This window comes from Ovis aries, chromosome 5 (assembly GCF_016772045.2).
Source record: "Ovis aries strain OAR_USU_Benz2616 breed Rambouillet chromosome 5, ARS-UI_Ramb_v3.0, whole genome shotgun sequence".
NCBI lineage: Eukaryota > Metazoa > Chordata > Mammalia > Artiodactyla > Bovidae > Ovis > Ovis aries.
The window spans coordinates 67,704,770-67,776,858 of NC_056058.1; positions in this window are offsets into that span (position 1 = coordinate 67,704,770).

Here is a 72,089-nt window from a genome sequence, read left to right on the forward strand (position 1 = left end):
GTACATCAAGGCTGTATATTGTCACCCTGCTTATTTACCTTATATGCAGAGTACATCATGAGAAATGCTGGGCTGGAAGAAACACAAGCTGGAATCAAGATTGCCCGGAGAAATATCAATAACCTCAGATATGCAGATGACACCACCCTTATGGCAGAAAGTGAAGAAGAACTAAAGAGCCTCTTGATGAAAGTGAAAGAGGAGAGTAAAAAAGTTGGCTTAAACCTCAACATTCAGAAAACGAAGATCATGGCATCTGGTCCCATCACTTCATGGCAAATAGATGTGGAAACAGTGGCTGACTTTATTTTGGGGGGCTCCAAAATCACTGCAGATGGTGATTGCAGCCATGAAATTAAAAGATGCTTGCTCCTTAGAAAGAAAGTTATGACCAACCTAGATAACATATTAAAAAGTAGAGACATTACTTTGCCAACAAAGGTCCATCTAGTCAAGTAGATGTTTTCCAGTAGTCATGTATGGATGTGAAAGTTGGACTATAAAGAATGTTGAGTGCCGAAGAATTGATGCTTTTGAACTGTGTTGTTGGAGAAGACCCTTGAGAGTCCGTTGAACTACAAGGAGATCCAACCAGTCCATCCTAAAGGAGATCAGTCCTGGGTGTTCATTGGTAGGACTGATATTGAAGCTGAAACTCCAATACTTTGGCCACCTGATGCAGAGAGCTGACTCATCTGAAAAGACCCTGACGCTGGGAAAGATTGAGGGCAGGAGAAGGGGACGACAAAGGATGAGATGGTTGGATGGCCTCACCAACAACAACGGACATGGGTTTGGATGGACTCTGGGAGTTGGTGATGGACAGGGAGGCCTGGCGTGCTGCGGTTCATGGGGTCACAAAGAGTCGGACATGACTGAGCAACTGAACTGAACTGAACCAGATGTAGATGAACATTTCATGCCAAACCAAGTCAGTGAGAAGTAGGAGTGGGTCAGCAGAAATCTGATGGGAACTCCCTGTGCACAGGGCTTTTTGTAGTTTGCAATTATACATTCAAATGCAACAGAGCAGTCAGCAGGTGTCTTAGCAAGTTTGTCTTCTTTCTGGCCCTTTAAGAATGTGAAAGACCTTCTCCTGGGGGTAAAATGGCAGGCCTATTGAGAGTCCAGCAAAGACTCATCTCCCCCTTTCCCACCTTCCAGGGATTACACCCTCCTGACCTGGCAATTTAGCACAAGCTGTTTCTTAAGCCTAGGACACACTTCCTCCAGTTCATTGTCTCACACTCCTGCTTGCTCTTCAGGTTTGAACTCCTAAGCATTCTAGCCTTGACCTATCTGAAGACTTATCCATTAAAAGTTTGCTCCTTTGCTATGTTTATCATAAACCAAATTATTTTCCTTTACAGTACTTATCAATCACAGTTTGTAATCACATATTAATTTGTTAATTGAATTAATTTAACATCTGTCTTCCCAAGATTATTAAGCCCTTTCAGTAGGATTCTGAATTGTTTTATCTCCTTGTTCAGTGCTTTGCATAGTGTCTGGAGTATAGTAGAAGCTCAATAAATATTTGTTGAGTAAATGGTAAATTAAGTAATTGGATTAATCAGTTACTATAGGTATCATAATAAATGCTTATAAGTCCTTATTTACTCTGCTCTATCTTACTGAAGTCTTCTTCATTTATACAAATCTTCTTCAACCTCAAAATATGGTGTTAATGATAGGGATAATGGTGATGATATTAAATACCTTCTCAACCCTATAAAATAATGCCACTTTCATAGGATCATTATGACAAACTGAGGTAACATACATAAAAGCGTACTCACAACTTCAAAGGTCAATATGATGGCTATTGTTTCCTTGTAGACGTATCTAGTCTGGTGCTAGGAAATAGAAAAGGTCAGTGGCCTTTGCTTTTTAGTTCAGTTCTGTTTAGTTCAGTCTCTCAGTCATGTCCGACTCTTTGTGACCCCACGAACTGCAGCACTCCAGGCCTTCCTGGCCTTCACCAACTCCCAGAGTTTACTCAAACTCATGTCCATTGAGTCAGTGATGCCATCCAACCATCTCATCTTCTGTTGTCCCCTTCTCCTCTTGCCCTCAATCTTTCCCAGCATTAGATCTTTTCTAATGAGTCAGTTATTCGCTTGAGGTGGCCAAAATATTGGCGTTCCAGCTTCAACAGTAGTCCTTCCAATGAATATTCAGGACTGATTTTCTTTAGGATGGACTGGTTGGATCTCTTTGCAGTCCAAGGGACTCTCAAGAGTCTTCTCCAACACCACAGTTCAAAAACATCAGTTCTTCAGCACTCAGTTTTCTTTACAGTCCAACTCTCACATCCATACATGACTACTGGAAAAACCATAGCTTTGACTAGACCAATCTTTGTCTGCAAAGTAATGTCTGCTTTTTAATATGCTGACTAGGTTGGTCATAACTTTCCTTCCAAGGAGCAGGTGTCTTTTAATTTCATGGCTGCAATCACCATCTGCAGTGATTTTGGAGCTCAAAAATAAAGTCTGTCTCTATTTCTACTGTTTCCACATCTATTTGCCATGAAGAGATGAGACCAGATGCCATGATCTTAGTTTTCTGAGTGTTGAGCTTTAAGCCAACTCTTTCACTCTCTTTCACTTTTATCAAGAGGCTCTTTAGTTCTTCTTTGCTTTCTACCATAAGGGTGTTGTCATCTGCATATCTGAGGTTATTGCTATTTCTCCCAGCAATCTTGATTCCAGCTTCATCCAGCCCAGCATGTCTCATAATATACTCTGCATAAGTTAAATAAGCAGGGTGACCAAGTCCTAGTATGCATGAAAGAAAAAACATATTAACCCCTGGAAAGCAATTCAAATTCAATGTGAGGTCGGGGACTAAACGTATACCTGTCTTTGACAGTGAGTTGGCATCACAAGTCTCAAAAACAGTTGCCACACCTAACTTAAAAAAAAAAAAAAGTCACAGCTTCCCTGGTGGCTCAGTTGGTAAAGAATCCACCTGCAATACAGAAGACCTAGATTCGATCCCTGGGTTGGAAAGTTCCCCTGGAGGAAGGCATGACAACCCACTCCAGTATTCTTGCATGGAGAATCTCCATGGACAGAGGAGCCTGGTGGGCTACAGTCCATGAGGTGGCGAAGAGTCAGACACGACTGAGTGACTGAGCACAGCACAGCAAGCCTGTGATGTAAGCTTATATCTATAAACTGATTTGCTCTTTTTAACTCTATTGTTATTATCAAATATTAAAGGACAGGCCCTTAAAGATTCTCCAGGAATGCAACAATTCAGCAATCTGCATCTCAGACTGTCCCAGGTTTGCAGGGGAATCAGAGAACAGTGGCCTTACTCTGTGATTTGCACACAGTGTCTCTCCAGTGTGTCTGCATTTTGAGCTGAAGGGCAGTGGCTGTGGCTTTCTTGCTTTTGTAATTCTCTTCAGCACTCTGAGTCTGCTGGATTCAGCTGAAGAGGGAAGGGCAGAGAAAGAGTTGTTATTGCTTTTCTGATGCTTTCAGTTATTTGGTCCTTGGGGGGTTATAGGTAGGGAAGAAGCATGTGATATGCAGTAGCTCTAGCCTATTAAGACCTAAGGTGGGTGATAGAGAAGGTAGTATGATTTGCAAGGCAGTAAAACTTATTACTTCCACCCCCATTCATGTACCCCACCTCCATCTTCACCACAAGCTCCCAAAGTACACAGGTGAAAAGGAATGGTTCCTCAGAAGCTAGTCTGCTGTGTACAAGGCTGGGAGCTCAGCATGTATATTGAGAGCCTCAGTTTCTTTATCTCTGAAATGGACATAAGAGATCCTGTAAAGTTTGGTGAGGTTTCAATGGAATAATGCCCATGAAACCTTATCATAGTGCTTGATACAATATCACATTTTCAACAGGTGTTATTGATTGTTTTTTTTAATTAAAAAAAACAAGTATGAATCTAAAGTCAAGTATGAATCTGAATTCAAACCCAGATCTTTCTGATTCCTGACTGCACTCTTTTCAGCTTACCCCTGATCAAATACAGGGCTGTATGCCTACACTGTGAACTGGGGGGGGGGGGGGGGGGGGGGGGGGGGGAAGGAAGATTAATTAAGAGACAGCCATAAAAAATTCTCTGAATATAAAATGGATGTAATATTAACATACATAATTACTTCTCAACTTCAGAAGCTATAATATCAAAGATAAAAATCATGTCAGCTTCAATCTTTTTCTCATTGTAGATTCAGACCGTTACATTAATGACTAACTTTTTGAGCTGCATAATTTTTTTCTTGGAAAGATACCTTTTTGAGGAGCTAAGAACAGAAGCCCTTTTCCAGACGTACCCTGCCCGGGACTTGAAGGAGGAAGGAGAACCTCCCTGTCGATGCCACTCCCCGCCTCCTACTGCCCTGATCTTCAGTGCGTCCACTCCCTTTGTGAGGAAACAAAAGCAGTTAATCGCAGGGCAGCCAAGTTTCGCCTTTGGCTGGCTGTGGATGTGGCTCCCAGAACTTAGCTGAGAGCCCCAAGTGTGTGACCCCATGAGTGTCTGTGGTTCAGAGACTGCTCCAAAAATTGCCAGCCACTGGATGTTGGCTCATTCCTGGGGAAGAGGTCTCCAAATATCTGAAAGCTGGGCCTTTGTTCATTATAAACAGAGGCCCTCACTCCCACCTCTCCCTTCCTGGCTCTCTGGTCTGAACCTTCCATCTCAGACACAGCCCAGCATCTGTGGGAACCACCCTTTGGAACCTTCTTCCTGTCTCTGAGCCAGCATCTCCTCCTAAGAGGAAAGAAATGAGAGATGTCCCAGGGAGATTTGCTGTATCAGATGCAAATCTAGCACCCTCTAAGGTTCTTTTCCCTTTTCAGGACCTCAGGATGGAATTGGGTCAAGGAGGAGAACCCCATTTCTGACTCCATGTCAAGGGGCCTGTCCAACGTCACAATTCTTGCTAAATGGAACCAGAAGTTGTATTCTCTTTTTTACAGCCTTCTGAAACAATGAATAGAATAGGAGGGGAAGAAGGTAGTTTGGCTTTTCTCCTTTTTTTTTTTTTTCCTATTTTTCTTTTCTATTGGTGCCCATCCCTCCTATCAAGCCCTCCCACTCCTTCCTGTCCCTTTTCACTCAGTGTCACGCTAGATGCTCCAAGTACTCCCTTCCCTAAGCAGCCTCTTTTCTCTGGGCTTCTCTCCTCACCCTATTCCTTTGTCACATATAAATGTTTTACCTGCTCTCTGGTCCTTTCCTTCTGTTAGCTCTGACTCAGCCACCTAATTATGGAAATAAATTTCTATTTTATTTCTCTGCTGCCTCTATTCCACAAAAAAATGCCCATAAGTTTAAGATGTGCCGACTTATCACTGAGGCTACATAAAATAAAATCTTCAAAAGATTGGCAGTCTTCTTGGAGAGCAGCCTGTGTGATTCCACCTGCGAGAGATATGCCTTGAATCCTGAGGTATTCTACACTGAGAAAACACACAGTGCTTTTGTTCCCCTCAAATCAAGTCAATCCTGACTGGGGGAAGCATGAAAATGGAGAACAATGTACTCTCTGTTAATATATAAGTCCACTTAACCATTAATAAAATGCCTTTTCCTTCTAATTTGAGAAATACACCTTTGTAATATCCTATAAAGCCATCTTCTAACTTTAGAATTCTTGGTCTCCTTGGACTTAGCACCAGAATACAATAAAGCAAGAAGACTTGCTCCATGGTGCCAGGTCTGCAATCACTCTCCCTTCTCATCACATGCCCAGCACTGTCCCACACCAGGAAGATCCTCATGTGTACTGTCAATGCCCCGGGTTTGGCCCATTCCCTCAACAACTGCCCCTTCTCAGGCCTAGTGATGCCTTTGTTGTTGTTGTTTTTCATTCGCCAAGTCATGCCCAGCCCTTTGCAGCCCCATGAACTGTAGTATGCCAAGTCTCTCTGTCCCTCACCATCTCCTGGAACGTGCCCAGGCTCATGCCCATTGAATTGGTGATGCCATCCAACCGTCTCATCCCCTGTTGCCCCCTTCTCCTTCGGCCTTCTGTGATGTCTATGTCTGTACATATGTTCCTGCAGGACTGAGACTAGAACAAGATTATTCAGGTTCTGGAAGTGGGCTGAGTCATTTGGGCAGAAAATTCCAAGGTCCTTTGTTTACAGAGTATAGTCTAGAAGGAGGCACAGCATAGGCTCCAGATGGCACATTCCTGTGCCCTGTGGACTAGGAGTGGTCTGGGGGCACTTTCTGAAGCTCGGGGCTAGGATAGGATTCTTCTTGCCCAAGTATAAAGGTATACTGATCTAAAGGGCCAATAGTTCCTGTTACATCCATGCACTTGGTATCAAGCTGCTTCTCATATGGGCCACTCTACATAGGATGCTACAAGTTTAACTCCAGAGACAGTTGATTAATTGTTGTTGTTCACTCACTAAGTCCTGTCTGACTTTTTATGACCCCATGGACTGCAGCACACCAGGCTTCCCTGTCCTTCACTATCTCCTGAAATTTGCTCGAACTCCAGTCCATTGAAACATCCAACTATAGCATCCTTTGATGCCTCCTCCTCCTCCTGCCTTCAGTCTTTCCCAGCATCAGGATCTTTTCCAGTGAGTCAGCTCTTCACATCAGATGGGCAAAGTATCGGTGCTTCAGCTGAAGCATCAGTCCTTCCAGTGACTACTCAGGGTTGATTTCCTTTAGATTGACTGGTTGGATCTCCTTGCTGTCCAAGGGACTCAAGAGAGTCTTCTCCGGCACCATAGTTCAAAAGCATCAATTCTTCAGGCTCAACCTTCTTTATGGTCCAACTCTCACCTCTGTGCATGACTACTGGAAAAACCATAGCCTTGACTATATGGATCTTTGTCAGTGAGGTGATGTCTCTGCTTTTTAATATGCTGTTTAGGTTTGTCATAGCTTTTCTTCCAAGTAGCAAGCATCTTTTAATTTCACAGTTGATTTTAACAATGGTTAATGAAGCATATGCGTTCACCTTAAGACTGTTGACCCCTCCTTAATAGCACTGACCAGTGCATAATAGGTATTTATTAAATGCATTCTATATAAACAAATGAATGACTGACTAGAATTTTATGCATTGTTTCATATAGGAAAGGAGTGACCAAGAGTGGAAATTTCAGACACTAATAGCAGATGAGAGAAACCTTGGTTTGTATACTTTAAGAAGAATCTGCTTATTAGATGTAGCCCCTCTATACTAGCTGAAAATATCTCTTCCTACTGTGATGCATGCATGGCGGTACCCATAGCCAAGAATGTATGCACAATCCCATGAGTCACATATTTTTAAAACACTGATTTTATTTGGCTCCGCTGGGTCTTCATCTCTGTGCACCTGCTTTCTTTAGTTGCAGTGAGCCAGGGCCACTCTTCTTTGTAGAGGCTTCTCTTGTTGCAGACACAGGCTCTAGGTACACAGGTTTCAGTATTTACAGCATGTGGGCTCAGCAGTTACGGTGGGCAGGTTTAGTTGCTCATGGCATTTGGAGTCTTCCTAGACCAGGAATCAAACTCATGTCCCCTGCATTGGCTGACAGATTCTTATCCACTGTACCACCAGGGAAGTCCTCAAATATTTTTAGAGCAGGATTTCTCAACGTATTGTAACTATTGACATTTTGGGTGGGATCATTCTTTGTCGTGGGGGTAGTCCTCTGCGTTGTAGGACATTTAGCAGCATCCTTGGTGTCTACACACAAGAGGCTGGTAGTATTGCTTCCCGGTTGTGACAACCAAAATTGTCTCCAGACAGTGCCAAATGTTCCCTGGGTGGGAATGGTGGGGTAAACAACCCCTGGTTAAGAACCACTGTTCTTAAAGAAACTGATTCTTTATAGCTTGACATCATCATTCCCCACCCAGTCAGAATTAACACCAAGCAGAACTCACAGCAGGCTTCAGTTGCACCCAGATTCATTGTCAAAAGAAAATGAGAGTCAAGTCAAAATAATGTTGTAGTTTGCTATGTTTTATCAGTCTCTAAGACTGTATAGTAAATGGCAACTTTAAGCTAAAAGATGAAAATGTAGAGTAATGATGTCTAAATCTCTTACAGCAATAATTCTACTAATTTATGTTGGCTTTTTTTTTTTTTTCAGGGTTAGGGAATGAGCCAGAGTTAATGTGCTTATAGTTCAAACATAGAATGAGATTAGTAGGAAGAGAAAGCACATGCCAAAAGTGTCTCTACTCTAGCCTCATGTAAGCTCTTTCAGGGTGACTCAGGAAAGGGTTACAGAGTCAGCAGCCCATTTCCATGGCCATTCCCTAAGCCGTTTTTCTGCTTCTGGTCCTACCATCTTTGTTACTTCCTATATTTCCTATATCAAAATAGGAAGTTGTGACTTAATGGCTTAGCAATGTACACATTTGTGTTTGTCATGACTTGTTAAAGCCAGGATTTCATGAAATTTCCGTCTGTGTGGCTCTAAATGTTATTTTGGGTCTAAAAATCCCCAGAATGCAATTAAGCATATTTATTTGTTTTACAAGGACAAAAAAAATATTTATGCATGAGAACACACAATTTTACCTCCTTCCCCACTTTTTTGAGCTGGAAAGGATTGTTTCTTGCTAAGTTAGATTTCAGAATCTTTTTGTTGTTATTGTTGAGAATCTAGTTGATAAAATTAAGGAGGGAATTTAAACTATATCAAAAAGAACAAGAGTGGATAGGAGATAGAACTGTGTATCTGCAAAAATGCCTAAGAGAAGAAAAGAAGTGAGAGAGAGATTTGGGGAACAGCTGGCATACATGTGAAGTACACTGTTGATGATCAAAATATTTTTAATTAAAAAATATTAAAAAATTTTAAAAGTACCTTTAGTTATTTCATTACGTATTCAAGCTACTAGAAATAAACAGTAGGAATTCTTTAAAACTTAGCTACAGAATTGTGGTTTTTTCCTAATTTAAATAATTCAAGGTTGGCCAAGACTCAGCAATTTGAGCTCAGGGTTAATTCATGGGCTACATTTGGAAGTGACTGATTGTAGTAACTTCCCTGTCAGGCTAATCTTCGCACCTACTGAGGCTGTTCTTTTACAGCAAATTCCTCTTTTAATCTGGTGCTTTGGACAAGAGGGCTGAAGACAGACTTGTCAGTCAATACACAATCCACCATATCATTCATTAAAAGCAAATTCATTAATGAATGTCATGTGATGATAATAGTCTGCTGACAAAAAGGAGAGGGAGACCTGACCCCTACTCTTAAAGTGCTTACAGTCTTGTCTGTAAGTAGCCTGTAAGTAACATACACATGGTAATCCCCATATAAACTAAATGTGTATCATCAAATGAGCCTAGAATTTTCATAACAATAGAACTTATTCTAAAATTGTACATAGCCTTCTATAGAATCATTAAGAATTGTAGAATTTTCCAGTTACATTAGATTGGTGTATATAGCGTGAATAACTGTGTTAGAAGGATTCCAGTCCTCACAATTTTTGGACATCTCTAAAATAACATGATTCAGAAGATGTTTATTACATGTTTATTACATTCTGTACTTTCCTTGCTAAATCTGATATGGGTCCAGCAATGAACAACACATCTTTCTAACATGATGACTCAGAATGAACACAATTTTAGGAGCAGGAGAAGCAGATGAGAAAATACCTCACTGATACATGCCCTCTGTTGTATTTCAGCCTGATGCCACATCAAGCTTAAAGCCTTTTTGCTGATTCTTAAACTAACTGTGAGAAGAAACCATCTCTTTTCCCCTCTGGGTCTGGGGACATGCTATATTCCATTAGCAGCCTCTCTGATTTTTCATCTAAAGCTCTTTCCTTGCCTTGGATATTGGCTAACATTTTCCACTGGTCAGAAACTTTGTTTATACAGCTGATCAAGTTAATGGTTCATCTCCTCTGCTCTGTAGGCACTCCAATTCTATCGTCATCATAACTAGGATTGGCCATTTTCCTTGGCAGAATTATTTCAGTAATCCGAGATAACCAAATTGGATTGGTGATCGATCAGTGTGTTCAGCACTCATTCCAGTAAATAAAACCAACTAAGCTCCAAGTGGTTGAATTGTTATTACAGTGGAGTCACAATGTGAATCAAAGCTTAGAGACCTCAGGGAATTTCATAAAATCCTACTCTGCAACCAGATGATTGTCCTGTAATATATACCAAATACCAAAGACCCATAGGTTTCAGCCTTTCTTGGTGGAAACAGCTAGTTTTTCTGTGATACATAGATGAGAAATACCACCATTTATAAAAGTGGTCCTTGAAAACCTCGTTTTTTCTATTTACTCATTTTTCATTTACATTTCTATATAAAATTCTAGTGTGAAAAGAGTATGGTGGTTCATCGCGATCTTTTCATTGTTGAACATGGAGGACAGTGTTGAGTCATAAATAAATGAACATAGTTTTGGGATATCTTGTCTGACAGGAAAGGCGATATTTTTTTTTTAATGAAAACTTGATAGATAATGGGATTTTATTATAAACTTCAAACTGTGTTTTTCAAAAACCCAAATTCTAGAGAGAGCTTTGCTACCGACTTGCTATGTGAGCTTAAAACATTTTGTTTTGCATTTTCGTTTCCAGTAAATGAAAGTACTAATGATAATTATGCCCCTCTCCATCACCAGTTATCATGAGAACCAAATAGAATATTGTATATGGAAGCCCTTCTTGAAGTCTGAAAAGGTATTAAAAGGCATGAGAATGCAAACAGGGTTCCCTGAATTGTGGGATGCATTGCTGGTGAGATGAGAGACATACCCCAGTGTTCAGTTTCTCACTTGGGGAGATGTACATTAAATTGTGTTGAACTACATAGTGAGAAAGTTAATCCTTTTTCACTTCTCAGTCACCGTTTCTGATTCCTGCATCTTGTTTTGGTGCTAGCATGTCTCCAGCACATCTTTAACACTTGCTAATCTCCCTTTCCTTAAAGGGAGAGCACCTCTCAGGCATGGGGCCAGGCACATAACTTAGCTGGATTTTAATAACGTGATTCAGTTTTCCTTGCTCATGTATTTTTGTCATAAATTCTTTAATGGCAAATGGTAATGTTTTTCCATTAATAGCATAATATAAAGTTTTGTTTCGATGCAACTTTATCTAAGTAGGGAGAAAAAGAGCCATTTTAAAGAAAAATATTAAGTAAATAATAGTCAGTGATTCGTGAATTTGACAGAAATTGTGAAAGTGAGATGAATATGTTTGAAGTTTGGGAATATATACACTTGTCATCGTAAAACATAGGCTAAGACCAAGTGTGTTTGTCATTGAGATGGTTGTTATTGTTCAGTCACTAAGTCGTGTCTGACTCCTTGTGACCCCATGGATTTCCAGGCTCCCTGGCCCTCTGCTATCTCTTGGAGTTTGCTCAAATTCGTATCCAGTGAGTCAGTTATGCTGTCCAACCATCTCATCCTCTGTCACCCCTCTTCTCTTCCTACCCTCAATCTTTCCCATCATCAGAGTCTTTTCCAATGAGTTGGCTATTTGCATCATGTGGCCAAAGTATTGGAGCTTTAGCTTCATCAGTCCTTCCAACGAATATTCAGGGTTGATTTCCTTTAGAACTGGTTGGATCTCTTTGCAGTCCAAGGGACTCTTAAGCAACGTCTTCAGCAACACCATTTGAAAGCATCAGTTCTTTGGTGCTCAGCCTTCTTTATGGTCCAACTCTCACATCTATACACGACTGCTGGAAAAACCATAGCTTTGACTAGATGGACCTTTGTTGGTAAACTGATGTCTCTGCTTTTAATACGTTGTACTTTTCTCACGTACCTTTGGTTCATCCCTCACCATTCTTGAACAAGCCTTACAAAGCAACCCTCAAGGCCAGGGAAGGGAGAAAATTGGAACTTTCCGATGCCATTTTAACTTCCACTGATAAAGCCATCCATTGAGAGAATTTAGGCACTGAATCCAACTGAAATCTTCTAAACTTTTCAGCATTAAAAATAGGTGGTGTTGACTGTGCTAAAGAGACAGCTCCCTCCTCAAGAGTCAGGTTTGTCTCATTAACCTTGGAAGGGGGTCCCAGCACACGGTGACTGACCTGGCATATTCGGACACACAGATACAGTACATCAACCTCATTCAGGATGGGCTTCAACACTTTGATGAAATACATCTTGTTCCATCCTCTAGAGACCATGTGAATCCACAAACAATAACAATTTTAAAGAAATTGTGGGTAAGCGAATCCTCTGTGCTCAGAGTGTTTTCTCACCATTTTTCTATTTTCTATTTCTTTCTTTCTCAATTGAAAAAGAAGTAGAAAAATCTTCAGTTGTGTCAGAACAAGAAGGGCATTCTGTGGCATGGAAATTTTGTTGGTGGGTTTTAAAAATACAGTTTCTAAAAATTTATGGATGAGCTCAATTTAGAAAAAGTGGGGAAATCACATGCTGACATGCAGTTCAGTTTGGGAGCCTATTTTTTTCCATAGAATGTTGTGCAAAGAAAAATCCCAAAGTAATGATTTCCTTTGCTAATAAATCTTGTTTGAAGTGAGGAAGTCTTGAAGCAGAATAAATAGTAATAAAAACACCACTAGGATCATCTTCATTCCTTTCAGATGTGTTCAACTCCAACCCAGGAAAAGTAACTGAGTGTCTCATCCCCATAGTCAATACTACATCTCCTATGGGCTTTGTGTGTGTGTGTGTGTGTGTGTGTGTGTGTGTGTGTGTGTGTGTGTGTGTGTGTGTGTAATTCACATATATATTTTTTTGGCCTGTGTTTATACAATTATTGTTGCAAATGTAGGTATTTGACACTTTAATAACATATTATTGCACTTTAAGGAAAACACACCCTTCTGTACTATTCTTCTTGCTGGGTGTAGAGCTCCTCTTTAGAGCAGATGTTCTTGGCTGTTACGAAAGGGCTTTAGAATGCTGGATTCAGATGAAGCTTGGAGGCGAGCGCCAATTATGTCATATGGTGACAGTGCCCAGTTATAACACTAATAGGCTTTTCATTATTTTTAATATATTTTTTTGGTTTTAATTATTCCTATGTATATTTAAGGACTCTCATTATGGAAAGCCAGGATTAGAATTGCTACTATGTTTTTTGCTTAAACAGGACAGGAAATTTTTCATAGTCTGAAAAAGTTTTAGGAGTACTGAGAATGTTTGAAAACAAAAACAGAACCAAAGAAAATAAAAACACAAACCTCTCCCATAGCGTAGTCATTGATGACTAAATGTTTGAATTTTTATGTCTGGCACGCCATAGGTTTCTAATAAATTTGTAATGAATGAATACAAACACTAAAACAAGGTTTCTATCTTTTTTTTTTCAGTTCAATCACATGCTTTCCTTATTTATCCCATTCTTAGGATCTGGAACCATTTATATTTGTGTTCCCTAAAACGAGTGAAACAGTGGCTCATTCACAGGAAGGTTATTTAATCTTTAACATCCACCTCCATGTTCTGCCCACATTATTATTATCATGAGTTTACCTAATGCAGAGACAATAGAAATAAATTTGTTGAGAATTTTGTGGAGATTTTATACTTTGTTTGTTTGACAATCAAATGGCCCCGCAAGCCAGATCCAACCTGCCTGAGGTTTTTATAAATAAAAGTTTATTGGAACACAGCCATAATAGTTGGTTTACATATCATCTAAGACAACTTTGGGGCTTCCCTGATAGCTCAGTTAGTAAACAATCCACCTACAACACAGAGATAAACAATCTGCCTGTAATGCGGGAGACCCCAGTTCAATTCCTGGGTTGGGAAGATCCGCTGGAGAAGGGATAGGCTGCCACTCCAATATTCTTGGGCTTCCCTGGTATCTCAGCTGGTAAAGAAGCTTTGGTGCCACAATAACAAAACTGAAGAATCATGTCAGAGACCAGATACCCTGCAAATCCTAAAATATTTATCATCTGGTCTTTTGACACAAGAGAAATTTATTCACTCGTAGAGTGGGAATTTTAGAGGCAGACAGGAGTTAGTATGGTATTCTTGAAATTCTTTTTAAAGTGTTTATTAATTCAAAGTTTGACTTTATTTGGACTCAGAGGTACAGAGGCTTGTCTTTATAAAAGTCTTAATATAGCATGGAAGTTAACATATCAGTTCATTAATACTGTTTTTACTCTCACTTTTAATAGTAATGAAAATAGTAATAACTATAACAAAGCGCTCCCCTTTTTGACGGAGTAGCAGAAAAGTCCTTCCTGGGACTGCTGTGGTAACATATGCATTCATAGAAATTGGCTGCAACCCCTTGTATCAAGATTAAGTCAAATGTATTAAAGGCACAGTCAGTTTGTACCTTCCTTTCCCCACTGTGATCCAGTGGGTCTCAAAGATTTAGAAATCATCTTGTGTCCTGGAAATCGATGCTTTTACACCTGCCGAAGCGCTAAGGCATTTTCTGGCAGGAGTCTCCATATGAATGCTACTGTCAGAGATTTGCTGGCTTAGCTGGGGGGTAGGGGTGGGGGGTGGACTGTACAGTTGTGAGAGTGTAAGTATTGTGGCAAGAAGCGTGATTTGGTTTTCTCCACAATGCCCAGCCAAGCCCCTTGGGCTATGTGTGTTCACCTTACAGGATGTGTACTCACAGGATGGCCCTGGGCCAGTGAGCCTGTGTGCCCATGGCAGCATCTTGAATCTTGCTGGGTGCAAGAGGGAACCCTAGGCATAGCATTGGAAAGAAAGGAAGGGATTTGGTCCACTAGTGTTCCCCACCCTGTCCCCCTCACTCTAGAAAAGGGGACAATAATTACCATTTTATTTGTGTCTTCTGTATGCTAAACACCAAGCTAATTATATGCCAACTGAGTCCTACCCATCGTTCAAAAGTATGCTGTTATCCACATTTAAAAATAAAGAAGTTGAGACTTAGAGAGGTTAAGTAATTGGCCCAAGGACACACAGCTGCTAAGTGGCAGAGCAAGGATTAAGCTCCAAAAGACTTTGTTTAAAATGCTAAGTGAGGAACTTTTGGGGAAAAGATTGGGTTTCCTGAGTGGGTGATGTCATTTGCACTCTGAACTGGAGTTGTTCAATATTAAAAATCCCTCCTCAAGGAAGTTGTACTCTCAACCTCAAGCAAAAAGAACTTTTGCTGTGTTGACCACATCCCTTGGTCAAAAAAAGCTGTCTGCAAAGCTATGTGCCTGCTGTTCCAGCCAAGCTGTAGGGAATGCTGGCAGAGCATCTACATGGGGAAAAGAGAATTAGAATTAGAAATGTTACAGGATAGAGGGGAAATACACGCATACACACATACCATCACCACCCCCACCCCACATGTTACATGGACTAAAGAAGCTCTCTGAAACACTGACCTAGGAGCATGAATTCAAAAAGAGTGGGTGATACATTCATAGTGTCCCAGAGGGGCTGTGGGTTGTGGCTCATTCTTTAAGCTCTATGTTTGGTTGCCAAGGCTCATACCTGTATCTTGGGTCTTGGGACACAAGTAATTTCAGAGAAGTAGGCAGAATCTTTTGGGGCCCCTGGAAAAAATGATAAAGAAGTTGGGAGTCCTGTGAAAGGCCTCTCTGATCACCAGGATGGAGTTTTTTTTTGTTTTTTTTTTTTCCCAGAAGGAAAATACAAACTTATCCTCAAATAATCATTACCATTCTTATAATGCACAGTGATTCTTGCTAGTAAAGATCAGCCAAGATTTCAAAATCACCAGGGAGCACCTTCTATGCATTATTTCATTGTAAAAGTGTTAGTTACTCAGTCATGTCTGACTCTTTGTGACCCCATGGACTGTAGCCCTCCAGGCTCCTCTGCCCATGGAATTCTCCAGGCAAGAATACTGGAGTGGGTTGCCGTGCCTGCCCTCCTCTAGGGGATCTTCCTGACCCAGGAGGTGAACCTGGGTCTGCTGCATTTCAGGCAGATTCTTTTTTTTTTTTACTTTACAATATTTTATTGGTTTTGCCATACATCAACATGAATCTGCCATGGGTGTACACGAGTTCCCCATCCTGAACACCCCTCCCACCTCCCTCCCCATAGCATCCCTCCGGGTCATCCTAGTACACCAGGCCCGAGCATTCTATATCATTCATCCAACCTGGATTGGTGATTCATTTCACATATGATAATATACTTGTCTCAATGCCATTCTTCCAAATCATCCCACCGTTGCCCTTTCCCATAGAGTCCAAAAGACTGTTCTATACATCTGTGTCTCTTTTGCTCTCTTGCATACAGGGTTATCATTGCCATCGTTCTAAATTCCATATATATGCGTTAGTATACTGTATTGGTGTTTTTCTTTCTGGCTTACTTCACTCTGTATAATAGGCTCCAGTTTCATCCACCTCATTAGAACGGATTCAAATGTATTCTTTTTAATGGCTGAATAATACTCCATTGTGTATATGTACCACAGCTTTCTTATCCATTCGTCTGCTGATGGACATCTAGTTGCCTTCATATCCTGGCTATTATAAACACTGCTGTGATGAACACTGGGGTACTGAAGGCAGATTCTTTACCATCTGAGATCATTAAATCGTCCCATGGCCCTTAAAACTGAGTCATATTGTTATGTCATTTTAGGGAGAATTAGTAAGGTCCAGGGCTGGGCAAAGACTAATAGAGTTTTGCCAAGAAAATGCACTGGTCATAGCAAACACCCTCTTGCAACAACACAAGAGAAGACCCTACACATTGACATCACCAGATGCTCAACACCGAAATCAGATTGATTATATTCTTTGCAGCCAAAGATGAAGAAGCTCTATACACTCAACAAAAACAAGACCAGGAGCTGACTGTGGCTCAGATCATGAATCCTTATTACCAAATTCAGACTGAAATTGAAGAAAACAGAGAAAACCGCTAGACCATTCAGGTATGACCTAAATCAAATCCCTTATGATTATACAGTGGAAGTGAGAAATAGATTGAAGGGCCTAGATCTGATAGATGGAGTGCCTGATGAACTATGGCATGAGGTTCATGACATTGTACAGGAGACAGGGATCAAGACCATCCCCATGGAAAAGAAATGCAAAAAAGCAAAATGGCTGTCAAGGGAGGCCTTACAAATAGCTGTGAAAAGAAGAGAAGGGAAAAACAAAGGAGAAAAGGAAAGATACAAGCATCTGAATGCAGAGTTCCAAAGAATAGCAAGGAGAGATAAGAAAGCCTTCCTCAGAAATCAATGCAAAGAAATAGAGGAAAACAACAGAATGGGAAAGACTAGAGATCTCTTGAAGAAAATGAGAGATACCAAGGGAACATTTCATGCAAAAGATGGGCTCGATAAAGGACAGAAATGGTATGGACCTAACAGAAGCAGAAGATATTAAGAAGAGGTGGCAAGAATACACAGAAGAGCTGTACAAAAAAGATCTTCATGACCTGGATAATCACGATGGTGTCATCACTTATCTAGAGCCAGACATCCTGGAATGTGAAGTCAAGTGGGCCTTAGAAGGCATCACTATGAACAAAGCTAGTGGAGGTGATGGAATTCCAGTTGAGCTATTTCAAATCCTGAAGGAAGATGCTGTGAAAGTGCTGCACTCAATATGCCAGCAAATTTGGAAAACTCAGCAGTGGCCACAGGACTGGAAAACGTCAGTTTTCATTCCAATCCCAAAGAAAGGCAATGCCAAAGAATGATCAAACTATCTCACAATTGCACTCATCTCACATGCTAGTAAAGTAATGCTCAAAATTCTCCAAGCCACGCTTCAGCAATACGTGAACCGTGAACTTCCAGACGTTCAAGCTGGTTTTAGGAAAGGCAGAGGAACAAGAGATCAAATTGCCAACATCAACTGGATCATGGAAAAAGCAAAACAATTCCAGAAAAACATCTATTTCTGCTTTATTGACTATGCCAAAACCTTTGACTGTGTGGATCACAATAAATTGGAAAATTCTGAAAGAGATGGGAATGCCAGACCACCTGACCTGCCTCTTGAGAAATCTGTATGCAGGTCAGGAAGCAACAATTAGAACTGGACATGGAACAACAGACTGATTCCAAACAGGAAAAGGAGTACGTCAAGGCTGTATATTGTCACCCTGCTTATTTAACTTCTATGCAGAGTACTTCATGAGAAACGCTGGATTGGAAGAAACACAAGCTGGAATCAAGATTGCCAGGAGAAATATCAATAACCTCAGATATGCAGATGACACCACCCTTACGACAGAAAGTGAAGAGGAACTAAAAAGCCTCTTGATGAAAGTGAAAGAGAAGAGTGAAAAAGTTGGCTTAAAGGTCAACATTCAGAAAACTAAGATTATGGCATCTGGTCCCATCACTTCATGGGAACTAGATGGGGAAACAGTGGAAACAATGTCAGACTTTATTTTTGGGGGCTCAAAAATCACTGCAGATGGTGACTGCAGCCATGAAATTAAAGACACTTACTTCTTGGAAGAAAAGTTATGACCAACCTAGATAGCATATTGAAAAGCAGAGACATTACTTTGCCAACAAAGGTCCATCTACTCAAGGCTATGGTTTTTCCAGTAGTCATGTATGGATGTGAGAGTTGGACTGTGAAGAAGGCTGAGCACCGAAGAATTGATGCTTTTGAACTGTGGTGTTGGAGAAGACTCTTGAGAGTCCCTTGGACTACAAGGAGATCCAACCAGTCCATTCTGAAGGAGATCAGCCCTGGGATTTCTTTGGAAGGAATGATGCTAAAGCTGAAACTCCAGTACTTTGACCACGTCATGCAAAGAGTTGACTCTGTGGAAAAGACTGATGCTGGGAGGGATTGGGGGCAGGAGGAGAAGGGGACAACAGAGGATGACATGGCTGGATGGCATCACTGACTTGATGGATGTGAGTCTGAGTGAACTCTGGGAGTCGGTGATGGACAGGGAGGCCTGGCGTGCTGCAATTCATGGGGTCGCAAAGAGTCGGACATGACTGAGCAACTGAACTGAACTGAACTGAGGGCTGCCCTGGGCAATACGGTAGCTACTGGCCACATGTGGTTGTTGAGCACTTAGGACATTTATGCTGTGAATGTAAAATACACAGAATTTTGAAGACAATACAAAAAAGGAAAAAGTATGAAAGCAAAATGTCTGTTCAGTAATTACTTACTGAGATGATAATATTTTACATATATTAGCTAAATATATTCTCAAAACTAACTTTGTGTGTACTCAGCTGCTTCAGTCATGTCTGACTCTTTGTGACCCCATGGACTGTGGCCCTCCAGGCTCCTCTGTCCATGGGATTCTCCAGGCAAGAATACTAGAGTAGGTTGCCATGCCCTCCTCTAGAGGATCTTCCCAGGGATCAAACCCATGTCTCTTGCATTTCCTGCATTGTAGTGGGATTCTTTATCCACTGAGCCATCTGGGAAGCTCAAAATTAACTTTTACTTTTTTTTTGTTTTTACTTTTTCTAACGTGACTGCTAGAAAATTTTGAATTACTTCCATTCCTCACAAATGTGGCTTGCTCTGTTTCTATTGGGCAGCTCTGGTCAAGAGCAGAGATCAGCAAACAGGCCCACACCCTGGTTTTACACAGCTTATGAGCTAAAAATGCTAGAATGATTTTTATGTTTTTGAAGCATGGTAAAATTAAAAACAAAGACAATCTGGCCTACGAAGCATAAAATATTTGCTATCAGCCCTTTATGTAAAAAGTTTGCTGGTCAAGATGACTGTCCAGTCTAGGACCACTAACTCCAAAAGGTGTGCTTTACCCACTGTGAATACTGGCTTTCTACTAGATGCTAGACAGTTCACAAAATCTTTATACTCAGGGCTTATTTTAATTCTGAGATTAAATAAGACTAATGACTAATGTTTATTCAAAATCTTATTATAATACTACTTGCCACTAATAATGTTATTATATCCACTTTGCAGATGAGCAAGCCAAGGCTTATAGAGAGGCAGTAGTTTGGCTTATGTCACACAGCTAATAAATGACAGGACTGGAATTTAAATCTACTTCTTCCTGAAGGGTACACTTGTAGGCCCCTTGCTATCCTGCCACTGAATTCCTGTTTATTTAGGGCCAGCCTCTGCGCTGATCAATGCTGAGTTACCTACTGCCTGAGTTTTCTTGCCGGTGATTTGTGCTTCCGTGAATCTAATCCAGGGTTCAACAAACTATCTTGGGCCCATAGGTCAAATTTGGCCCCACTGTCTTATACACACACATGGACACTTCCCAGGAGGCTCAGTGGGTAAAGAATCAGCTTGCAATGCAGGAGAGACAGGTTCAATCCCTGGTCAGGAAGATCCCTTGGAGGAGGGGATGGCAATCCACTCTAGGATTCTTGCCTGGAGAATCCCATGGACAGGCGAGCCTGGTGGGCTACAGTCTGTGGGGTCACAAACAGTAAGACATGACTGAAGTGACTGGGCACTCAATGGGACACACCCCTGCCCTTTTGTTTGCACATTGTCTAGGGCAGGGGTCCCCAACCCCTGGGCCACAGACCGGTACTAGCCCATGACTTGTTAGGAGCTGGTCTGCACAGCAGAAGGTGAATGGCAGGTGAGCAAGTGAAGCTTCATCTGTATTTACGGCCTCTGTCCATCACTCACGTTACTTCCTGAGCTCAGCGTCCTGTCATAGCAGCAGCCGCATTATGTTCTCATAGGAGTAAGAACCCTACTGTGAGCTGTGCATTTGAGGATCTAGGTTGCATACTCCTATGAGAATCATCTTGAAACCATTTCCCTAGACACTCCCCTCCCACCCTGGTCTGCCGAAAACATTGTCTTCCACAAAACTGGTCCCTGGTGCCAAAAAGGTTGGGAACCACTGGTCTATGGGTAGTTCTACACTACAACAGCGCAGTTGACTAATTATGAGAAAGGCTACACATCCCACAAAGCTAAAAGCATTTATTATCTGGGCCTTTAAAAGAAAATTCGCTGACCCCTAATCTAACTCGTTCAGGACAGGCCATGTGGCCCACAGGGCTCATTACAGTGCGGGATTGGCTAGGGCCCAATAAACATGGAGTAGGCGAGTGAGTGAGTGGTGGGGGAGAGGAGAGTCCAGAGAGCACTTTCCTCTCGCCTTGTCCAGAGCCCACTTCGTTAGGTAGTGCACGCATGCACTCACAACCCTGAAATGTTGCCATCTCTCTAATTGCTGGTGTTGGGATTCTCCCATATTCCTTCCCCACTTCCTTCCCCAATAGTTACTTGACCTGGAACATGTGGATTACATTTCACTTAAAATACATAGGGAATTTAAAATTAAAGGAAAACATGTTTGGCAAGAACTAGAGTACTTTGCAAACCATCTGGGATGTTCTCTTGTTTGTACTGGAGCTCTGTGCCGCTGTCCTCCATGGAGAAATGATCTTCACAAAACCCTCATTAGTTTCTGGACAATGGAACTTTTCACACTTAAGTGAAACCAACAGGAGTGTGCAATGTTGGCCTCAGTGTGGCTTGGGAAAGAAACTGGCAACCAACTGGTTGTAAAACAAAGGTGGCAATTCAAGGACATTTTGGGGAGAGTCATGGCAAAGATTGTTGCATTAGGCTGCCCTGGGCCATTTCCAAACTCTGTGACAACAGATACCATTACTGAGCATTTCCTGTGTTCCAGGCACTTTTCTAAGCACCATCTACCCTTTACCTCAATCAATCCTCCCAACAACCATATGGGATGGATCCTGTTATCCACATGGCAATCTGAGGAAACTGAGAACTAGGCAACTTACTTCCCCCACTACCACACAAGTCATAAGTGGCAGAACCAGGACTCAAAGCCAGACCAGGATAAACTAACTCTGACACCTCTGTCCCATATTATTCTACACTGGGCAGCCCATGAGCTCACCAGCTACACTTTCCATGTCTTGTGACCCACAGCAGTGCTGTGCATATGATAAACACTAATAATTACCCATTTCCTCATTTATATATTCAAAAATATGTATTCAAAACTACTGTACAGCAGGTACCATGATAAGTAATAATCAGTGGTGATCTAAGACAGATGGCTTTAAATAACATTAATTAAGGAAGACATTATAGCCATCTTTGCATCTAGAAGATTCCAAACTCATGGAAGTTTTATCCATTTTATTCTCTTTGCTTATCCATTTCCTCTTACTAGGAGGATAATTTATTTTTCTTATTTCTCTGTTCTTCTTGTTCTGCCCCTACCCCCGCTCCAAAAATTCCAGTTCTGAAAACAGTCTCCATATTGTGAAAAAGATTTCTTAAACCACAGGAGTGATGTAACTGTAGGCCTGTTTTTTCTCTCTTATGTACACAAAATATTGGATTTGAGTGAGATTTTTAAAAATTGGTTTTCAAGTGTGATGAAAAGAGTGTCCTTTTTACCAGAACAAAACAACCCCTAATGCTGAAGCCTCCTTCCTGATAGGGTTGATATCCCAAGATGAAGAAATCTGTGCGTTGGGCCACAGCCTAAAATCCAGTGCAAAAGGCAGAGGGAAGCTCTGGACTGGAAAGAACTTCCATGTTTAGGATGGAGCTTAAGGCTCCCTTTGGGCTTTGGAGGCTTTACTTAAAGACATGGCCTTTGTTTAGATGGGCAGCAGCCCAGAAGCCTCGCTTGCAATCCAGCTGATATGACAGGGGTTTTGCCATGGAAAGTGTACACATTGGAGTGTTTCTCAGCTAGTCACTAGCCATCAATTACTTAAGAGTCAGATCTTGGCCAGAGGCCCCCGTTCCACAAAGTATGTCATTCTGTGTTCACAGAAATGGAGTTCACAGTCCTGCCGCTAAATTAAAGCTGGTTCTTCCAAATTAAAAGCAGACAGGACAGATGTGCAGGGAAGAAATGGAGACTCACATCTTTTGTGAATCAGCTAATCATTGTGCCAGAACTTGAATTCAGCTTTTCCTGTTGAGGCCACAACTGCACCACACCTATGTAAACCGCATTAAACCACATTAAATGAGGTAGAATGAACATTTTACCAGTTCTTTCTTTCACCCTGCCATCTGGAGAAGGACAAAGAGTTCCGTAGAGGCCTGAATGCCAAGGACTCTGCAACATGGGAGCCTGGGGTCAGCACTGGAGGGTGACCACATTCAGCTTGCCCCTTGTTGAGCATTTAGGAGGGAACATGCACACAGAACCAAGCTAGCCACTCATGAGGACAGAAGGTCCAAACATGATCGTAAAGCTTTGGGGCCTGCATTTCTCAGGAAATTGATTAAAGCTAAGGTTTTCCATACTTGGCCTGCCCTCTTAATCTATTCATGGTATAAATGTTAGCTTTAATTTATTGAGCACTTACTATATAAAATTTGAAAAAATTCAATAGGATCAAGTGACTCCCTGTTTAAAATCCTTCAATGGCTTCCAGCTGCCCTAATGATAAAAACCATTTTGGGGTCGCCAAGTCCTGTAGGATGTAGTCCCTACCACATCTGATATCCCTTCTCCCCTTTATCTCCCCACTCCAGACCCGTTAGAGTTTCTCACCTGTACCACATTCTCTCTACTTTTAAATATTCCCTCTGTGCAGTGCTCTTCCAACCGTCTTTTTCCTACTAAACATCATTGTCGAGAAATAACATACATACCATACAGTTCACTCATTTAAAGTGTACAATTCGGTGGTTGCTAGTATAGTCACAAAGTTGTGTAAGCATCACCACAATATAATTTCTTTATTTTTAATTTAATCTTTATCTTACATGGAAATCAGCAGTGGCCACAGGACTGGAAAAGGTCAGTTTTCATTCCAATCCCAAAGAAAGGCAATGCCAAAGAGTGCTCAAAATATCGCACAATTGCACTCATCTCACACGCTAGTAAAGTAATGCTCAAAATTCTCCAAGCCAGGCTTCAGCAATATGTGGACTGTGAAATTCCAGATGTTCAAGCTGGTTTTAGAAAAGGCAGAGGAACCAGAGATCAAATTGCCAACATTGGCTGGGTCATGGAAAAAGCAAGAGAGTTCCAGAAAAACATCTATTTCTGCTTTATTGACTATGCCAAAGCATTTGACTGTGTGGACCACAATACACTGTGGAAATTCTGAAAGAGATGGGATACCAAACCACCTGACCTGCCTCTTGAGAAATCTGTATGCAGGTCAGGAAGCAACAGTTAGAACTGAACATGGAACAACAGACTGGTTCCAAATATGAAAAGGAGTATGTCAAGGCTGTATATTGTCACCCTGCTTATTTAACTTCTATGCAGAGTACATCATGAGAAATGCTGGACTGGAAGAAGCACAAGCTGGAATCATGATTGCTGGGAGAAATATCAATAACCTCAGATATGCAGATGACACCATCCTTATGACAGAAAGTGAAGAAGAACTAAAGAGCCTCTTGATGAAAGTGAAAGAGGAGAGTGAAAAAGTTGGCTCAACATTCAGAAAACTAAGATCATGACATCCGGTCCCATCACTTCATGGCAAATAGAAGGTGAAACAGTGGAAACAGTGTCAGATTTTATTTTTCTGGGCTCCAAAATCACTGCAGATGATGATTTCAGCCATGAAATTAAAAGATGCTTACTCCTTGAAAGGAAAGTTATGACCAACCTAGACAGCATATTCAAAAGCAGAGACATTACTTTGCCAACAAAGGTCTCTTTAATCAAGGTTATGGTTTTTCCAGTGGTCATGTATGGATGTGAGAGTTGGACTATAAAGAAAGCTGAGCTCCAAAGAATTGATGATTTTGAACTGTGGTGTTGGAGAAGACTCTTGAGAGTCCCTTGGACTGCAAGGAGATCAGTCCATCCTAAAGGAGATCAGTCCTGGGTGTTCATTGGAAGGATTGATGTTGAAGCTAAAACTCTAATACTTTGGCCACCTGATATGAACAGCTGACTCATTGGAAAAGACCCTGATGCTGGGAAAGATTTAGGGCAGGAGGAGAAGGGGATGACAGAGGATGAGATGGTTGGATGGCATCACTGACTTGATGGACATGAGTCTGGGTGAACTCCAGGAGCTGGTGATGGACAGGGAGGCCTGGTGTGCTGCAGTTCATGGGGTCACAGAGAGTCAGACATGACCGAGCAACTGAACTGAACTGAACTGATAGTTGATTTACAATGTTGTATTAGTTTCAGGTGTACAGCAAAGTGATTCAGTTAAACATATATCTACTCTTAAAAATTCTTTTCCCATTTAGACTATTTTAGAAAATTGAGTAGAGTTCCCTGTGCTGTCGGGGAAGGCAATGGCACCCCAATGCAGCAATCTTGCCTGGAAAATCCTGTGGATAGAGGAGTGTGGTGGGCTGCGTGCAGTCTATGGGGTCGCTAAGAGTTGGACACGACTGAGCGACTTCACTTTCACTTTTCACTTTCATGCGTTGGAGAAGGAAATGGCAACCCACTCCAATGTTCTTGCCTGGAGAATCCCAGGGACGGGGAGCCTCGTGGGCTGCCATCTATGGGGTTGCACAGAGTCAGACACGACTGAAGCAACTTAGCAGCAGCAGCCCTGTGCTATACAGTAGGTTCTTGTTTATTATCTATTTATGTATTTGCTCTTGTTCGTGTATATAGAAGTGTGTCTATGTCAATCCCAGTCTCCCAATCTATCCCTCCCTGCCCCTACCTTTCCCCTTAGGTAACTGTAAGTTTGTTTTCTGAGAATCTGTTTCTGTTTTGTAACTAAGTTCATTTGTATCAACTTTTTGGTTCCTCATATAAGCAATACTATATGATACTCGTCTTCCTCTGACTTACTTTACTTTGCATGACAATCTCTAGGTCCGTCCATGTTGCTGCAGATGGCACTATTTCATTCTTGTTTGTGGCTGAGTTATATTCCATTACATGTATGTGCCATTTCTTCTTTATCCATTCCTCTGTCAATGGACATTTAGGTTGATTCCAGGTCTTGGCTTTGTAAACAGCACTGCAGTGCACATCAGGGTGCAAGTATCCTTTCCAGCCATGATTTTCTTTGGATACGTGCCCAGGAGTGGGATTGCTGGATCATACCACAACTTGAGTTTTAGTGTTTTGAGGAAATTCCATACTGCTTTCCATAGTGACTATACCATTTTAGATTCCCACCAACAGTGTAGGAGGGTACTCTTTTCTCCACATCCTCTCCAGCATTTTTCGTTTGTAGACTTTTTGATGATGGCCTTTCTGACAAGTGTGAGGTAATACCTCATTGTAATTTTGATTTGCATTTCTCTAATAATTAGTGCTGTTGTGTATCTTTTTGTGTATTTTGAGCCATCTATATGTCTTCTTTGGAGAACTGTCTGTTTAGATCTTCTACCCATTTATTTTTTTGATTGGGTTGTTTGTTTTTTTTTGATATTGAGTTCCATGAGCTGTTTGTATAATTTGGAGGTTAAACTCTTGTTCGTTGCTTCATTTGCAAATATTTTTTCCCATTCTGGTGGTTGTCTTTTCATTTTGTTTGTGGTTTCCTTTGCAGTGTGAAATCTTTTCAGTTTAATTAGGTCCCATTGTTTTTGTTCTTATTTTCATTAACCTAGGAGGTGGATCCAAAAAGATATTGCTGTGATTTATGTAAAAGAGTATTCCGCCTATGTTTTCCTCTAAGAGTTTTATAGTATTGTCTTACATTTAGGCCTTTAATCTATTTTGAGTTTATTTTTGTATATGGTGTTAAAGAATGTTCTTTGTTTTAATTTAAATTTATTTATTTTAATTGGAGGCTAATTACTTTACAGTATTGTATAGGTTTTACCATACATCAACATGAATCTGCCACGGGTGTACCCGTGTTCCCCCCCTGAACCCCCTCTCACCTCCCTCCCCGTACCATCCCTCTGGGTCATCCCAGTGCACCAGCCCCAAGCATCCTGTATCCTGCATTGAACCTGGATTGGCAATTCGTTTCTTATATGATATTGTGTATGTTTCAATGCCATTCTCCCAAATCATCCCACCCTCGCCCTCTCCCACAGAGTCCAAAAGTCCATTCTATACATCTGTGTCTCTTTTGCTCTCTTGCATACAGGGTTATCATTACCATCTTTCTAAATTCCTTATATATGTGTTAGTATACTGTATTGGTGTTTTTCTTTCTGGCTTACATCACTCTGTATAATAGGCTCCAGTTTTATCCACCTCATTAGAACTGATTCAAATGCATTCTTTTTAATGGCTGAGTAATACTCCATTGTGTATATGTACCACAGCTTTCTTATCCATTCATCTGCTGATGGACATCTGGGTTGTTTCCATGTCCGGGCTATTATAAACAGTGCTATGATGAACACTGGGGTATGTGTCTCTTTCAATTCTGGTTTCCTTGGTGTGTATGCCCAGCTAATTTCATTCTTTTATATGAAGCTATCCAGTTTTCCCTGCACCGCTTACTGAAGACACTGTCTTTTCTCCATTATATAGTCTTACCTCCCTTGTTGTATATTAATTAAAAACAGGTTCATGGGTTTATTCCTGGGCTTTCTATATAGTTCCATTGATGTATATTTCTATTATTGTGCTAGTACCATTTCGATGACTATATCTTTGTAATATAGTCTGAGGCCAGGGAGTCTGATTCTTCCAGCTCCCTTTTTCTTTCTCAGAATTTCTTTGTCTATTTGGGGTCTTTTGTGTTTCTTTCTTTTTTTTTATTTTTGTCTTTTGTGTTTCCATACAAATTTAAGAAATTTTTGTTCTGATTCTGTGAAAAATATTGTTTGTGATTTGATAAGGATTACAATGAATCTATAGATTGCTTCGGAAGATAGTCATCTTGACAAGATTGATTCTTCCAATCCAAGAACGTGACATATCTTTCCATCTGTGCCATCTTCAGTTTCTTTTATCAATATCTTGTAGTTTTCAGGGTACAGGTCTTTTGTCTCTTTAGGTAGGTTTATTTCTAGGTATTTTATTCTTTTTGAAGTGATGATAAATGAAATTGTTTCTTTAATTTCTCTTTCTGATATTTTGTCATTAGTGTATAGAAATGCAATAGATTTCTGTGCATTAACCTTGTACCTGCAACTTTACTGAATTTATGGATGATCTCTAGTAGTTTTCTGGTAGCATCTTTAGGATTTTCTGTGTATTATATCATGTCATCTGCAAACAATGACAGTGTTTTCCAATTTGTATTCCTTTTATTTCTTTTTCTTCTCTGATTGTCATAGCTAGGACTTCCAAACTATGTTAAATGAAAGTGGTGAGAGTGGACAGCCTTGTCTTGTTCCTGATCTTAGACGGAATGGTTTTAGCTTTTCACTGTTGGGTATGATGTTAAACCATGATATACTTTAAAGTCACCCCCAAAAGAAACCTTCTGCCCATTAACAGTCACTTCACATTTCACCTTCCCACCTCCAGCCTAAAGCAATCACTAATCTCCTTTGTGTCTCTATTCTATCTCTTATGGTAGACATTTCACACAAATGGAATTATACCGTATGTTGTGTTTTGTGTCTGACCTCTTTTTTAAAAAAATATTTATTTATTTGGCTGCACCAGGTTTAATTGCCGCATGTAGGTCTTATTTTTTTTTTTTTCAGTTGTGGCATGAGGATTCCCTTATTAGTTGTAGCATGCAGTCTTTAGTTGCAGCATGTGGGATCCAGTTCCCTGAATAGGGAGCAAACCCAGGCCCCCTGCATTGGGAGCACGGAGTCCCAGCCGCTGGACCACCAGGGAAGTCCCTGTGTCTGACTTATTTTACTTGTCATAATGTTTTCAAGGTTCATCCACATTGTGCCTTATATCAGTACTTTGTTCATTCTTATTGTTAGATGGTATTCCATTATATGAATGTACCACAGTTTGTTTCTCCGTTTGTTAGCTGATGAACATTTGAGTTGTTTCCACTTTTTAATTATTATGAATAATGTTGTGTCAACATTCACTCACAAGTTTTTGCGTGGATATATGTTTCCTTTCTCTTGGGTATATACCTAGGAATGGAATTCCTGGACCATATGGTAACTTTTGTTTAACATTTTGACACAACCATCATGTTTTGACCTATCATTAACTACTACTACTTCTTCAAACCTCAGCAAAAGTGTACCTTCTTCTCAAATGGTTTCCCGTCCCTGTCCCTCCCTCCTGAGTCATGTGCTCTAGCTACGTGTCTCACATAACTTAGTGTCTTTTCTTTCATAGTCCTATTCCAGTCTCTTCTTGTCTCATGGCGGCACGATATAGAGGCCCACTCAGCAAGGGACCAAAGCCTCTTGCCAACAGCCTCATTAGCAAACTATCTTGGAATCAAGTCCCCCAGACCCAGTCAAGCCTTTAGGTGACTGAAGCCCTAGTCCTTGTCTTAAAAAGCAACATCTTCAGGGATCTTGAGCCAATACCATACGGCAAATTTCTTAAATTTGTAACATACAGGAATTGTGAGATAATAAATATTTGTTGCTTTACGCTACTAAATCTTGAGGATAGTTGTTTTTTTTTTTAACATAGCAATATAAATGAGTATAGTTATACTTCCTGGAACACACAAAGAGCTCAGTAAATGATGAATAAGGGAATGAATGAGTTAAGGAATAAAAGCCATGGACTTTCCAGAAATAAAGACATTGAAAGCTACTTTTATTAAAAACACTTCTTAGATGTAAGTACTTATACCAAAATCTCATTTAATGACCCCATAAATCTTAAATGATACTCAGGATGATCAGTATATTACTGATGAGAAAACTGAACCCCAAAGAATCTAGGAATCAAAACCAGACCCATGTGACAATAAAGCAGAAAAAAATCACACCACACGGCCATCTAACATAGGAGATGATTTCCCCCCTCATCCAAGGAAACCTTTAGCAGTTCTGGGACATGAAGCACGATGAATGATCTCCTACATAGAACCACACCATTTCATTTTTGAGTTTTTATTCTTTAATTGTTTATTTTTAAAAATTTTTAATGAGGTGAAATTCACATAACATCAAATTAATCACTTTAAAGTATATAATTTAGTGGCACTTAGTACATCCACAATATTGCTCAAGCATCACTCCTATCCAGTTTCAAAATAGACTGATTTATTTTAAACCTTTAAATTTAAAGATTCAGTTCAGTCACTCAGTCATGTCCGACTCTTTGCAACCCCATGAATCGCAGCACGCCAAGCCTCCCTGTCCATCACCAACTCCTGGAGTTCACTCAAACTCACGTTCATCAAGTCAGTGATGCCATCCAGGCATCTCATCCTCGGTCGTCCCCTTCTTCTCCTGCCCCCGATCCCTCCCAGCATCAAGGTCTTTTCCAATGAGTCAACTCTTCGCATGAGGTAGCCAAAGTACTGGAGTTTCAGCTTTAGCATCATTCCTTCCAAAGAAATCCCAGGGTTGATCTCCTTCAGAATGGACTAGTTGGATCTCCTTGCAGTCCAAAGGACTCTCAAGAGTCTTCTCCAACACCACAGTTCCAAAGGTTAATTTATAAATTTAAAGGTTATAATTATAAAATTTATAAATTTTAAATTTATTTTGAACCTTATTTTAAACTCAAGAGTCAGGTTAGTCACACTTGTCAGTTCATAGCACATTAACATCATCATCTGAGCAGGACCCTTTCTTTAAATCACTTATTTGTGATTCTCTTTTATTCTCCATCCTGGGAGCTCTGCCCGCCACCACCCACACAGCCATGCTAACTTGTCTAATATCTACCTCATTCGTTATCCATGCTTTGTTTTAGAAAACCTTCATGCACTTTCCAACTTTGATTTTCCATTTTTCCTCAGTATAAAGAAGGGCTGTACAATTCATCTGTCCTTAAAGAGGAAGCTTTGTTTTTATAGAAAAAAAAAGTGCCAGATAAATAATCACGAATTCTTGGTTCTAAATCAGAAGTGTGTAAGCTACAGCCCAAGGGCCAAACCCAACCCTTAGCCTGGTCTGTGAATTAAAGTTTATTGGAAGACAGACACATTTATTCATGTATGTATCTTGTCTGTTTTCTCACTACAGTAGCAGAATTGAGTAGTCGTGACTGAGATTATGTAGCCAGAGAAGTTTCAAGTCTTTCCCATCTTGCCATTTACAGAAAAGGGTTGCCAAACCTTCTCTAAACCACAATCTGTCACCTACAACTCTTTGTCTGATCATTAGGCAAATCTGTTCACCTCTTAAGCTTTAATGTCTAGTTCCCAAAACTGAGACCAGGGTACTAAAACTAGTTTTTAGTTCTCTTTTTTTATTTTCATTTTTACTTTCTTACTCTCTATCTTGTGCAATAGAATGTATTTTTCAAAAAGAAAATGTTTATGAGAAAACCCAGTGTGGAAAATACAAAAAATGAAATTTCTCTCATGGAAGCAGAGTCCTGCTGGGCTGGCCTCCCCTTCATGTATTTCTCCATCAACCTCTCAGATGTTATATTGATATGCCAGGACCCTGAAAACCTCTTTGAAAAAATTAACCCACCTCTTACTGTCTTCAAGGCCAGTCCTCTCTGTGGGATCCTGCTGTTGGATGGTAGTATGGAAAGTGATGAATTTGGGGGTTAAGTTCCAACTTTGACATTTGCTATGTGGCTTAGGCCAGTCACTTTCACCCCTCTGAAGCTCAGCATTCTCATCTGTGAGGAAAAATATGGATACATAATCCTGATACCACATGTTGGTTGGTTGTGAGGATTTTAAAATAATATTTCTAACATACCTGACTCAGGAATCTGCATTCGGTGAATGGGAGGTGCAAAGCCTTAAAAAAAAAAAATTGTGTGAGGCAGTCTATGTGGCGCCTCCTTCTTTGTATGTGTTGGTCTTGAATCCACATTTAGAGCATCAGTCCCTTGAGTTCAATGTTCATTTGAGTCTTCACTTTTTGGATGTTGCTGCTGAAGCTGGAAGAATCAGCCTTTTCATTTGTGTGGAAGTCTGTTACTATGCACCGTGACTTGGGGACGCCCCCATTGTCTACCCTGACTGCAGATGTCATCTTCACTGGCTGGTTGAGTACTTGATATCCACGATTAGTGGTTAACAGACTCTGGGCTAAGATGGTGCAACTTCAGCCAGAGAGTGTTCCAGACAGGAATAACTCGTTAAGCCATTCTTTTCTGCAAGAGGCTATTTTCGATTAATGAGTTTATCAAATTTAAATCACTATGGAAAGCAGCATAAATAAGACTTAGGAAAGGCCCATAATGTGTGTAACCACGTATAAGAATAGACAGAGGCCAAGGAGAGCAGAAAGGGTTTTTTAGGGAGCCCTGACCTGCGTCTGCCCTCTTCTCAGACAGGCTCTGTGGCTTGAGGCAGTCCTCTAACCTCTCTGAGCTTCAGTTTGCTCATGTGAAAAGTAAGAAGCCTTAGAATCCTGAGTGACCTCCCAGGGTTATTGTGAGCATGGATTGGCTCCAGTTCCTGGCATGTGGTGGGTACTCACTCAGTCGGAGCTCCCTGAATGAACCAGTACAGGTTCACAAGAGACATGGGAGAGCACTTTGAACATCAAAAATCATCATGTAGCATTGAAGCTGTTGCATGGCAGAATGCCAGTAAGAAGCATCAATGCCTTGGAATTCACCTGGGGGTGCTAGGCACCCTGGGGGCACTGGGAAAGGGAAGAAGGATGTAGAAAGATAAGGATACATTAATAAAGATAAGAGGCATTCCTGGGACCTACCATGGATTGTATTTGGGAGTGACCAGTGGGTTTAATCTGAATTAGAATTGCCCTGAATCAAGCCACTTAGACACTGAGTCAAAAGTTGCAACTATCATCAGAGCACACAACAGGCACTAACTATGTGCCAGGTATCATGCTAATCCATTCCATACACATCCTCATTTGATCTTTAACAACACTGAGATGTAGGTACTTAGCCTAATTTTTAGTAACAACCATCTCTCTGCAGTGAGACTAGTGAGATAGAACCAGCTCAGGCTGCAGGACTGTGGGTGGGGAATTGCTGTGGCGCACGTCTGCATCTGCACAGAGGAAAACAGGCACCACGGAGCCTCCTTCTCCTTTTTCTCAGCTTTGGTAAACTAGAAAGCCACAGGGTGATGGGGCAGTGTCAAAGAGGAAAGGATCCTAGACCCCTGAGTTTCCTGATAGAGAAGAAGTCCCTCTGTTCACATGAGTGAGAAATAAACCTTTATCCTGTGAATCTACTGAGGTGTCAAGGTTTATTTTTGTTGGAGCAGAGCTTGAGGCATCCTGACAAACACAACAGCCCGTATTTATTTAGTGCTTGCTACTATGTTAAGGACTCTGCGTATATTTTAAATTTCATGTCATCCTCGTGGCAACCCTCTCATTCTCATTCTATAGGTGGTGAAGTCAGTAAATTATCTAAGAAGGCAGTTAGGATGTATCAGACCCTGAAAGTAGACCCAGGCATTCTGATGCCAGAGCTGCCTTATGATCTGCTATGCTTAAGCCACTTTCTAAGAGAAGGAAAAGATAGTTGAGAAGCTGAGGAACTTTCCCAAGACCGTGGAATTCAGAAATGGTGAACCATGATTCAAGCCCATGTCTGTCTGGTTTCACACACTGTGAAAGTTATCACTGTCTTTTGTGCTCTGCTTTGCAGTTTTGTTCCAGGCTGATCAAGAGTGACCACTGTGTGTCCTACCCTAGTTTTCCCACTCATCGTCCAGCAGACAGGATGTGAACGTTCTTTGTAAAGTGTGAAGGGCTGTGCACTTACTGAGACAGTGTGGGGTGATGTTTCTCACCACCCTATGGGTGTGGAAGTGGGCACAGGCTGGCTGGCTTGCCTTGTGCTCAAATCCTTGTTCACAGGGGAGACTGCAGATGCTCTGGCCTGACAATGGACAACCCTTGCTCTGGGCAGCACTTCCCAGGACCAGGAAGCTTCTCTATGCCTGAGAAGTTACAAAACTCAGCAATACCGCCATGGGTGGTCCCTGGAGACACCCTGAGCCCTGCTATTGACAGGCGTATTGACTTTCAAAACCGCAGTGCTGGAGCCTCAGGGCACTCTTTGACTCATCTTTCCTTCTTCAGTCTATAATGGCACAAAGGTTCAGAGAGACAACCAGAAAGTCAGGCACAGCCCTGCCTGAGTAGGTAATGAGGAGAGGGGACTGCGGCTTGAAGGAAAAGAAATGAAAGAGATAATAACAGTAGCTCACATCCAGGGGGCACATGTGCCAGCCAGGATTTAGGCTGCTCTGTGGGCAAATATCATGGAATTCTCACAGCAATACTGAGAGATGGCTAGTATTTGATTTTACAGGGCAGAGAATTGAGGTTCAGAGAGATCATCTGATCTACCCAAAGTCATACATCTGGGAGCTAGAATTTTTATTGGGTTCCTCTAGAAGCAGGAATCTTCACTTGCTTGGCTCTTTCAGTGTTTCAGTGTTGATTTGTTTTATAAATGCTTTTCTCTGTGGGTTCACTTGACAGGTTTGCTATAATGAAGAGTCCACTGGGGTTTTTACCTTGCAAACAGCATTTGTAAACATTAATTTGTTTGATCCTCACAGAAGCTTTGTGAGGAGAGGGGATGTATTCAATTTCCTATTCAAGGGCACCAGGACACAGAGAAGTAAACATCTTACCCACGGTCACATAGCGAGCAGCAGAGGCAGGGAAACCCAGGTGGTCTGAAACCTGGTTGGAGATTTTCCCATGAGCCTCCAGACTCTCCTCTTAGACGCTTCACTGGGGAAGTAGCCAAGAGCTCAGGCTTAGACGTGGCACCTTCTTGATCTGAGACAGAGGGTCAGCTCACGAGTTCTGCGGACCTGTACTATACAGACTTTCTGGATCTGGCTTTCCGGATCTGGCTTTCCTTAGTCATAAAGAAAGAAGAATAATGGTAACACTCACTTCATGGTTATTGTAAGGATTCAGTGTAATTGCACATAAAGTGATTGTTCGGTGGCTAGAAACTTATTTTTCTTAAACCGTAAAATCTCTTCATCTGACTGTTGCTGTCTGAGAAAGCTCACACTGAATAATAACCCATCGTGATGTGATAGAGCCTGAGCCTCCCACAGCTCATGCGTGTTTCATCCTCTGAGATTTCCAGGAAACCTCACTGTGCTCAGGGCCAGTTTTCTGGTTTCAGTGGAAAATACTGCCAGTTGGTCCCCTCTGTGGCTAGCTCCTGGTGCTCTGGAAGAGAGGCTGGGTTTGGGCAGCATTAAAGACTCTACCTCCCCTCCCCATGGATGGCTCGAGGTCTTCACACGCCTGGGAGCTGCTGTCCCTCTCAGCAGCCTCAGTTGTTTCCTGATAACAGTGTTATTCTCTCCGGTCTTCTGGGAGTCCCACCAGCATCATTAATCAAAGCACCACGTTGCTTACTTGTACTGAAGTATCCTCACTGCCTCATCAATCATAAAAGCAGCAAAGGGTGTGCTTCAGATTTCTAAGGAAAGCTCTGCACAGCACCAAAAGGAAAAAAACACGGTGCGGGGGTGGGGGGAGGCTTAATTATCAGCTGGTCCTCAGCCCATCACTCACGCTGGAAATGTCTTTACAGCTTTATTTGGGTTGTGTCTCTTTTTAAATCCCAGTAAACAGCCGTTAAGCTAAAAACCCTCATTGCTCGGCACAGGGAGCCCCACTGGTTTTCAAGCTATTATTTTAATAAGGCCTATTTTACAATTAAGGCACCATGGGCTTTAAATTACATATAAAATAAAATGTGGAAATTGAAGCATTAAGTGTGTGACTGCCGTTAGAGAAACAGCAGCCGCTCTTTGTGGTAAAATGCTGTCTGGTGTAAAAGGAACAGAACAGAAGGCTGGGGTTCTGTACCACCACGACAATAAAAAAATGCACACACGTACCATGAGAAGGGCTTGTTCACTCTTCTGCAGTCAGGCTTTGAGGTCATGCCTAAGTGAGCTAAATAACAATAATAACTATAGTAATGCTGTGAATATTGATAGTAAGAATAAGAGCTAACATTTTTTGAGCACTTGCTATGTACCTGTGCCACTTGTGCACCAGGTCACCCTCCCAACAAGTTTGAGAGGGAGGTTATTCTTACCTCCATAACACAGAAGGAAATGGAGGCTTGGAGAGGAGGCCATGGATCTAAGGCCTCATTGCTGGCAAGGGACCAAGCTAGGAGCCAAAGGCAAGTCTACCTTAATCCAATCCCTGTGGTTGCAAACACTGGCTCCAAGGCTAAGCCTCGGAATAAAAACAAATATTTTTGAGCACCAACAGCTATGTTGCAGTCCTTTGGCAAAGGAAATAGCCAAGGCCCTTGCCCTTGTGGTGTTTATAGTCTATCAGGTTATACAGATTATAAAAAGGAAAAAACTGCGTGAATTTGTGTTATATATATGATACATGTTACCAAGGAAACAAGCAGAATGCAGTGACAAATGTGGGGAGGGGGCTCCTGCTTAAATAGTCAGGGAGGACCTCTCTGAGGAGGTGATGTTGAAGCTGGGGAGGAGAGGAGTAAGGCAAGAGGCCCCACTGCAAGTCAAAGTACAGCCTGCTCTGCAGCCTGGCAGAAATGAGTGTTGAGCGACTTCAAGAAACTGAGGGAGACTGGTGAGGTTGCCAGGCAGTCCGTGAGAGAGGGTGGAGTAAGATGAGGAAGGCAAGCCAGGGTCAGCCCAGGAATGACCACAGTAAGGAACTCGCTTTCTTCTAAGTCTTTGGACAATTTTAGGCCAGGAAGCTCATGCTCCCAATTTTAAATAGATTAATTTGGGCTACTGGTGGGGATGGATTGATGTGGATAAGAGAGAAAGTAGGGAGATGAGTTAGGAGGTGGTGGCAGTAGCCTGGGAGCCCCGAAAGAGTGGGCAGTGGAGATGGCAGCTGAGTGGATTCAAGCGGTATTTAGGAGGTCGAAATTATAGGGCAATTGTCAACCATCCATTTCCCACACAATTCCCACCAGACTGTGCTATCCTGTCATCTATCCTTATCCTCCCAGCAGTCTCTTCACTCCCTTAAGCAAAATTCCATATTCCAAGCTCTTCTGCCACTCCCTTCCTGGAATGTTCATAGATTAAGGAGCTTTGCTAGAACTGCCAGCTACCTCTTCCTCCCTCTTGCATAAGAAATGTCTTCAAGTTACCACCCACTCCCACCACCCTCCCTATGGTTGGCATTTAAGGACAGAGGGTTCAAAGAGGTTTGGAGGGTTCTTGCACTGTTACATGTTAAATAAGCTGCTTGCAGATCAGGCCTGCCTGCCTCTATAGATAGCTAACAGTGGAGGGTAATGCCACAGATGCTCATTTGCGTTTACAAAGCATCAGAGCCCCATGGGCAGGAGGGCTTTTAAAGAAAAGCACTGGGGGATTGGACAGGAGCTGCATCTACTTGAGTGGTCAACGATGCTCTGGTGGCAAGTCCTTGTCTTCCCTTGGAAACCTCCTCTCTGAGGAACAGAGGGTGTGGCCAGCTGTGTCACAGACTTGAAAACTTTTCAATTCTCGTCCACAAAATCCAGCTCCTGGGTGGTACTGAGTCAAATTCATTAACATCTGACGTCTGTTCAGTGGTGTATGGAAAATGACTTGCAGCTTCATGGTTGGAGTCCCAGTATGGCCTTTCAGAGCTGCAAGCTTTCTTGGCAACCGCAGCACAGTTCCTGGGATGGGATGGAGGACCTTCAGAAAGGAGTGGTCTTTTTGAACTCTGCTTATGTCCAAGAGGCCAATACTGGCAGAGTGGAGCTTAGAACCTTCTAAAGGTGCTCAATGTAGGTCTCTCTCCCAATGCTTGGGGAAGTATATTGAGAAAATTCTAGCTATCTATTGAATTGTTTTTCAGGCCCACCTATGTGGAATGTATCTTTGTCTTCTAAGAACTGACTTCCTCATGCCCTCAATCCACACGCTTCCTGTGGGAGAAACCGTATTTCTGCCATGGGCTCTGTGCCCTGGCCTCAGCTGATGGAAGACCAATCAGACTTCCTCCCCTAAGAATGTAGAGCTGAGATTAAGATCTCAATGGAACTAGTCTCTCTCTCTCTCTCTTTTAAATTTTACTGAAGTATAATTGATTTATAAGTTTGTATTAATTTCTGCTGTCAGCAAAATGGCTGTTATACAAATATTCTTTTTCATACTCTTTTCCATTATGGTTTGTCACAGGATATTGAATACACTTCCCAGTGCTATCCAGTAGGACCTTGTTTATCCATTCTATACACAGCCATTTGCATCAGCTAAACCCAAACTCCCAATACTTCTCTCCCCAACCCGTCCCCCTTGACAACCACAAGTCTGCTCTCTATGTCTGTGAGTCTGCTTCTCATTCATAGATATGTTTGTTTGTGTCTTATTTTAGATTCCACATTTAAGTGATATGGTATTTGTCTTTCTCTTTCTGACTTACTGTGCTTAGTAAGATAATTTCTAGGTTCATCCGTGTTGCTGCAAGTGGCATTATTTTATTCTTTTTAATAACTGAGTAATATTCCATTATGTAATACATGTATGGTGTGTGTGTATATATACACACATAAACACACACCGTATCTTCTTTGTCCTTTCATGTGTTGATAGATGTTTAGGTTGTTTCTATGGCATGGTTATTGCAAATAGCGCTGCTCTGAACATAGAGGTGCGTGTATTTTTTCAAATTATAGTTTTGTCTGGGTATATGCCCAGAAGTGGGTTTGCTGAATCATATCAACTCAATTTTCAGTTTTTTTGAGGAACCTCCATGCTGTTTTCCATAGTGGCTGCACCAACTTACATTCCTACCAATAGTAAGAGGGCTCCTTTTATGTCACACCTCTCCCAGCATCTGTTAATCACAGATTGTTTAAGGATAAGCATTCTGTCTGGTGTGAGTACTGCATTGGTACTGTGAATACCTCAGTAGTACCTCATTGTAGTTTTGATATGCATTTCTCTAATAATTAGTGATGTTGAGCATCTTTTCATGTGCCTGTTGGCCATCTGTCTGTCTTCCTTGGAGAAGTTCTATTTAGCTCTGGGCTGATCTCTTGAACAGAGGAAATAGAACCCTGCTGCTGCTGCTGCTGCTGCTGCTGCTAAGTTGCTTCAGTCGTGTCCGACTCTGTGCGACCCCACAGACGGCAGCCCACCAGGCTCCCCCGTCCCTGGGATTCTCCAGGCAAGAATACTGGAGTGGGTTGCCATTTCCTTCTCCAATGCATGAAAGTGAGAAGTGAAAGTGAAGTCGCTCAGTTGTGTCTGACTCCTAGCGACCCCATGGACTGCCGCCTACCAGGCTCCTCCATCCATGGGATTTTCCAGGCAAGAGTACTAGAGTGGGGTGCCATTGCCTTCTCCGAAATAGAACCCTACTAGCGAGGAAAATCAGGTTTTCCCCCAGGCAGTACTAGGGAAATGAGCGCGATCTCACAACAGATAAACCCCAAATCTCAGCGGCTTAACACTGAAACAGTATATTTCTTATTCATGCGTGCAGGAAAGCCATGTGAGCAGCCTTCAGGTTGCAGTGGCAGGAGAAGAGAGAGGTGGAGGGTCACAAGGGATATTTTTAAGGGTCAAGACTTACATTGTCTCCATTTGCATTCCACTGAATTAATTGAGATGGTCCAAACAAAATGCCGCGAGAAACAGGGAACTGGAGTCTCTCTGCACATCAAGGAAAAGGAAATGTTATAGTGAGCACATAGCGTTGCTTCACCACCTGAGTGAACCTGCAAACAAAGAAAGTCAGACCCTAAAGAGAGTGGGAAATGAAGTAAGCACAGGCTACAAATAGCATCTCTATAATGAACTCCCATTGTGGCCTCAGGTAATTTAAGAGATCTCTGCACTTACAAACAAAGAGTAGCATACACACCCAACCTTTAGCCCCCTGCACAAAGACACTTTAAAAGACTTGAAGATAACATGGCTCAAGTTCAAGCCCAACTCCTCACAGTGATGAAAAGGTGAAGTTTCACATACTTATATGACTCTAGGCTTCTAATCATAAGTGACCTTGAGAATACAAGTGTTCTGGTGCTAGGGAGGTCTGTTGCCTTGGGCTTTAAAAGATGAAAATTTTCATACCACCAACTGAGAGAGTACCCTTCAGTGAAATCATGATTTTTTTTTTTTTTTTGAAAGAGCATACTGTCCTCTTACAAAGGTCATGTTATTTTGCATTTCAGACAAAGGGCTTAGAGTGAGGAGAAAACCTGAATCGAAGGGCAGAGCAAAGAAGACAAATACACCATTAGCATCAGGGCACTTCCCCATGCAGATGGAGCGGGTGGCATCCTAAGTGGGCATCCTGGTTTCAGTGGCATCAGGAGAACCTCACAAGCTCCTCCTGCTCAGCTCTGAAACTCCATCTGAGAATTTCATTTATTCCCTTGACTTAAATCTTTATAAATATTCCCAGCCTCATCTTCCCCAAACTCAACATTCCTGCACTCAACATCCCAAAGCTAGTTCAGTTCAATTCAGTCGCTCAGTTGTGTCCGACCCCATGAACTGTAGCACACCAGGCTTCCCTGTCCATCACCAACTCCCGGAGTCCACACAAACCAATGTGCATTGAGTTGGTGATGCCATCCAACTATATCATCCTCTGTCCTATCAATTCCCCATGCTCATTCCAATCTGTCACCTTCTCCCCTGCGGCACCCCTCTCTCTGTCCCAAAAGTCTTTCTCCTCCTTTTCCTCAGGGAAAATTCCACTTACTTTTCTCCAGCCCTTTTCAAATCCTTACCTGTGCTACTAACAAAGATCACTCCTTCTTCTGTGGCACCATCACCTCTAGTATTGTTTTGCCTTGTAAATATTTGCTTCTCATTTGGTCTTCCCTGTCCCTGCCCAGTTCCACAAACCCCAAGCTGGGCACTCTTTGAAGGTAGGATTTTTTATCTTGTATTTAAGCCTCTATGCAATCATCCATTATCTGACATACAGTAAAAATGCTCAGTAAATCATTCAACTAAATAAAATGAACAAGCAAATATGTGTGTCTGTAAAAAATTACATTTAAAAGGATAGCCAATCAAGTCTTAGCAAATATATAAGTAAGTAGAAACCTATATGCAGCTCAGGAAGCAACAGTTAGAACTGGACATGGAACAACAGACTGGTTCCAAATAGGAAAAGGAGTACGTCAAGACTGTATATTGTCACCCTGCTTATTTAACTTCTGTGCAGAGTACATCATGAGAAATGCTGGGCTGAAAGAAGCACAAGCTGGAATCAAGATTGCCGGGAGAAATATCAATCACCTCAGATATGCAGATGACACCACCCATATGGCAGAAAATGAAGAGGAAATAAAGAGCCTCTTGATGAAAGTGAAAGAGGAAAGTGAAAAAGTTGGCTTAAAGCTCAACATTCAGAAAACGAAGATCATGGCATCTGGTCCCATCACTTCATGGGAACTAGATGGGGAAACAGTGGAAACAGTGTCAGACTTTATTTTTTGGGGCTCCAAAATCACTGGAGATGGTGATTGCAGCCATGAAATTAAAAGACACTTAATTCTTGGAAGGAAAGTTATGACCAACCTAGATAGCATATTCAAAAACAGAGACATTATTACTTTGCCAACAAAGGTCTGTCTAGTCAAGGCTATGGTTTTTCCAGTGGTCAGGTACAGCTGTGAGGAAAGCTGAGCGCCAAAGAATTGATGCTTTTGAACTGTGGTGTTGGAGAAGACTCTTGAGAGTCCCTTGGCCTGCAAGGAGACCCAAATAGTCCATCCTAAAGGAGATCAGTCCTGGGTGTTTATTGGAAGGACTGGTGCTGAAGCTGAAGCTCCAATACTTTGGCCACCTCATGCGAAGAGTTGACTCATTGGAAAAGACCCTGATGCTGGGAGGGATTGGGGACAAGAGGAGAAGGGGACAACAGAAGATGAGATGGCTGGATGGCATCACTGACTCGATGGACGTGAGTTTGGGTAAACTCTGGGAGTTGGTGATGGATAGGGAGGCCTGGCGTGCTGCGATTCCTGGGGTCACAAAGAGTCAGACACAACTGAGTGACTGAACTGAACTGAAAGTAAGTAGCAATCAGTTGACTGGTGCTTCAGGGTGAAGATAGCTCTTGTTACTGTTACCCTTTATTTTTTTCCTCTCTGGCTTTACCTCCTAGAGTGCTCAGGTTCTCAGCTCCTCCTTTGTTTACTGCAAATTCACATTTCTCAGCTGCGCCTTGCAGCACAGATTATTTCTGTCTCTTGCTCTCAAACTTGCACACACAAGTTTATTGACATATTAACAATATCACAACATTATTTCCACAGGGAAAGCGATTATGCTTGTCATGCCCATCAGCATCCCCAGTGCCTAGAACAGTGCCTGACACAGATGGGTTCTGAATAAATCCTTATTGAATAAATGAAAGAATCAACAAATCAATAAATATGTGGAAAAAAATAAAGTCCTTCCCATTAATATGCTATTGATTTTTTAGAAATTAGTGCAGGTTTTAGGTAGCATTCTTTTCCTCTTAGATGATTTATTGGTTTTATCTCATTTAAAATTATGATCAATTGGAAGAAGCTAGTTAAAACACTCTATTGAGAAGAGTTCAAATTGGATTCAATGGGAAAAGACCATGATTGATTAGTGGTATCTGTATTGGGGAAAGGAGAACAAAGTGGTGATGCATCTTTTATCCCCCAAAGAGAAAACTCCAGGCTAAAACATAAGTAATATTTGAGCATTTGAGGTTCAGGTGTTGACATCTCTGTAAAATGGTGAGGAATAAAGGAGGTCTGGGATGACATAAATGTTTATGGTTCCCAGGTAACTTGAACTTAAGGTCTTCCCTGTAGCTCAAATGGTAAAGAATCTGCCTGCTATGCAAGAGAAACAGGTTCAACCCCTGAGTCAGGAAGATCCTCTGGAGAAGGGAACAGCAGTCCACTCCAGTATTCTTGCCTGGAGAATCCCATGGACAGAGAAGTCTGGCAGGCTACAGTCCATGGGATTGCAAAGAGTCAGACACCACTGAGCGACTAACACTACTACTAACTTGAATTTGAAAAAAACATTATTAATAATTAAAACAATTTGTTTGAAAATTTCTATTCAGATTTATAAATGAATCTACCCATTTAAATTGCTAAATCATCAAAATCTGAAACTGCAAAAAACTACTCATCCAATTATTTCATACATGGACAAGTGTTTGGGTATTTTGGAATCAATCTCCTGGAGATTCTCTGGTATTTACTAATGCCATCCACCAAATATCTCCAGTATTTCTTCTTCCAGGTACAAGGTAGGAGGGCATCTTCTCTGGCTCTTTGAAAGTAGGTGTGGTCACAGACTTACATTGGCCAATGAATGGCAAACAGGTGACAAGGGCCCCCTTGGGGCAAAAGCTCTTGAGAGCCAGTATATGGCTTGCTCTTCCTGGTTCCTCCCATAACAACCAGCAAAGCTCCAGGCAGGATGCTCTACTTCAGCCTGAATCACTGCCTGAAGATATCATGGAGCAGAGCAGAATCTCCAGCTGAGCATGAACAAAAGAGAAACTTGTGCTAACATGTTTAAGCCACTAAAATTTGGGCTTTGTTTATTGCTACAACATAACTGAGTCTGTCGTGACTGATACATTTTCTAAATTGAGAATTTATAGTATGTCATAGTACAATGTAGTGATGAGACTGGTAGCTATAAGGACCAGTTACTTGGCTAAGCATCCCCTTCTCTAAACTGTGGCTTCTGTTCACCTGAAATATTTAGGAAAAGAATCAATAGAGGGAAAAATGAAAGCTCTACCTCCCACTGTTCCTCGTCATGAACCTTGTGCTCCAGCCGAACAAAGCAATGCACTGTTCTTTATAATCACCCCCAGGCTTTCTCATTTCATGCCTTTGTTCCCACTGTCCTCTCTCCTTAGAAAACCTTTCTATCACCTTGCATCCAAGTCACTCCCAGCTCCCAAGGACCAGCTACAATGCCGACTCCTCCAAATGCGTCTTCCCACCAGCTAGGACTGATGTTCCCCTCTTCTGAACTCTCAAAGCACTTCACCATTATCTCTCTCATTATATTTCCCATTGTCTACTATAAAGGTTTATTGATGATTCTAAGAAAGTATAGAGGGATGAAGGAGAAAGGAGAAAAAGAAGGAAGCAGATTTAGGGGATTATGGGTAGTAGTATGGAAGAAATAGTTGCAAATTTAGGAAATTGGTCTTTTGCCTTCTATTTTATATTTTGGGCTTCCCTCCACAAATGGCTTTTTATTCTAGTTGCCCTCTCTGTACTACCCCACTTTTTCTGTGCCTCACAGTTGCTTCCTTCCCGTTATAGCTTGTGATTGGTTACAATGGGGTAATTTTTCAGATAAGATATATCCTTGCTAACAGGTGAAGAAATGTATTATCCTTCTTGATTAATGTAATACATATTTCTGTTGGCCTCCCCTTCATCTCTTGGTGATTCATGATACACATTGACGGCAACTCTCAGCTTACAGGATAGACAATTTGAAAAATTCCAACCTTAATTCCTTTAATGACCCTTTTGAAAGATACAAACCAACTTTCAGCTCTTGGAGCAAAATGAAAATTCTGGGTCTCTTGTTCAGAAGTTTTTGAGAATTTCAAGATGGCAACAGCAGAGCATAGTACAAAGGGTGAGACTCTTATAATTATGGGACCCGTATAACTGTGTTGATTGCCTGTCCATGAAACCTGCCCTTTTGTGTGATGTGGGAGTTCTTAATGCTTTCAGATCCTGCAATGTAGATGACTGTCAGTTCTGGTTGTATATAGAGCCTCTCCAAACTGGCCACACCTTTATCTCCATCCTCCTATCTACTAAGCAAGTCCTTGACATATTAGGAAGACAGTGACATCCAGGAGTTAGTTACCTGAGGAGTGTGACAACCTTGAGGAATGTTACCTCCTCATCGTTGTTTTCTGCAGAGAAAGTGAGATGCATTCCAGCATCAAATCAGTGGCTCCACTCAGCTTCCTACAGCTGCCTGTCAGGATAATGCTTTAGATTGAGCATTTGTTCCCTTCTCCTCCAAATTCATTTGTGGAAACTTATTCCCCAATGTGACAATATTTAGAGGTGAGGTGTTTGGGAGGTGATTAGGTCATAAAGGTAGATGCTTTGTGAATAGGATTAATGCTCTTATAAAAAATACCCTGGAGAGCTCTCTTGCCCCTTAAGAGGACACAGCAAGAAGACAGCTGTCTATGAACCAGGAGTCTGGTCCTCACCAGACGCTAACTCTGCCAGTGCCTCCAGAACTATGTGAAATAAATTTCCAGTTTCTATAAGCCACTCAATCTGCAGCATTCTGTTATAGCAGCCCAGAAGGACTAAGACAGATGTCGTGGAATGAGTTTTGATATGTCCTCATTTTCCTTTAACAGTTTGTCGACTAGAGCGCTTGTCTATTTCTTGACAGAGCTGAAAGTTTGCCCACATCTTCTAAGAACTGTGGTCTTGATGGTCTGGGAGTATGTTTTATTTTATCTTAAAAATTTTTTTCTTTTCCCTACCTAAATCAAAGGCAAGTTGAGAATACTTTTAGCTTATGTTGTCTAACTCCTCCACAGTTCAATTCTACATCAAGGTAACAGAGAAACTGTGGGATGTTCTCCAGTAGGGCAGGCCAGCAGGAGTTCCCAGCGTGGATCTGTGATGCTCTGTGATCCACTGGCAGCTTTGGAGAGCACACCACGCACGGGGGAGGACGAGTCTGCTCCTGTTCAAAATTCCAGGAAACACCAGGATCTGCAAATCATATTGCTATTGCCCTTGCCCTGCCTTTGAAAAACTAAGTAAGTTTGGGAAGAGAGTAACAGGACAGAGGAGGTCGAAGTGGTGGATTCAATCCCCACAGGGCTGGAGCCGGGATACTCTGCTTCGTTGTATTGTCATTTACAGTTCAGGTCTCAAGTTAGACCAGCATCCAGTCTGATGGACTTGGTACCCATGTCCTATCTATTGTTAAACTTTTTTACTATCTTCCTGGAGCAAACCCCATGCTCATTTTCAATTTGGTGTCTCGCATAGATGTAACTATCGAAACAGTGGTCTAGATAGCTCATACCGGCTCACACCACTCTTCCCAACCCACCTTCAGTGATGGAACATTGGTACCTTAGAATCAGCCATAGTGGGAGAATTTACACTGTAGAAGTCAGCAAGTGCTACAAATCAGAGCTTTCTTGGTTTTGTCTTCAGAAAGCCAGCTAATCTGTTCATCAGACATCTTAGATGAGAGATGTGTGACTCATTTGTTTGGTTAGTCATCCATTCTTTCACCCATGATACAGTCAAAAAACATTAATTGCTATATAATTTATCTCCCAGACCAGGACATTTTTAAGAGTAAAAGAGGACGCTGTTAAAAATTATACCAGAACAACCCAGAGTAAGCAAACGAGAAAGTGTCGGTACCATCTTGTAGTGCCTCTAGGCACTACGCTTGTTGTTGGGGCTGCACTGGTCATAGGAGAGACATGATCTCGATCCTTCTGACATTACAGCCTTATGGGCTTAAGGAACATACCGATAAATGACACTATTTCGTGCTTCATCTCCTGTGAATAGTATCAAGAGGTCGAAATCAAGTACTATGAAGATTGTCCTGTAAAAACTGGTTTTATCTTAATCATCTAACTTTAAGAAATTTTGAGTTGTGACTATATCAAGTAATTTTGCTGTCTTAAAAAACAAACCACATAAACACTCTTCAGGTTCAAAGTGGTCACCCAGAGAGACTGTATAATTATCCCAGGGAAGCTGCCATTAGAAGAACACCCAAGTCCTAAGAGTATTTTGATTAGCTTTGATGGTGGTCAGTCTTCATCCCTGCTGTACAGATTTAACTTTCGAAATGGACCCAAAGTTACTTGGCATTAGGTGTAACAAAGAAAGAAAGTGGTCAAACTGGGCAGAATTTTGATTTAAAACAGAGTGGAATCATAAGGTCATGAGACGAAGCTTCCTCTGAGGTTAGCTAAAGTGACTTTGCAAACAGACACTCCTCAGAAGTCTTACCAAGTGAAGTTTTGCTCGATTTCTTTGGATAAGCATTTTTTATTTTTAAGATCACCCCCAAGAGATTTTGGCCACATCTTATATAGCTCAGGTATGGAGGGAAAAGCAAGGCTGCAGTAGAATAAAGAAATCTTACTGTTCTGACATTTATGTCACAGATTCGCAAAAGCTCACTGATACAATTTTTTTTCAATCTACTACTAAAACTGAAAAAGTCAAAATGTCCTAAATATGGTTAATCTTAAAATGGTCCTAGAGAAAGAGAGCAGCTGCTGGTTTACTGATCTTTAGGGGGTGCTCAGTTCAGTTCAGTCGCTCAGTTGTGTCCAACTCTTTGCGACCCCATGAATCACAGCATGCCAGGCCTCCCTGTCCATCACCATCACCCGGAGTTCACTCAGACTCGCGTCCATCGGGTCTGTGATGCCATCCAGCCATCTCATCCTCGGTCGTCCCCTTCTCCTCCTGCCCCCAATCCCTCCCAGCATCAGAGTCTTTTCCAATGAGTCAACTCATCACATGAGGTGGCCAAAGTACTGGAGTTTCAGCTTTAGCATCATTCCCTCCACAGAAATCCCAGGGTTGATCTCCTTCAGAATGGACTGGTTGGATCTCCTTGCTACCCCACACAAATTCCTACTAGTGCAAACTGAGCTCAAGCCCCAGTGCATTCAGTCAGCACAGGGTGATGGAGCACCTACTGCGTTTCAGCACTCAACCCTGGGCATCCAGCAGCAAGGAAAAGTCACAAGACTCGTGCGTTCCTGAAAGCCATAGTATAGCTTTGAGCAACCCATAGGCAAGGTGGTTTCACACTGCTGTGCTAAAATAAATTCCACTAAGGAAACGTGTCCAAAATCACTGCAGATGGTTACTGCAGCCATGAAATTAAAAGACGCTTGCTCCTTGGAAGAAAAGTTATGGCCAACCTAGATAGCATATTCAAAAGCAGAGACGTTACTTTGCCAACAAAGGTCCGTCTAGTCAAGGCTATGGTTTTTCCAGTGGTCATGTATGGATGTGAGAGTTGGACTGTGAAGAAAGCTGAGTACCGAAGAATTGATGCTTTTAAACTGTGGTGTTGGAGAAGACTCTTGAGAGTCCCTTGGACTTCAAGGAGATCCAACCAGTCCATTCTGAAGGAGATCAACCCTGGGATTTCTTTGGAAGGAATGATGCTAAAGCTGAAACTCCAGTACTTTGACTACCTCATGCAAAGAGTTGACTCATTGGAAAAGACCTTGATGCTGGGAGGGATTGGGGGCAGGAGGAGAAGGGGATGACAGAGGATGAGATGGCTGGATGGCATCACTGACTCGATGGACGTGAGTCTGAGTGAACTCCAGGAGTTGGTGATGGACAGGGAGGCCTGGCGTGCTGCGATTCCTGGGGACGCAAAGAGTCAGACACAACTGAGCGAGTGAACTGAAGGAAAAGTGTAGGACTTATGAGTGAGTATAACCCTCCTGAGGAAGTAAGGTTCAAGCTAGGACGTGAAGTATGAATAGGAATTAACTGGACAAAATGAAAGAACAAATAAACTGTGAGGGGAACACCATGGGCAGAAATTCAGAGGTTCGCATTAGCATCAGGGAGTCGTTCTAATTTGGAGATCATCACATGACCAGACTCATTTTCTGGTAAGTGAGGAAGGTGAGAAGGTCTTCTAGAGACCAATGTCTTGACTCATATCTCACTCAGGGTGTTGCCCAGCACCCTCCTGGCACTCCTTGAATTCCAGATGTGTCTGAAGCAAACAGAGAGCCTAAAAGTTTGGATAAGCAACAGGTGTTGCTCTTGAGATTAACGTCCAGGACTTGTGTGTGCACATGCACACATACACACACACTTAGATTTACACCCATGCACATATTTATGCACAGATATACATACCTATGTGTATTCTTTGCTTTTGAGAATGGCTGTTTATATTGAGCAGCAACATTGAATAACAGAAAGAACTGAATTCTACTCCTGTCCATATTGGTACAAGTCACTACATCATTCCATGCCTCTGTTTCCTTATCTGTTAAATAGGGACAGATCTGATCTAAACAATGCATTGGGTTTTAGAGGTACTAATCAGATTGTTAATATGAAATTGTTGTACCTACATAATACATTGCTATATAAGTGAATATTATTAGGCAGCCAGGAAATTAAATGATGGTTTGGTGAGGTCCCTTGTGTGGTGACACTATGACTTTGCTTCCTTCTTTGCCTGTTCATCAAGCTAGGTACATGCTCCGCAGATCTATAATCGAGAGAGCTACCCCACCAAGTTCACAGACTTTCTAAGTAGGGTTCAGTGTCTTAAGGTCTGGATATCAGATCATGATGCCGGCTTTGTTGTTTTCCAACTCTGTTGCCCTGGGGAGAAAGCTACACAATCTTCCTGAGCCCCAGTTTCCTTGTTTCTAAACTTTGGATACTAATATTTTCGTCACAGACTAGTGAGAGGCAGAGGCTATTTCGGGAATACCCCTAGGCCCTTGTCTGTTACCTAGGAGCCTCAGGAGGCTGCATTTGGCAAGGCCAGTGCTTTACTTCCAGCATCAGCTCCAAACACTGCCAAACACACAGCAGTCCTGTATATCTGCTATATCACTATGGAGCTGTTATTCTGTGAATGTTAGCATATCTTTGGGGGACAATATTTGCATTTTTCAGTCTGTCCCATGTCTTGGAGTTGCTTTAGTTGTTTATTCAACCAACATTTAGTGAGCACCTACTATGTGCCAGATACCATTCTAGGCACTGGGACACATCATGAACAAGATAAACTAAAAACACCACTCTAGAGGGGCTGGGCGGGGGACGGTAGTAAACCATAAATATAGCATGTTAGTAAATTCTGGAGTATGTTAGAAAGTGCTTAGTTCTAGGGGGAATAAAAGAGCTGTGTGGTTGTTTAATGGGTGTTAAGTTTCAGTTATGCAAGATGACTAAGCTCTAGAGATCCGCAGTGCAACACGGTGCCCACAGTGAACAATATGATGTTTTTCCAAAATCTTTAAAGGGATGGGTTTCATGTTATGTGCTCTTACCAGAAAAAAAGAAAAACAAAAAAATCCAACAACCAAAAACCAAAGGGATACAAGGAAACTATTGGAAATGATGGACATGACTATTACCTTGATTGGGGAGGAGGTGTCAGAAGTTTTTGCATATGTCCAAAGTCAAGTTGTACACATTAGTCATCTATATTTCTTTGTGTATGTCATATAGATCAATTATCCCTTACATATTGGTATTTTATACATCAGTTCAGTTCAGTCACTCAGTTGTGTCCAGCTCTTTGAGACCCCATGGACTGCAGCACTCCAGGCCTCCCTGTCCATCACCAACTTCCAGAGTTTATTCAAACTAATGTCCATTGAGTCACTGATGCCATCCAACCATCTCATCCTCTGCCGTCCCCTTCTCCTCCCACCTTCAATCTTTCCCAGCATCAGGGTCTTTTCCAATGAGTCAGTTCTTTGCTTCAGGTGGCCAAAGTACTGGAGTTTCAGCTGCAGCATCAGTCCTTCCAATGAATATTCAGGACTGATTTCCTTTAGGATGGACTGGTTGGATCTCCTTGCTGTCCAAGGGACTCTCAAGAGTCTTCTCCAACACCACAGTTCAAAAGCATCAATTCTTCAGTGCTCAACTTTCTTTATAGTCCAACTCTCCCATCCATACATAAATACTGGAAAAACCATAACAAGACAGACCTTTGTTGGCAAAGTAATGTCTCTGCTTTTTAATATGCTGTCTAGGTTGGACATAATTTTTCTTCCAAGGAGCAAGCGTCTTGATTCCAGTTTGTGCTTCATCCAGTCCAGCGTTTCTCATGATGTGCACTGCATATAAGTTAAATAAGCAGGGTGACAACACACAGCCTTCACATACTCCTTTTCCTATTTGGAACCAGTCTGTTGTTCCATGTCCAGTTCTAACTGTTGCTTCCTGACCTGCATACAGATTTCTCAGGAGGCAGGTCAGGTGGTCTGGTATTCCCATCTCTTTCAGAATTTCCCACAGTTTGTGGTGACCCACACAGTCAAAGTCTTTGACATAGTCAATAAAGCAGAAGTACATGTTTTTTTGGAACTCTCTCACTTTTTCAATGATCCAGCAGATGTTGGCCATTTAATCTCTTGTTCCTCTGCCTTTTCTAAATCCAACTTGAACATCTGGAAGTTCTTGGTTAATGTACTGTTGAAGCCTGGCTTGGAGAATTTTGAGCATTATTTTACTAGCATGTGAGATGAGTGCAGTTGTGCGGTAGTCTGAGCATTCTTTGGCATTGCCTTTTTGGCTTGGAATGAAAACTGACCTTTTCCAGTCCTGTGGCCGCTGCTGAGTTTTCCAAATTTTCTGGCATACTGAGTGCAGCACTTTTATAGCATCATCTTTTAGGATTTGAAATAGCTCAATTGGAATTCCATCACCTCCACTAGCTTTATTCATATCTCAATTGTATGGAAAGCTGTTTAAAAACAAGGAGCAGTATAAAGTTATCAAGAATGCAAAAGTTGGAGCAACAGGTATGTCTTGTTAGGGTGTTCAGGGTAAGCATACCTGGAGAGAAATCATTTCGTCAAAGACTTGCAATAGCTGAGAGGCTGAGCTACGTTGGAAATGAAGAGGACAGAGAATATTCCTTGCAGAGGGATTAGGACCATGGGTGATGTATGAGGAGGAATATCAAGAAAGCCAGTGTGGTGCAAACAGGGTGAGCCATGGGGAAAACAGTTGAAGAGAAGGTTGCAAAGTTAAAGGAAGCCCAGATAATCGAGGGCTTTGTAGACCTTGATTAGACTCTGGATTTTACTCTGAGTTTATTCATTTCACAAGTAGGTATTAGGTTTCTGTTTCATGGATAGTCATGTGTTAGAAACCACAGTGGCCAGGAAGAAGTCAGAAGCAAAAAGAAAGAACAACCTGTTGGTCCCTTTGCTGTTGAGACTGGTCAATGACATCTATTGATTATGTAGCCTTTCTTTTGTTTATTTGGTCAACATGTAGATTGAATATGTAGATTATGTGGCTACGTCTATTAATGTAGCCTTTCTTTTGTTTATGTGGTCAACACATCGAGCCCTTCATCTGATGGCTGTCAGGGCATAACTGTGAGAAAATCCAGAGACGGTCCTCATTTACCTTTAGCTTTCAGCCCCACACAGGTTCTCTCCCTCTTGGAAATATTAACATTTGGGGCCATTTAATCCTGTATTGTGGGCAACTATTTTTGCACTGTTGGGAACTGAGCAGCAGCTCTGCCCTCCACCTACTAGACGATAGTAGCAATTCTCTCAGTTGTGACGACCGAAAGTGTTTCCAGACACTGTAAATATCCCTGAGTAGGGCAGGCAGAATCATCCCCAGAGAATCAGTATTCAAACTGGAGAGATGCACTGGACTTCTGTCATTATTTTTGGCTAGTAACGGCTGAACCTTTTCTCTTTAATTTGGAATCCCCTACTTTATGAAATACGGAGACAGAGCATATGTCCTTCTGCAATATCTGAAAATGCCAAAAACTTGCTTTCAAGACATAGTGAGGATATGCATCTAGGCTCAGCCAGTCATGTGTATCTACTCCTAGTTTTGCATCTGAAGATAGAGCTGCAAAGAAGCAGGGCCAATAGAAAGTTACTTGGCAGTTATTGGGGCACAGTAAGATGTAATTTCCAGGAAAGCAGGGGAAGGACGGGCCACAAGACAGTGTGGTCCAGAGATACAAGTTCCAGAGCTGAGTGCTCAGCATTGGAGGAGACACTGTCCTGCTCACAGCATCTTGTGACAGGCAGGGCTGTCTCCAGGTTCCTAGTTTCTGTGCTCAGTTCCCACTGGTGCTTTCCCCTGTATCCTTTCGGTGAGTTATTTTTCTGCATTGCTCATCCCATTCAGTTTCTGTTGCTTTCCATCAGGAACTTTGCCTGAGACCAAAGAATAAGACAGATTGAAAGGAGTTGGTACTCGAACTTGGACAGAATGAGCTCTTACTGAGTAGTTGTCATTTGAATGTTCTTATGATTTGGAATACTTCAGTAGCTTGTCCTCATGACCTTTGCTTTCTTTCTTTTTTTAAAGAGGAAACAGTCAAAGTTCTTACATGCTCAGAGACACTGCCTTAAGCCTTTCTTGCTGCTGTTGCTGCTAAGTCACTTCAGTCATGTCCGATCCTGTGCGACCCCATAGATGGCAGCCCACCAGGCTCCCCCGTCCCTGGGATTCTCCAGGCAAGAACACTGAAGTGGGTTGCCATTTCCTTCTCCAGTGCATGAAAGTGAAAAGTAAAATTGAAGTCGGTCACTCATGTCCGACCCTCAGCGACGCCATGGACTGCAGCCTTCCAGGCTCCTCCATCCATGGGATTTTCCAGGCAAGAGTACTGGAGTGGGGTGCCATTGCCTTCTCTGAGCCTGTCCTGAAGAGAGACTAAATGGAGGAGGGGAGGGAGAATTGTGCTCTTCATGGGGACTTAGATTGAAGACCAAAGCCTTATAGAGCTCTCCACTGAACCCCATCCATCTATAACCTCCAAAACTCTCTGTGAGCTACAAAATGGTGGCAGTAATTTTTAGTAGACTGTTTACTAGACTGTGATTTGGTTTAGACCAGTCTGGTCACCTTTATGACCTAAAACCTTCTTGGTATCTCTGCTGGTTGATAACTGTGTTTGAATCTGGCCCTTCCTCAATCAGATTCTGAAAGAAAATTAAATACTAATGTCTTAATGCATCCATTGTATGTAATGAAAGAGACTTATCGAGTAATGATGATAATAATAAAGAAATACGAAGGATGAACACTGAGCACATTCTTGTGCCAGGGACTCTTCTAAGTGCTGCACAAGTACAACTTTTCTTTTATTCTTCACCTTGACAATACGAAGCAGGCTCTATTATTATCCCCATTTTATAGATGGGAAGAGAGAGGTATTAAGAGGTTAACTAACTTGTCCAAGGTCACAAAGTCAATGAAGGATGGAGCTGGAATATTGATGTTGATTTATTTAGGAGCATCAACTCCTTTCAAGATGGTGAGCAAATCTTCTGACTTGAAGCCATGGATCAAAATACTAGTTCTACTTCATACTATGAGAACTTACATTTAACTTTTTTCATTGTTAAAATAAACAAATAATAGTATCTAGCCTCATAGGAATCTGAGAAGATTAAATGAGTTAACATGTAAAAATTTAGTACCTGGCACCAAGTAAGCATTCAATAAATGTTAGCTAATATTATTAGTATTATTATTTCTTTGTGTATAACAGGCACACTAGTTGCAGAGCTTGTGTTCTTACTACGATACTATAATGTTTTTCTTATTAGACTCTGCGTCCTCTATTCCACAGTCGAATGGTTGACACACGTAAAGCAATCAATAAATACTTGAATAAATGAATGAATTGGTAGAAGATACAGGGGAGGATTAGTAGAAGATACAGAAGAGAATTTGGTCTGATGCTACCATGTGGGGTTTGGATGGGGAAACACAAATTCATATTTCTTAGGAAATAAAAACAATCACCTGTGTTTGCTATCATTAATGGATCAAGAAACATGCCTTCTTTAGTAAATGACCAGCTTGTCTACACTAAAGGAAACACCAGGCTCTGGGACCTCCCAAGCATTTTGAAACCCTGGTCCCTCTCACACTTTTTCTTTGCTTCTTCATCTGCACCTAACTGCCCGCCCAGCCTGTGCTGTGAATTTCATGGCCATAGCTTATGCCAGTAAAAAGCTTTCATGCTCTGCTAATGTGGCATTTGTTTGGTAATATGTGGGAGAGAGCATTAAAAATAAATCCAGAAATGGCATCTTATAAATTTGGATTTTCTGTTCTCGTAATTTATAGGAGTTCATGTTAGAGAGCACTGTCTTATGCATAAATACAATTTTTTTTTTGTGAGCTGATGATGGAATTTATATCAAAGGGGGTCGAACATATACTTCATGAACTCAGCATCCGCTATTTGAAGCTATTTCATGTATAACTGGAGACAAATGATCTCTCCCCCTGTTTGTCTTAACTTAAAATTCAGTTGGTTCGCTTGAATTCATTTCCAAGGCATAGCAGTGGGGGCAGGGAACCCAAGATTTATACACCTTTAATATAATCAATTCTAAACATATCTTTATACAAATAATTTAAAAATCTATGCATCACAAAACACCTCTATTAATTTCAGGATATGCAGTTTGGAGAATTTTTATGTGATTGTGGGTTTGTATGTTTAAGGATATATATTTTTTTAATTCCATCTTCTCTTTCCTTCCCTCTCAGAAAGAAATTTTAACAGAAATGTTTTGAAATAAAATCCCACAAGGAAACAATCCTCTTAGACAATTAAACTGGGAGAAGTTCCCTTGAGGGCAGAAAAAAAAATCCGTAAAAATAATTGTCGTGCTCGGTTTCTGCTCTATTTTGGTTGGGCATAAGCAAAGACATCGGATGCCTGTGCCCACACTCAGAGAAAACACACACACAAACACACTCAGAGTAAGTATGTCCCTCCATGGAGCTGGCTTGTGACACTGCTGTGTGTAACTACCTGGCCACACTTGGGGCCTTTCTGGCAAGCAGCAGTGATTTGGAGACTGTAAGCAATATAAAATAACAATCAGGTCATTTACAAGGTTCTGCCAAATATTAACCTTCTATCCAATTCTCCTTCAACCTTTCAGAGCCCCTAATGTAAACCAGGCCAGCTCCCACATCACTTTATAATATTCTGGGATGGGGGTGGCAGTAGTTGGTGAGTGGGGGGAGCTGATACATACTTGTTAGAAATATCTTAAGGGGGTGTGTTTATACCAAGACAATGATGTGGTTTGTTGTTGTAGGGGTTTTTTTAAGTGCCAGAAAGATTGTTTAATTGCCCTCCCCTTCCTTAGGGGAAACTCAAAGGTTAACTGGTCCAAGAAAGTAGGGTTTGCATTTGCCCTGCAGATAACAGAATTACTTGAGCTGTGGTTGAGGGTATAGGAAACTGTGGTTTAGGGCCAGGTGGCCGAGAGTGTTTTGGCAGGATGGCTGAAGTTATGGTTTTGTGTCTGTGTTAGGGAATCGCTTTGGACGAGAATCATGTAGTCCCGCATTTAATGCCACACTTAGGAGCATGCTCAGACAGCTAATGTTGTGTTAGTATTTATTTTTAACACCCTTATTGTAACTATTGTTAGCCCTGTTAAAGAGATCATAGGTTTGGACCTTGATCTATACATCTTCCCTTTTCTCTCTCTCTTTTTCTTTTTTTAGCAACCAGTTTTGGGCCCTTAGCACGTGCTTAGCACCATGGTTGACATGCGTTATAATCTTATTTAATCCTCAGAACAACCATGGAGGTGGATATTGTTAACATCTCCATCTCAGAGATAAGAAAGCACCTTTCTCAGGTTAAATCACAGCTGAATTATGGGGCTGGATGCAAATCCCTGTCCCCTGACAACACAGACTCCTGGGCCCTGTGAACCTTCTGGTCTAAGATGTCTTTAGCCATCCATGCCTGGATCTCTTCTGCAGGGATCACTAGTTTTTGCTTTTAAATGTCAAGGAAGCAAAAGCAACTGAACTAGTCTGAGCCATGTCACAGAGGACTGTACTTCTCAAATCATCCATAATCACCAAGATTAAACAGAGAAATCATTCCTAAGTGAGCCCCTCTGTTTAAAGAATGGACTTTATTCTCTCTTCCTGCTGGACAAATCCCAGACAAGTATTCCTTTCCCCTCTGAAGCCTGATCACCCCTTCCTACCAAAGACCTTGGAGAACTTTCATGCAATTGCCAGTTTGAAATTAAGCCAGGTGAATAGTTTAGCAACACAACACAACAGCAAAGCTGATATCTCTGGGTCTAATCCGGAAGTTGGTGTTGTCACAGCTTCATTGGAAGCGGGGTAACATTTCTTGTCAGCCAAGATGTTACATCTTCCTGTGAGTCTTCTTTCAGTGTATTTCTTTCTTCATGGAGTGGGAGGTGGGGAGCCAAATTCTTTAACAAATGGAGTATTAGAATAAAGAGTTCTGCTTGAACTTTTAAAGTGAGTACCAGTGTATGTAGTCAAGGAACCCAGATTTAACAGCACTGCTGTTATTTTAACAATAGGTTACCAGATCCATTGGGCAATCTGACTAAAAGCCCATATTTATTTCCCTAATTTTATAAACATTTAATAGGTCCTTATTAAACACATCAGCCAGCATGATTTAATAACACAATCAGTCTAGAAGTTTAAGAAAATTGAAAACAGGATTTGAATGTAATACAGGCACAATTACTGGAGATTATAGGGAATCATTCCCATATGTCTCCAGTGGAGAGCTGCTAATCTCTGTTTGCGTGGAGGTGATTTCCTTTGGAACCCTGCCCAGCCTTCAACAGCACTAGCGCTGAACAAATTAGATTTGAAAGTCCCCAATTTTATGACTAAGGTAATATACTCTGTGAATCTAGAGAAACACTGAATTCCTATTTTCACTGGCTCTCAAATGCTGGACAGAGACCTTGATTTCATTTAGTTTGGCTCCACTTAGAATATGGTCATAGGTTTGAAGGGGTCAGCATATGTCTTTGTGTGTCTTTCATAGATACTCTAACTCCTCTCCTCCCACAACACTGAGACATTCGCATCACGGCTCCGTGAATGACGACAGATCTTAGGAATGTGCTGCAATTAGACCTGGAAGACAGCCTGCTGCTCCAGGCTTGGGGACTCGAACCCCCCCTCCCCCCGCCGCAAATGCCTGAGCCCCTCCCCCAATTCCCTGTCCTCTGCTCATAGGCTCTGTAAGTAGATTTTATTATGCTCAGAGTGGCAACCTGGGAAACTCAGCTTAGTTTTTCCCTCTTTCTTAGGCAGTTTCTAGAAAAAGGATGGATTCTTTGCAAGGAGGCAGAATTTCTTGACTCTGGGTAAGACAACAAGAGCCAGTAAGCTTAAGGTTGACGCTCTTGAAACTGTTGTATTAGGGGCAAAGCTGAAAATAGGTTTCCTGTTTTCTGACAGTCTTTGCTTTAATGTTCTCTTCCCATCCTGCCTCCTGTTTTTGTAGAACTAGAAAAACATAGTAACAATGACTCCTGATTACTGGGCACTGAATACATGCCAGCACATTACAGTATTAAAGACTTGCAACCTCATCAGAACCCAATAAGGTCAGTATCACCATTTATACTTGATATAAAAGGAGACTGAGATTCTGTCCACTTCAGATCTTTGCTCTGGTCTCAGCAAAGCAAGGATTCAAACCCAGAGGTCTTTGATTACAAGGCTCTAGTTGTTAATTGCTCTTTGGAGTTTGCTTTTAACAATGATAAAGATAATGGTGGCTCAGGCAATAAGGAGACTGCTTGCAATGTGGAGACCTGGATTCAATCCCTGGGTCAGGAAGATTCCCTGGAGAAGGAAATGGCAATCCACTACAGTATTCTTGCCTGGAGAATCCCATGGACTGAGGAGCATGGCAGGCCATAGTCCATGGGGTTGCAAAGAGTAGGACATGACTGAGCGACTAACACACACACACACACACACACACACTCAAAGATAATGAGATGATAGCAATGCCTTATGTGTGTATGAAAAGAAATAGGCATCTTCCCACTCAATCTCGTACTTCTGCCTTTATCCATTCAGATTCTTCCAGGTTTTTCTTCTCTACCATGGTTCTTTTAGCTTCCGAAGATACTAGAGCAGCAAGAGGGGGAGAATCATAGGACTTAGAGGAAGAATTTTGGGTAAGATTTAGAAGATGTGTTGGGCAGCTCACAGAGAATCAGGGAAAAAGATTTTAAAATTCTCAAGTTAAAGGTTTTTCACTTACCATGTTCTAGGAGCTGTTCTAAGCACCTGTCTTGTATTTCCCTTCATTTCAGTCCTTCAAACCCTATTAGTTTATCTAATTTATCCTAAGTAAATACTTATTTTACCCATATTAAGTAGTTTGTTCAAAGGTACCCTGCTAGTAAGTGGCATAACTAGGATTTATACCCAGGCATTCTGGGTCCAGCGTCCACTCCTACCACTACTCTATGGCAGTTAAATATCAAGCAGAACCTTCGCTCTGATACATGCAAATGAAGCATTCATGTTACGTGTCAGTTAATTTTTGTTGTTGGGCTGCATGTTTGCCTTTCACTGGACCCCTTGCCTGAAGGCCTCAGTGGATTCGTCTAAGCAGAGTGGGAACCAAACCCATGATTTAGGAACTCACTTTACAACCTAAGCATATTCTTTTCTCCAAACTACATACATGCACAGATATATGCACGTGCATATATATATGCACAACTTGAGTTATACCACACTTATGTGGTATAACTCATAAGCACAGACAAATTCATTACTGTATATTAAGGCTTAACTTGTTGACTGTTAAAACAGAATGGAGCAAAATTATCCCCTCAGGTAGTCAATAACACCAGAACTCTTCATTCACCTTCCACTGTAGTCAAGAATGTGAAGGTTAGCTTAAAGGTGGAATGTTTGACCCCCAGACATCTGTGTATAGACTTTTCTTCGCTTCTTTCTTTTGCAACTATAGCAACTAGTCTCCAACTATAGCTTGCATTAAAGATACTGTAGAGAATACTGCATCCTATAGGTAATCGATACAATATTAGAGATAGTATTGATATATAAGACAAATACCATAGAGAATTGAATGCATCAAACCAGAGGCTGTCTCCTGAACCTGATGGTCTCTGAAGGCCCTGCCTCCCCTTCAGACTTTAGACAAGCCAGATAAGAACTGGCTCAGTGGCCCAACACTTTGAGGCTTTTGAAATTATACCAGCTCTGGGAGGTACCAGTTCAGGGCCTGGCCTAGTGAGATGTCTCTACACCACAATTTTTCATCAAAAAATTGTGAGAAGCCTCATCTTAAGTCAGAATGTGCTGAACTCTAAAGAGAACATTGCTGGGCCACATAGAGTAGCATCTTTTATCAGTCTTCAACTTCTGCTGTAAATGATTCAGATACCTTCTAGAGTCATTGAACATAGCAGCCTGAGTATTTAACAACTTTTTAAAAGAAATGTAGGTAAGTTCAGGTGGACTATCTGAGAACAATCTAAGTTAATAAATAGCAGATAGACTTTTCTGTTTCTAGAAAACAAACCCTCCTGAGTATCATCCCATTCCATCGCTAAGTATTTTATTTCATCAAAGTTTTCCAGTGTAGGTTTTCCACTAAATCCTCATGGTTAATTCTAATTCCATAGTGTTACTGAGTGATTATAGAGCATGACCTCTCTGGAGCCCACCTGCCTGACTTGCAATCATCACCCTGCCAATCATTAGATTTATGTCCAAGGCAAGTTCACTTCATCTCTCTGTGCCTCAGTTTCCCCACCTCTAAACTGGGGAGAATAATGGAATCTACTTCCTGGAGTGGTTGTGAGGGTTAAATTGGTGAATCCATGTCAATTACTTAGAAATGTGGTATACTGGCATACATTCAGAGTTTAATGAATGTTATTTCCTATGCCTTCAAATGAGAAGATAAAAGTCAAGATAGAAATCACTGCAGTCAATGTATCTCACAGACATCATTGGACAAGATACAGATTTAATTTTAAAATTAATAAAATAAGTTGAGTGTTATATTGTGGACCAAGGATGGCATTTTAGAATTAGACAAACCTGACTTTGCATCCTGGCCCTGCCCCTTTCTGAAGCTGTCCTCCAGATGACATCTCTGAGCCTCAGTTTCCTCATTTATTAAAAATAGGAGGAGCTAATGCCTACTTTAGGAGACTTAATGAATGGAATCTGCATGAGGCAGTGTGTGGTCAGATACGTGAACTTCAGAGCCATACAGTCCTTGGTTCAACCCCCTGCCACTAGTGTCTTAGTGATAATGGAAAAAACACGCACCGTTTCTGAACCTCAGTTCCTTCATCTGAAACAAAGGAACAATTAAACCCATTTTGCAGAGTTGGAGTGAGGGTTAAATGAGATTTCTGTACAATTCCTGACATATAGTCAATACTCAATAGATGATAACAGTGTTATTATTAACAGACTTTTTCAGATCACACAAATGGCTGCCATCTCCATAGCCACACCTCATGAAAATGACTTTTATTTGTTTCAATTGTGCTAAAATACATATTACATAAAATTACCATCTTAGCCATTGCTCAGGATACCATTCAGTGATATTTAATGCACTCATATTGTTAGACAAGCATACCACAACACATCTCTAGAACTCTTTTAATTTGGCAAAACAAAAACTCTGTACTCATTGAATAATAACTCATTTCTCTCTCTGCCTTCAACCCCAGGCAACCACCATCCTACTTTCTGTCTCTATGAATTTGACTACTCTAGATACTGCAGATAAGTGGTATCATATAGTATGTGTCTTTTTGTGGCTGGCTTATTTCACTTAGCATGGTGTCCTCAAGGTTCATCCATGCTATAGCATGTGTCAGGACTTCCTTTTTAAAGAAAAAAGATCCCATTGTCTACCTACACCACATTTTGTTTATCCGTTTATCAAGCAATAGACACTTTGACTGTTGCTTCCACATTTAACTGTTATGAATAATGCTACTATGAACGTGGGTGTACGAATATCTGAGACCTTGTTTTCAGTTATTTTGGATCTATACCCTGGCATAGAATTGTTGGATCGTATGGTAATTCTACTTTTAATTTTTTGAGGAGCTATTGCACTGTTTCCCGTGGTAGCTGCACCATTTTACTTTCTTGCCAACAGAGGACAAGGATTCTAATTTCTCTACATTCTCACCTACACTTGTTATTTTCTGTTGGTTCTATGGTAGCCATCTTAATGGGTGAAGTGCTATCTCACTGTGGTTTTCATTTGCATTTCCCAAATGATTATTAATGCAGAATATCTTTTCATGTTGGAGAAGGAAATGTCAGCCCACTCCAGTAGTCTTGCCTGGAAAATCCCATGGACAGAGGAGTCTGGTAGGCCAGTCCATGGGGTCACAAAGAGTTGCACACGACTGAGCCACTTCACTTTCACTTTCTTTTCAAGGGCTTATTGACCATTTCTATATTTTCTTCAAAGAAATGTATATTCCAAGTTCTTTGTCTACCTTTTAATGTTTTTTGTTGTTCAGTCATACAAAAACAACATTTCATAAAACTTCCAGAAACTCATTTTATGGGGAAACTTTTATTTTTTCTTAAAAAAAAAAAAAATCCTTAAAGGAACTGTGAGTTTGTTTTTTCTTTTCTTTTTTTTTTTTTTTTTAACCATAGGCGGCTGTAAATCTCCCTTTCCCTAGGAGTAGCTTAAATAGAGGCCTTGGGTGAGAGAGTACAGGAAAGACCTCTGCCTCTGGGACCCTGACATTTTCCAGTGTCCACTTGGGTCCCATTAATGAGGGGAAGGTTGCTTATCCTGCTTGGTAGCAGACTGTCCATGAGCCTGGCCAACTCAGTGTGCCTCAGGATGACTACAAGGGAAGAGGGTGCCTCACAATTAACGGGACCCCACCCACCCCATAACCTCAAACAATGACTCCTTCCCCATACCTTATCACGTCGAAGCATCAGCCCTGAGAGCCTTCCTTCTGGGGAGCCTCCTTCCTTCAGAGAACTCCTAAGTGAGGACTGAGCTAGATCACTGCGTGTGACAATAAAATTCTGCTGTGTTTTACCAGCTCAGCTCTGTGGTAAGAGGCCAGGAGAAGCAGCAGATGGATTTTGCTAGAACCTAGTGTCTTCCATTCCCTTTTATTCTCTTGCTTGCTCGTACTAGTGTCCCCAAAACCCGAGGCCTGCTTGGCACCGTCTCCTGCATTTATTCTTGGGGAATGACTGGCTCTTCTCTCTTGGCCCTTACCAGGTGGGTCGCTTAGAATTCCTTGCCTTTGGCTTCTTTTATTTAATGCCATTTAATTCTATTTTACTGACAGAATTCTACCCTAGTTTAATATGCATTTACTCAACCTCAAGACTGGATGAACTTGCCATGAAACAGAAAGGGAAGTTTGAAATGTGAAGGGATGTAATGTCCAAAGACCAATGGATAGCTTCTTTGGGGTGAGGACCATCAAACGTCTGGCAGGAACCTGTGAAAATAACATTCCTGTGGTAATTCCTCCTAGTATGCAGTGACCTGAGAACATTTCAAGCATTTTATTTTCATGTCTGCTCCAATCACTGAAAACAATTTAAAGAAGCAAAATATCAGGGCCAAAATTTTTCAAAGAGATCATTTTTTTTCACCTCTAGCTTGAGAGCAAATTGTAGCTTTCTAAGCAAGCAAACAAAAAGGGCTTTTGTGCATATCTGATTAGCTCATTTCCTTTGATTTTGGCGAGTGATGTCATTTGGGCCCAGCTGTTGGTATGCTGCAAATGATTTCCCTTCCTTGTGTTTCAGCAAGCCTTTTCTGCCCCTAATGGAATTACTTTGACTGGAACCCAGCATTTTTCATGGTTCACCTCTTCTATCAGCTGATACCCAGGACTCCTCTGGAAGGAATAAGGAAAGTCTGCAAAGGCATTTAAATGCCTGGAGAACAATCATTTCATGTAGACTGTCATCAAGCAATTGTCATTCTGAAGTCTGTTTGCTTCCATTTGCCTTGGCTGCTTCTTGATTCATCCAATGCAATAATAGTGAGGCTCTGAGCAGTGGAGGGGTTCTGAATTAAAGGCTCCTGGGTCCTCAGAAACAGGCTCACCACAGATCTGACAGGTTAACCCTGTAGGGAAGACAGCAGGGCTGTGGAAATAACTAGTGAAAGTGAAAGTCGTTCGGTCGGGTCTGACATTTTGCAACACATGGACTGTACAGTCCATGGAATTCTCCAGGCCAGAATACTGGAGCGGGTAGCCTTTCCCTTCCCCACGGGATCTTCCCAACCCAGGAACTGAACCCAGGTCTTCCACAATGCCAGCAGTTTCTTTACCAGCTAACAGGTGATGTACTAAAGCATTGGCTTTCACATTCTGTTGATCCTAGTCCAGATTCCAGGGCCACACCTTGTTGGCCTATTGTTGGAGCCTCTGCAAGCCTTAGTTTTCTTACAGGTGGAAAAAAAAAAAAAACCCAGCAACTAAAAGTAAGCACAGATAGGGAAGGAGGCTGTAAGTTTGTGATGGTAGGGGATATATGGGAAATCTCTGTGGTTTCCATTCAGTTTGCTGTGAGACTAAAACTGCTCTAAAAAATAAAGTCTATTTTGAAAACAATGTGAGCACAAAGGGTCATGGAGGCTTAGAATCTTATGTGGCATGGTAGACATAATCTGCTGCTTATAAACTAGGTATTAGATATCGAGCTGGGGCTCATCCAATGGGTCAGGGATTTTTAGCCACGGCACCATTGACATTTGAGGCCATTTAATTCTTTGTTGTGGGGTGGTTGGTGGGTGTCCTGTGCATTGTAGGATGCTTAGCCTCATCCCACCATCCTTGTTTTCTATCTATTAGATTCCAGTAGCACCTCCCCAACACACACACACCCAGTTGTGACCAACAGAAACATCTCTAGACATTGCCAAATGTCTCTTGAGGGACAAAATTGTCCCAGATTGAAAATCACTATATTAGTAAATGAGAAACAGTAATCTGTGCTTCTGATGGCTCCACTGCTCTGTCAAGGTGAAAACTGAGAGTTTTGCTTGCCTGTCTCCCAGTACTCACTCATCTACTTAGGGTGGTCTCACAGGCACATCTGGTTCACCTCACCTCTGTCCCGGATCTTTGGCCCCCACATCTGGAATGTACTGTTTTCTCTCTCTGCACCTCTCCTCCAGTCTGGACCCTTTCTACCTTCAGCCCCCACCTACTTTAATAATAAACCATCCTGAGTCTTTTAAGCCTCTGGATCACCTTCTCTTCCCAGATTCTTAGCCTGCCACTGAATATATCACCAAATTCTGCCCTGACCCTGCAATGAAGGCCTTAAGACCAGGAGTTTTAAAGCAGGAAAAGAAATGTAACGCAGTGGCCCTCTGGAGCAGATAAGGAAATTAGGCCCTAAAGAGGTTCAAGGACTCAGCCAAGGTCACAGTGCCGGTTGATAGCATAGCTAGGCTTGTACTCTGTCTGGTAGCTATTATCCTGGAGTACATTGTCACAGGAGTTGATCCCTGTGTCCAGCCTCTGCTTTCATTTACAAATAACAGTTCCATTTATAGACTGGCTGGAAAGGGTAGACTTATCAGCTGTTCAGAGGCATTCAAAAGTTCTGGCCCTCCTAGGGATGCTTAGCTTAAAAGACTTGCTTCCTTGCTCCTCTTACTTATACTCAACCCTAAACTCAGTAGTCAGAGAAATGGTATAAACAGGCTCCAACTTAAGTCTGCCTCTGAAGTACCTGGGAAGCTTTTGAAAACACATTGCTAGACTCCAGCCCTAGAATTTCTGGAATGTCACTGGGACCTTGCATCCTGAGGTGAGGCTGGCATTTCAAAGCCTCCACTTGGAGAACCTGATGTAGAGTGGTAGGAACCTAGACTTTAGAACTGGATAACCCAGAGACAATAGACTCAGTCTCCTTGAGCCTCATTTTCTCATTTTTAAAGATAATGATAATTAGAAGTGCTCATAAAAATCAACCATTCTCTTTTATTGAACACAGTACCTTCAGTCTCTGGCATTTACTGGCCCTCAGCATGTGTCCTGTCCAGAGGAGTAAAAAGAGGCCAGTTTCCTTCCATTTATCTAAACTGGTGGCTTAGGCACTCACAAGGCAGTTGGGCTCAGGGAATGTGTCTAATTTGGTATGGAACTCTGAGGAAATCACTTGATTTCTCAGGTATTTCTTTAAAATGAGCAAAATGGTCCGTTTCTGTTCCCCTCTATACCTGAGCAACTGTTAAACAGATCAGAGAAGATTGTATTACTTGATAATATGAGACTGTTTATTCACGTTTATTCTTAACCCAAAGCCTCTTTTGGTGATTACCCGTTCTTTCAAAACCCAGCATGTTTTCCTTCTAGTAGGCACTTCCTTCCTCATTGTAGCCCACATAGATAGCTCCCTTTTCCCTTGTCTCTATTGCCTGATTGCTATTTAAGCATAAGCAGCTTACTTTGAAACTTACCTGCCTAATGAGTACTGTCTCCATGTCTCTTCTCTCCAATTAGAGTAAATGTTCTTTAAGGAAATGAACTATGCTTTCCACTTCTTTCAAATTCTCCCTGAGTGCCTGGCATCATGCTATGAATAGTCAATAGACAAATGTTGGTTAAATGGATATTTTAAAGTTTGCATAGAATTAATATCAAAGTTTTATCCAGGATATGAGAAAATAGTTTCCTTCATTTTTAAAATTTAAAATGCAGGTCTTTTCATCTTCCAAGTTGTTGGTTCTTGTGTATGAGGTTTTGGTCACTGACCAACTCCTGAATGCTCAAGTTGACCACCTACAGAAGGATAATTTCTGGGGGGAATCTATATGCATCATTTTCTTCTGGCATTATATTAAAAAAATTTTGGAGGGAGATCACAGTCTTAGGAAACTGGAACATGTCTGGCTTTCAATCACCATATCACCTTGTAACTGAAATTATAAAAGCACTATGCTGAGCTAACATCAGTCTTCCCAATGTAAATGGTCAAATATTAAACTGTTAAAATAGCGAAACCCTGAGAGTAATGAAAAATAGAATGGAAAGGAGGGAATTGAAAAATGAGATGAGGACTTACAGGCCTGGGTTGCTCATTTTTGTCCCACTGAAGTGTAGCCGTAAAATAAATAATGGGCTAGTTGGAGTACATGTGGTTCAACTTGTATTTCCTCTCCCTTCCCAAATATGCTTTATTCTAATAGAATTGTTATTCTCCAAAGATAGATTTCCCTGGAGAGAAGTCAGGGAGCCATGACTACTTGGGTCCATGGAAGATCCCCTAAGTCTAAAATCTTCCCATATTCTGCATGAGATTTTTTTTTTTTTCACTAGTGTGTGTCACTTCAGGAACACTTGTCCACCTCTTTTAAGTGTTCATCTCTTTTCTTGCTCACTCACTGAAACCACATCCTCAGAGAGGATTTGGTATACCAATCCTGTTCCACTTTGAGTCATGAATATTAAGTCTACTCACCAAGGGGTGTGACCTCTTCAGGAGGCAGCTGGGTGGAGATGATAGGATAGAAGATTTGAAACAGATGGCTTGACTCTCCTTGTGATAACCTTCAATCTTCAGTGTGAACCAGCAGCTCTCAATCATGGGTCATGGCGCGTGTTTGTATATCACTCCACAAAGTCATAGGTTGCTAAGTACCATGTACAACACTGGTGGGTAGTTTTGTCTTTAAACTAAACTAGAATTAAAGATCTCCTGAGCCATAAGTCACTCTCATGTCTGTTTTAATATACCTTCTAAAGTAGGGTTCAACCATTGTCCCTACATATGCCTATGAAAGTGATAGGTGAATATCTCATGTTGAAAGTGATTTTAAAAGACTGAACAACTTTATGTTAGATATTTGGATTCCATCCCTGTAGCTCCAATTAGTTATAGCAAACAAGACCTAGGTCTAGGATGTTCTAGCTCTGCAGTCTACCAGCTTAGCAGACTTGGACAAAAGTATTTAACTTTGAGGAAATCTTAGACTTCTAGTGTGAAAATTAGAAAAATAATATCTAGCTCAGAGAGTTGTGAAGATTAAATGGGGTAACGTATGTGCCTATATACAGTAAACCATCAAATGATTTACTGTAGAAATGCTGAATATTATTTAAAAAAATCATAAGAACTAAAATAAATTGAGTGTTCTTTTTATGCCAAGCATGAGAGTAAGTGATCTCATGTGTAAGTGCTTTCCATGTGTAAGCATTTTTAATCTTTGGAGAGCAGCCACTTGCATTTGGTACTTTCTGCTAACCCATCCTGTATATGAGAAAACTGAGATTGAAGAATGAATTTAATGTATTGCCCTTAGCAAGTGGAAAAGCTGGATCTCAAACACATACTTGGATTTCAGAAGTCACGAACTTAACTTTTGCAGAGCCACTCTTTAAAGTTTTATCAGAGGTAGGTGTGTACCCCACCCTGTGATTCAAGTGGACTTCCCAGCACTGAGTTTTTTTCTCCTAGACTGTAAGCTTCTTGAAGGCAGGTACCATGTTTCATTCAACTTTGAATCTTCATTCCCCTTTTCTGTGTGCCCTATTTATTGGTGAATTCTCAAAAACAAAACAAAACAGTTCTTGGATATTTGTTGAGTGATTTTATAGCACCTATCCCTATTGGTTGCATGATATAATTATTGCAAATGAGTTTTAAAAACAAGTTTCTTGTATTCTTTGGGGGATGCTAACAGAAACCATGAGATTAGTTTTCAAGTTCCTAGATCATAGAACATTATCTGAACACAAACCCCTCCTGTGGAGGAAAGGAAAACTTGGAGTTTTCTTTCCTCTCAATGCCTCAAACTTCATCTCCAAGGTAGCGGTTGATTAATTCTCAAATGATACCATGTGTCCAGTATCAACTAATGGGCAGCTTCTGATGTGTGAACGAATTTAATTATGGGCCCAGATGTTACTTTGAAAAATAAGTTGTCTGTGATTTGAGGAGGTGGTCCCACACAGATCAGTTGGGAAGGAGAGAATTATAGTGATGTGTTGAAAGCAGTCACTGCAGGGAAAAGGATGGCTAAACTGTTTGTCTACCAGGGAGGCAGGATGTTTTACAGGATTTAAAAGAAAAGCATAGTGTCTGCACACTTCCCTTTCTAAACATTTGTGTTAGTCAGATCTCCACCTCTCAGGACATTAGGAAAGAACCAATATGAGCCACTCAAGAAGGATCTGGTTGTGTTCTGTCTTAAGTGGAAAAAACTTGAAGCTAAGCCATCTCTCAAATTTTGGCCAATCAAAACTAAAAATGTTAAGTTGTTGAATTGCAGATACTTGATCCTAATTTTTGTTATTTATGATGACGGCGATAATGTTGCTATATGCAGATTCTCTTGTTGCAGCTGACATAACTCAAATTGCTGTAAGCTGTAAAACAAACAGCTATCAGTAAAGTTTAAGTAATCAACTAGACCAGAGTAGACTTGACTCTCCTGTCGCTTTATTGCAGGCTTAAATGATATCATTATGGCCATGTGTCTCCCCCTTGTCCAGTCACCTGTCTCTCAGTTCTGGCACTTACATTAGATTCCACATACTCACAGAATGGCTGCAGTGGTCTGAGATCCTACTTTTGCTCTGATTCATTTCTTAGATGGAAAAATTGATGATCTCTTTCCAGGACTCTTTGCCAATGTCTCACTGCTGTGATTGGGTCATTGGCCCATCTCCAAACCAATCACTGTAATTAGGGTGGGGATGTGACAAGATGATGACCTATTCCTGGCATTTTTGCTTCTCTCCAGAAGTCCATGGGTTAGGAGTTACCAAAACAGATATCCATGATAAATATGAACTCTCACTACTATAGCCGTGTGTTGAGAGCTCTATATCAGGCACTACCTAATATTATCCCCCACAGCCTCTTATTCATTCATTTAATTGTTCATCTGTTGTGGTCTTAGCATGATGAGCTAAAAACAAACGTGGTATTAATTCATAGTTTAGAAAGGGAATGCGCCATGGGATATGTGTTGCATCTACATTTTACAGGTGAGAAAATTCAGGCTTTCCTAACATTATTTCAGTTTCAATTATTTCAGTTCCCTACAGTATTATAATTATTAATTGAAAAACAGAGATCCAAACTCAAATCTCTTTTCATGGGCCATGTCGTTAACTGCTGTGCAGATCTAAAATGCTTTGGGGAAGAATCTGCCCCAGGCCAATATATATTTATCTGTGACCATGGCCCCCCACCATGAGGATTCTCTCATGATAAAGTATAGGGAACACAATATAAAAGTCCAAGGAATATATATCTTCCCACTAGTAATGTGTCAATGTTAACTTCTTCTGGCTTCTTAATGAAGTGACCACAAACTGACCAACTAAATTTTGTGAATGTGTTTTCATTTATAACGTTAGGTCTCCTCAGTGCTTTATAAATAACAATTTGGTGTTGGATATTTGGTCCTGTGAGAGCATCTTTGCAGCTCCTTTGTAAGATCAGAATTTTTAATCCTTTCTGGCTTCCAGGAGTTTAACAGAACACCTATGCTAGACATGAAGAAACCAAAGCTCAGACAGATCAAATGACTTATCCAAAGTCACTTGGCTAGTGAAAGGTTGAGCAGCAGCTTAACTCTCCTATCCTTTTCACTCTTGTCCTGGTGTTTCCTGAACTGCTGTCATCCTTCACAATTTTATGATAATATACTTATTGACTTTACTTAAATACCCATGTATCACCTCTAATCTCATTCTAGGTGATAATACTTCTCAGTGTTACTAAGTGTATATTTTTCTAAAGCCCATTTCAGTAAACATAAAACTATTCAAAATTTAGGAATCCATCCATGAATCCCCTAAAAAATTTTTCATGTACCATAAGTAGCAGTTTCTGACACATTGAGAAAATCTGTACCTTGCTCTGTCATTGCCTCACCAGTTAGCTCCAGAACCAAGGCTTATGGTTACAGACAGGCAACAGTTAATTTCCATGGGAATTTTGGTTTTTTTTCTTCTTTCCAGGAAGATATATATATATATATACATATATATATGAATGGGGATATGATCATTTTCAGTTCCTTCCCCTGTGCTGACGGCCTTCCCAATCACAGTCACATCCTCACACTCTGCTCACTTCCTGTCTTTGCTTGTGGGTGAAACACACCTGCTACTTAAAGGCTAACCCAAGTTTCCAGGCCCGACTAATAGTTAATGCAATTTATTGTTCTGCATGAGTTTTTTGTGGTATGCTTCTTTAGTGACTGTCAAATTGTATTATTGTTCAGATTGAGAACTGTGTCTTTTGGAGAGCGACTTCAACAACAAAGCTATCACCACCTTCACTTTGTTTTGTTATAATTATATTTGGCTCTCCTTAAGTTTCCTACTGATTTCTGAAGATCTAAGGAGATCAGCCCTGGGATTTCTTTGAAAGGAATGATGCTAAAGCTGAAACTCCAGTACTTTGGCCACCTCATGCAAAGAGTTGACTCATTGGAAAAGACTCTGATGCTGGGAGGGATTGGGGGCAGGAGGAGAAGGGGACGACAGAGGATGAGATAGCTGGATGGCATCACGGGCTTGATGGACATGAGTCTGAGTGAACTCCGGGAGATGGTGATGGACAGGGAGGCTGGGCGTGCACGGGGTTGCAAAGAGTCGGACACAACTGAGTGACTGAACTGAACTGAACTACCCTCATAAGCCACTTATGGATGAAATTCAAACCCTGAAGTGCATTTTTACCCCTAGTTATTTTGAAGGAAAGATTAGGAAAACTACCTAATACCCCTCTATTTAAATACAGAGATTAGGAGAAAGGGAAAAGACCCATTGCATGAACACATTTCTTTACAAAAATGTAAGCACTTGGAGGTGGCTCATTTGTTTTACCATTTAACAATGAAATTAAGAAAGTCTTTGTCCTCATCACTATTCTTGGCTGCCTTGATGCTCAAGGAGACTGGGGATATTGAATGCAAGTGTTCCTTCTTGAGGGCAAGGGGTTGCACATTTATGTTTTTGTGTTTTATTCTTTTTCATGAGAGGAGCTATCAATCTGAAGGATAGCACTGTGATTCTCAACTCCACATTAAGGTGCTAGCTAGGTTATCGATGGCCATTGTTGATTCCAGACAGAGTTTAGATCCATTCTCCTTATTGTAATAGATCTCAAATCTGTTGCATCTTGGAATCACCTAAGATGTATTTAACAGATACTGATGCTCAAGCCCCAGGCTGACCAATCAAATCAGAATTCCTGAGGCCGGAAGCCAGGTATCCTTTTGTCCTCTTGAAAGCTCACCAGATGTCTCCAATGCGCACAAAGTGTGGAGAACTTCTCTCCCAGAACCCTCTGGTTTTAAGAGTCCCTGTACTGTCCTGGTTGGATGCAGTCAGATGGCATGGGGGGAATCGTTGTTCCACTTACACAGGGCTCTTCATTTCAGGTCTCTCTCATTCATTCACAGTGCTATTTTTTTTTCTTGTTTTGGGTTATACATTTTTATACTTTTTTACTTAACTGCTTTCTCTGCTTATCCATCCTGAAATAATAATAGAACACTTAATATATCAATTATCTGTCCCCACAGATGTCCATAAATTAATTCATTAAGTCCAGACAACAATCTTTGAAGTAGGTCCTCTTATTATGTCCATTTACAGATGAGGAAACAGGGGCATAGGAAAATGAAATAATAAGTCCCAGTCACATAGTAAGTGGCAGAATAAGGATTAAGAAATATACTGATTTATCTTCCTAATAAGACTGTTACAAGGACTAATGG